General features: G+C 37.2%; 2 protein-coding genes across 3 annotated transcripts; both read left to right on the top strand.

Moving 5' to 3' along the window:
* The first annotated feature begins 23549 nt into the window (after nt 1-23549).
* th (tyrosine hydroxylase) lies at nt 23550-34095 on the top strand. Of its 2 annotated transcripts, none has more exons than XM_048159191.1 (13): nt 23550-23979; nt 25125-25328; nt 26439-26613; nt 26701-26789; nt 26893-26960; nt 27047-27097; nt 27205-27350; nt 29405-29540; nt 30200-30269; nt 30359-30415; nt 30493-30588; nt 30671-30804; nt 32672-34095. In XM_048159191.1, exons 1-13 carry the CDS (start codon nt 23896-23898, stop codon nt 32829-32831), a joined length of 1470 nt encoding a protein of 489 aa, XP_048015148.1. In that variant the 5' UTR covers nt 23550-23895; the 3' UTR covers nt 32832-34095. The 2 variants fall into 2 exon arrangements, with proteins under 2 accessions (XP_048015148.1, XP_048015149.1); XM_048159192.1 differs by lacking the exon at nt 23550-23979 and adding an exon at nt 23990-25028.
* A 5749-nt stretch (nt 34096-39844) lies between these two features.
* On the top strand, nt 39845-46794 carry igf2b (insulin-like growth factor 2b). Its single transcript, XM_048158626.1, has 4 exons — nt 39845-40033; nt 41031-41181; nt 43010-43191; nt 43940-46794. The coding sequence occupies exons 1-4, from the start codon at nt 39965-39967 to the stop codon at nt 44174-44176; spliced, it is 639 nt and encodes a 212-aa protein (XP_048014583.1). The 5' UTR covers nt 39845-39964; the 3' UTR covers nt 44177-46794.
* Nucleotides 46795-72089: the final 25295 nt, after the last annotated feature.

Here is a 72089-nt window from a genome sequence, read left to right on the forward strand (position 1 = left end):
TGTTGTCATGGCACTGGGTTGAAATATGGATGCTCTAGAAACTGTCGACGCGGCCAAATGTACTAAGCTGAGTAGCCTAACTTTTTCCTTAAAACCAGTCAGTGACGGATTTAGGCCTGGACGACATGGGCAATGGCCCAGTGCGGCATCTTGCCAGGGGCAGCACGGGGCACCCGTGCAAAAAAAAACAAACAAACTAACGAATGCGCGATCGGGTTTTTACCACTCATTTGTACGTAACATCAATGATATCATGTCACTCTATGGGTAAATTAACCTGGTCAGGAGGGACTCGGAGTGTGCGCCCGGAGAAGACAACTCACTCAAAAGTATACGAGAAGAAGGGATGAGGTGACGTCTGTAGGGACAGCGGGACAAGTTCTAAATCAACACTAAATTATGGTAAGGCAAAAGGTCTAAGCCACCGGAGGCTGATTCAAGTAACGTAAATAGATAAAAAGGAAGAGGGGAAAACATGCAAAAGATAAAGCAGCTATTACTCATAATAATAGTAGGCAAATAATAAAATATAGGGCCTATCATTTATGTTATGTTGCTAGCTATGCTATTACACATTGGCCAACAATATACTTTTTTTACTGTCCAACTAGCTTACATAACCAGACAGTAAAATGTGATTTTGTAACATACTGTAACTTTTTTTAAACAAACGTAATACTTTAATATTTTACTGTAAAGTTGTGCAATTTTTGGGGATTTATGGTATTTTGTGTTATTCATTTGCCTCAATTTGTAATAGTATATCAATTTATATAAAATAGCATTTTTTTGTTAAATCGACTTTAATGAAGATCTACATTTCTCAATTTCATTCATAGTGATAGACATGAAAAATGTGCCTGGGTTTAGTGGACGATTGCTGCCATCTACTGGAAAGCAAACACTTAATTAAATTAAAATGAAAATAATTTTTAACTGCTGCCACTAGATGGCTAGAGAATTAATCAATGGTTCACATTATAAAATCATTATTATAACAAATAAAATGACTCTATATCAAATTTTAGCATTTTTTGTACTATAATATTTGAAGATATTTTTGAAAAATACAATTAATTACAAGGCTGTAGAGAACAGTGCACTGTTGCAGACATATATACTGTGGTTTTAATTACATTATTTTAATATTGTGAATTAAAGTGGGCCGATCTAAGGCATGAAACTCTGAAAATGAGAAAATGAGTCCCAATCCGGCCCTGGTTATGGTACTTCATCTAGTGGTAGTAAAATACAATGCAAATATTTACAATTTTCACCCATTTTTTGAAAGAAGGCAAAGCACACAACACTAATCTTTGCAATGTAGCTAAAATGAGATAACTAGAAATAAATACTATTTGTATTTATCATCATCTTCTCAAAAAATGTTTTCTGTATTTTTTTGGCCACTATGTGAGTACGTTTTAGTGCATTTACCCAATTTAAATTGATCTACGGATCATTTTAATGTTTATGTGTGTCTGCAGTGATAAATTGTGTTCCCCAAAACAAGGTACACACAATGGCACCCATTGAAGCAATAACTGTGCTCATTATTGTCTCATCAGTGTCACAGTGAAATAGCCACCATTTACATCAAGAGCAATTGCATTAAAAAAAAAAAACAGATGATTCAAATGATAATGCCACATTTCTATCTCTATTTGACATGATGATCTATAAAACTGCCAGTGCTACATGTTCCCCATGCAAACCAGTGCTGACAGCGTATCCATTTCCGCTACAAAGAAGCTTGTTTGCTGTGAAGGGTGTAATTTCCAAACAAGATGGCGTGATGTGCGTGGTGTTTTGGCAGAGGGACAATAGGAGACACCTGTGACAGGCAATGGGCCCTTTAACAAGCCAGACAGTGGCATAGCCCACGTCATTCGTCAGTCTTTTCTGCACCCCCTAAACCAAACATGACCAAGGAAAGCTTGTCACATCCTATACATCTGCCTGATAATATATTTGCAAAGCACATCATTTGTGTGAAAAGTGTGGAGTGAAGAGTCTCTCACTTGATTGAGAGGCTGTTTACACAACACCATTTTCAACTAAAAAAGGAAAACTTTTTGGTCCAAAAACATTTTGGTCGTTCGTTTACACAACAATGGCGTTTTGGTGGCCTTAAAACACAAACTTTTGAAAACGGGTTTCAAAGTGTACATTTTTGAAAACACTGTAGTGAAATAACAAGAAGAATATCGAAGTGCAGTAAACTGTAAAAATAAGGTGGATAGGTATGGACGTGTTCTACAAGTGCTCTGTAAAAGAATACGTTTACGCAGGCACATAGTCTTTCTTTACAAAGTGACATCGCCAACTACTTGTCTGGCATGCATAATACAGCGTTTTTCATCATTTTCGCAGATCCGTATAAACGAGATAGCTTTGATAACGTTGTCTGTACAAAGAAAAAAATATTTTTTTTTCCCGTTTTTAGTACATCGTTGTCATGTAAACACACCCTGAGTCAATAGGAGAGGGGATGTTTGGTGTTTGCTCTAAACATGTGGCAATGGTTGATGACAGTCCCTAAAATCTTAATTTGTCCCCCAAGCAAGAAGTTTTGCAGATAGTATTGCTCTTTACAATCTTGGATGACTAGTAAAAGTGATTTCAAGGCATCCAGTAAATGCAAGAAAGAAAAACAGTTTCAATCACAGTTTAGTATGCTATGACGCCGTTCATAGTTATCAGTTTGATTTTGAATGGTGAAAATTCTAAAAACATAAGTGATTTGTGCAGTACAATGAAACTTTTGTCAGTTGAATTTTGAATGGGTGAAAATTCCAACAACTGAAGTAATTTTGGCGAATAATTCATTATTGCTGAATTTCAATGGCGAAAACTAGGGGTGTAACGATACCTTCATGTCACGATTCGATACATATCACGATACTGAACTCACGATACGATATTATTGTGGTACTCCAAGACATATGGTAAAAGGATAACAAAAATGTACTTCTGATTAAAATGCTAAATTCTGTATTACATTGGGAGTGAAAATGAATAGGCTTGGACTTGGTGCTGGTAACGCAATGCAAAGGATAATGGTGACACCATGATGATTCTGACACTGAAACACAGATTTATTTTAGATGAATATGTTTGCACTCTGTCACTGAGTAGATATATTTAAAATTATATTTAAAATAATGTCGGCCACGTTTTACTGGTCACATAAGGCATTTGACATTATCAGGACCCACAAATATTCCCCCATTGCATTAATATACATTATATTCAAGGCATAATATTATGACCGCATTCCAAATATTGTGTTGGTCCCCCTTTTGCTGCCAAAACAGCCCTGACCCATCTAGGCATGGACTCCACTAGACCCCTGAAGGTGTTTTGTGGTATCTGGCACCAAGATGTTAGCAGCAGATCCTTTAAGTCCTGTAAGTTGTGAGGTGGAGCTTCCATGGATCGGACTTGTTTCTTCAGCACATCCCACAGATGCTCGATTGGATTGAGATCTGGGGAATTTGTAGGCCAAGTCAACACCTCAAACTCGTTGTTGTGCTCCTCAAACCATTCCTGAACCATTTTTGTTTTGTGGCAGAGCGCATTATCCTGCTGAAAGAGTCCACATCCACCAAGAAATACCGTTTCCATGAAAAGGTGTATATGGTCTGCAACAATGCTTAGGTAGGTAATACGTGTCAAAGTAACATCCACATGGATGACAGGACCCAAAGTTCCCCAGCAGTACATTGCCCAAAGCATCACACTGACTCCACCGGCTTGCCTTCTTCCCATAGTGCATCCTGATGCCATTTGTTTTCCAGGTAAGCAATGCACACGCACCCGGCCATCCACGTGATGTAAAAGAAAACATGATTCATCAGACCAGGCCACCTTCTTCCATTGCTCAGTGGTCCAGTTCTGATGCTCACGTGCCCACTGTTGGCGCTTCGGCGGTGGACAGGGGTCAGCGGCTATGCAGCGGCTATGCAGCCCTATACACAACGAACTGTGATGCACTGTGTATTCTGACTCCTTTCTATCAGAACCAGCATTAACTTCTTGGATCGGACCACATGGACCAGCCTTTGCTCCCCACGTGCATCAGTGATCCTTGGCCGCCCATGACCCTGTTGCCGGTTCACCACTGTTCCTTCCTTGGACCACTTTTGATAGATACTGACCACTGCAGACCGGGAACACCCCATAAGAGCTGAAGTTTTGGAGATGCTCTGACCCAGTTGTCTAGCCATCACAATTTGGCCCTTGTCCAACTTGTTCAATTCCTTACACTTGCCCATTTTTCCTGCTTCTAACACATCAACTTTGAGGAAAAAATATTCACTTTCTGTCTAATATATCCCACCCACTAACAGCTTCTGTGATGAAGAGATAATCAGTGTTATTCACCTCACCTGTCAGTGGTCATAATGTTATGCCTGATCGGTGTATTGTGACACGATATATTGTTACACCCCTAGTGAAAACTGTAACTAATTCAACCAATGAATTCCTTGTTGTTGTTTAGATTTTGACTGCCAAATATATAACAATTTGAGTAATTGTAACAACAAATTTAGTAATTTAAGTAAATCTAACAATAGATCGCTGCTGGTAAAGGTATAGGCTATTGAAACTTTGTCAGATTTTTAATTGGATTTTTAAAATGTATTTCTATCCATAAATTCCTTGAATTTATGCGCATCTTGCTGTTTCCATCCAGCATTTTTTATGCAATATCCCAAAATTCACATAAAAATAGATGGATGGAAACATAGCTACACTTATTATATCTACACACATACACACACACAAAACTTTATGCTTGGGCGCACTATTCTTTTGCTTCCTTGGAAGCACCAGGATTTCCTTCAGGAAATGCAAATTGTCTGTTGATTTATGTGAATGAATCGGTAAGGTTGAGGGTTGTACATTTGATAAACAGGACTTCTTCATCTCATTAGAAGTTCAAGAAATGGCAGGTTCCTCTGTTCCAGGGTCAGGTCAGGCAGTAAGTACGCAGTTAGACTGTCTAAGATCCCATAAATACATTTGGCTCTGTTGACTCCATGATGTGATAAAGGCTGCAAAAGCCCTCAAGCGCTGATGTCTGCGTGACCCTCGACTCCATTGGTCAGAGATGAGACTAAGATTGGGCGGGCACATGTGCGCTCTAACACACCCACCCTCTCCAGTCCTCCCTGCATATACAATTGAAGAGGAATGAATGTCAGCCCAATTTATGTTTACTCAACTAAAATTGTTGACGGATGTGGAAATCGAAACCATCTGGCAAATGTTGCCTGCCCTGTATATTCGCCTTTTTTACATCTAATGGTGGAATTGAGTTTGACTGAAGTGGGCAAACATGAGAGATCAGATTATTGATAGAGTACGGACTGCCTGTCTGTGCATCCCCTGGTCTCCATTAGGTCCTCTTCAGCCTAACTCTGCAGTAATGGTGTCCCTGGGAGACTTGATGAGCCCCCAAGCCACTTGTGTGAGTTTAGGGGGTCAGCGTGGATGCGTGTCACAGCTGCAACCATTATCGAGAGGAAGTGGACGTTGTCAATGAGCGCAACAACACCCATTGCTTCCACGTCACAGCCACAGACTGCCATGTTTACCCGAAATGGCATTGATCCAGCCTTATGACGGCGTCAGCCTTCCGGTCACGCCACATTTCAGAGGCAATTTACTCGCATCTGCTCCGATAAGCAATTTCAGACACAGTGTCTTATTTGTGTTGTGTTGTCTCACACATTCCATGACAGAAAGCCTTTTATCGCTACATGCAAACATCATTCTGCCCTTGCTTTGGAAATAATCTTACCTTGTCATTTCTCACAATTTTTTAGTCACTCAAAACTGTTTGAATGCTGAAAGGATAAAGCATATTACCTAGAAGACCTAGAGAGACCTATATGATATAAAAAAGATTTTTTGAAATGAAAGTCAAATGTTGTTTTGGACCCATTGACTTTCATGGACAAAAGAGATGAAACATTCTTCACAATAGGGGTGAATTCAGGGTGATTGCCATTGAGACTTGGAAAAGGTGTCCCAATCAACCTGAATTCACCCTGCTTTCTTTTGTGTTCCACAGAAGAAAGAAAGTCATATGGGTTTGGAATGACATGAGGGTGAGTAAATGATGATCATTTTTGGTTGAACTATTTGCCTGTAACAATATGATTGTGCCACATTTGTATTCAGTGATTCACTGTCAATTCATGACTTGAGGCTGTTCTTAAGAGCTGTAGATTTGTCTCTGTGAATTATGGCAAACATTTTCTTGGCTCATTAAAATTTCAAGAAAGGGATTAAAAAACATTTTTGTTGCTGTTTTTTCCTTGTTATCACCAGAACTGATTTTGAGAACAAAGAGCAAGTGGGACGAGATAAGACAGAGGAAAACAGTGTGTGTGTTCAGTGAAAATGTCAGAGTTTAATTAGGAGGTGCGTCTGTGGGTTTAGGGTGTTCGTAATTATCACATCCAGTTCCATCCTCGCCTGCGGCAGGGGCTACACATGGTGCCATTACGAAAGGTAAATTCAATAACACGCTCCCTCTTGGAGAAGGTTTGGGACTAATGGGAGCGGGGAGGCAGTGCTGTTGTACCAAAATAAACCCTCAGGTGAGAGCTGTAGTAATACATATGATGTATCATATGGGTTTAAGTTGCAATGTGAATGTATTCGACTGCTACCTACAGCAAAACAAGGTTTCTATGCTGAATGGATCCAGACAAGATGAAAAACAAAAAGAGATCAAGTGATGTAGATTTTTCTTGATTGATACATAGTTATGCCCTGTGAAGACCTCGTTTCTGATCAGATATGACACATATCTTCTAAACCTACCATCATTTAGTCTCCAGACAGATCAACAGTGACATATGGTTACACTGGAAGCAAAATGAAAATCCCTGAGTATTCTTTAAGTCATTAAAATCTTAAAAGGGAACTTTCCTTGAGGAAGAGTTATTTTGTCAGGTTATTTTATCAGCAAAATAAATAAATAAATAAATAAATAGGATGATAATACCATGCTAGTTAAAGATTACCATATTTGTATACCCTAATATATTCATACTCCAAGGTAAAAAAAAAAAAAAAAAAAAAACCTTTTCCAAAATGATTCCAAATGGTCATGGTACAGTACAAATTTAGGAAACTAAATTTTAGTTCTTAGCTTTCTTTTTAAAAATTATTTTAAGTTCATAAGAAACATGGTACGTGAAGTGCATAGAACATGGCAAGTTCCTAACACTAATTATTAATCCTAATAATTTTATTATTAATACAAACCCGATTCCAAAAAAGTTTGGACACTGTACAAATTGTGAATAAAAAAGGAATGCAATAATTTACAAATCTCATAAACATATATTTTATTCACAATAGAATATAGATAACATATCAAATGTTGAAAGTGAGACATTTTGAAATGTCATGCCAAATATTGGCTCATTTTGGATTTCTTGAGAGCTACACATTCCAAAAAAAGTTGGGACAGGTAGCAATAAGGGGCCGGAAAAGTTCTGGAAAAGAGAATCTGGAACAATCTCTGTGCGTAAGGGTCAAGGCCGGAAAACCATACTGGATGCCCGTGATCTTCGGGCCCTTAAAATCATGGCACTGCATCACATGCAGGAATGCTAATGTAATGGAAATCACAAGATGGGCTCAGGAATACTTCCAGAAAACATTGTTGTGAACACAATCCACCGTGCCATTCGCCGTTGCCGGCTAAAACTCTATAGGTCAAAAAAGAAGCCATATCTAAACATGATCCAGAAGCGCAGGTGTTTTCTCTGGGCCAAGGCTCATTTAAAATGGACTGTGGCAAAGTGGAAAACTGTTCTGTGGTCAGACAAATCAAAATTTGAAGTTCTTTTTGGAAAACTGGGACGCCATGTCATCCGGACTAAAGAGGACAAGGACAACCCAAGTTGTTATCAGCGCTCAGTTCAGAAGCCTGCATCTCTGATGGTATGGGGTTGCATGAGTGTGTGTGGCATGGGCAGCTTACACATCTGGAAAGGCACCATCAATGCTGAAAGGTATATCCAACTTCTAGAACAACATATGCTCCCATCCAGACGTCTTCTCTTTCAGAGAAGACCCTGCATTTTCCAACATGACAATGCCAGACCATATACTGCATCAATTACAACATCATGGCTGCATAGAAGAAGGATCCGGGTACTGAAATGACCAGCCTGCAGTCCAGATCTTTCACCCATAGAAAAAATTTGGCGCATCATAAAGAGGAAGATGCGACAAAGAAGACCTAAGACAGTTGAGCAACTAGAAGCCTGTATTAGACAAGAATGGGACAACATTCTTATTCCTAAACTTGAGCAACTTGTCTCCTCAGTCCCCAGATGTTTACAGACTGTTATTAAAGGAAGAGGGGAGGCCACACAGTGGTAAACATGGCCTTGTCCCAACTTTTTTGAGATGTGTTGATGCCATGAAATATAAAATCAACTTATTTTTGCCTACATTTTAAATATTTGATATGTCATCTATGTTGTATTCTGAATAAAATATTGAAAATTTAAACTTCCGCATCATTGCATTCTGTTTTTATTCACAATTTGTACAGTGTCCCAACTTTTTTGGAATCGGGTTTGTAAATGTATTAATTAAAATAGAAATAAATTATTATTCACAATCAATGTTGGGGAAAGTTACTTATAAAAGTAATGCATTACAAGACTGCATTACTAAAAAAGTAACTAATTGTGTTAGTTACTTTTTATGAAAAGTAATGCGCTACATTACTTTTGCGTTACTTTTTCTCACCTGGACTGGTCTTGCTTGTTTGTTTTTAATAACAACAAAAAAAGTTATATTTTTGGCAAATATTTTTCAGCCCTTTCACATCAAAGGTGAAATGAATAAGCCTCAGGCTGAAGGAAATGCATATGTACAGTAAAGGGCACAGCTCAAACCTTTCAGATGTGCTGCCATTCTGGGTTAAAGAAGAACAGGATACAAGAGAAGGAAGTTCAACACTCTTATTTTTAAATTTAATCTGAAGTAATTTTTCTTATTAGTATGGTTGAATTAGATCATTGAATGTTAGCAGCAAAAACATTGGTTAATAAAGTGAGATTAAATACATAAAGTATATTTGTGTAATTTAATATAGTTAATTATTACAGGTTTGCGTAAAATTCTGAGATTGCATTTCACTTTTTATTTTTTTCGTGCAAGTAAGATGGGTAAATGCATGTTAGTCTAGAATTACAATAAGTGTAACAATAATACAATATTATACAATAATTATACAATAATCTGCACTTTATTTCTCTTCAACATGGGGACAGGAGAGCTGTCAGTCAATAAATGTGAAAAAGTAATGCATTACTTATTTGAAAAAGTAACTTAGATATTTTGTTGTAAATTGAAAAAGTAATGTGTTACTTTACTAGTTACTTGAAAAAGTAATCTGATTACATAACTCGAGTTACTTGTAATGTGTTACCCTCAACACTGTTTACAATTATTAAACCCTCAATTTCTTTAATATATTTTAATATGTACATGTATTAGACCTTATTTTGAAATGTTTTGTTATTTTTAATGCTCTATTGTGGGTTTCTCTCTATCTGTCTGTCTGCTTAAATATAATCATCCACTTGGGCTATACTTAAAATAGATGGCAATTCAATCACAAAAATAGAATCATCTCATTAAAGTCAAAATGAAAGGTTTCAGAAAAGTAATTACACAGTACACATTACTGTACTTCATGCTAATGCTTCAAAGAACATTGTGTTGTTTCCTTAAAGGTTCACTAATAAAACCAGCACCAGTCATACATAATAAGCATTAAATATATTCCCAATATGTGAAATTTTCATTTTTAAAGACACTATACAAATAAACACTACAGTTACTACAAAGCATCAAACTGCACTAGTATCGACTACAAGGTCTTTTTGTGACTTTAGGCTGTCACGACACAACCACAGTCACAGCTCAAACCACCTCTGACAAATTACATGAGCACAAACTGACGGAGGTGCACTCTACGTGATTAGTCGTTTTGCTTGGCAGCTGTATTTTGACACACTGAAGCGCAATTATGCCAACGGGTAATTACATCCACACCATAACCAGCAAAACACATAATACAGATATGGCTTTTGTGGTTCAAAATTAAGTTTTCTTACACCCTTTCTTCAAGACTGGTCCAAATTTTTTAAAGTCAGTTACATAAAAAGGTAGATTGGTCTAATTGGAATTGGAAAAGTAAGTCTCATTACCCCTTGGTTAACTTCAAGTTGGTCAAACTAGATGTTAAGACAGAGTCTTAACATAGTGGCTAAGTTTATGCAATTGGCCGTTGATATCCCTAATTTACATTCAATTTGAATTCATCAATTGAAAATTATTTTAAAAAACATTCTTAATTCACAACCCTGTGTAAGGGTTATGTTTAATTTTGTTAGTTCATTTGTGTTTCAGGGGCATTTACACGACAATTAAAAACGGAATACTTTTTATGCGTTTTGGCCATTCATTTACACGACAACGACATTTTGATGGCCTGAAAATGTGTGAACGGGGATAATTTTAATAATGATGTCATCTTTGCCTATTTCTGTTTACCTGAGTTGTAATTCCTTGTTTGTTTCTATGGTTTCTGATTAATCACGCACCTGTTTTTATACTAGTTCATTAACTCTCCCTGTGTATTTAATCCCTTATTTTCCACCATTCATTGTGCAGTCTTGTTTATGGTAGCGTATATAGTGATTGTGTTATTCTGTCATTTTCTACCTCAATTTTTTTTTTTTTTTTTTAAATAAAGTGTTTTTTTTAGATCATTTATTTGTTGTGCATTTGCTACAGCCACACACCTTGTTTCACCCTGATGTGAAGTACCAACCCGAACTAGTGAGAATTTGTATATATTGTACAAGTATGCGATTTTATTTGAATTATTTTATTTGAATTTATAGATAAAATCCAGTGGTGAGCAGTGACGTTTTTTACCGGGTTGGGTGGTGCATCATGTCAAAAAGAACGCAACGTCAGTTATGCTTTAAGTTAAATTAATTAAGTTAAATAAGTTAAATATCCGTTCACTGCCATTATAAAGCTTGGATGCGTCAGGATATTTATTAATATACAGTGCACAGCATAAATGAGTACACCCCCTCTGAAACTTCTGAAAGTCAGCAATTACTCAATTACTTAGAAGACATGTTAGGGTTCTTTAGAGGTATAATGTTCCAGCAAGTCTGCTTAATCAATTACCAAAGAAAATGTCAAAATTATTCAGGAAAATAAGATTTTCTTATCAAGGAGATAAAATGTTGTGTAGTAAAAATGAATACACCCTCCTAAAATTTACTAAATAAAACGAAATAAAAAATTTCTGGTGTAAGTTTAAGGCAATGTTTGATCAACAGGTAAGTATGTTGAACCAAAACATTTAAAGAGAAGTGATTTCTTGACAATTAAAAGTGTTATATAGCCCACTGAATCATTCTCAGACTTAATGCTGACAACAATGGAACCACTTGGGAGAGAACTGTCAGGAGACTTATTTCTTAGCACAAAAGAGGACAATGCTACAAGGGAATTACCAAATCATTGTTTTAAGTGTGAAAATATAGCAAAAGTAACACAGAAATTCAAAAACAATGGACTTGTGACAAGGTCCCTGAAATAATCAGGCCTTCATTTTAAGCTTTCATTTAGTGATGAGGGATTTTTTTGCTAGACAAAGAGCAGGAGAAATACCAAACAAGTGTCTCAGAGCCATTAAAAGCTATGAAAAGAGTGACTGTTTATCTCATAGAGTAAGATGCAGCCTGCAGAAATGACATGCATGGTTGTTGTTCTCACTGGAACTACCTACTGTAGCCAAAGCACAATAAAGTCAGTTAGCCATTTCCAAAGCCCATATTTACAAAATATAGATTCTGGGAATCAATACTCTGGTCTCATGAGACCAAATCAATCATTTTGGATCTAACAGCATCCAAAATGTTATGGTGTTGCTAGAGGAGGAGTACAGTGAGAAGTGCCTGGTTCCCACAGTAAAGTTCAGTGGTAGTAAAGCTCTTCTATAGGGATGTATGAGTGCTGAAGGTGTGAGGGAGTTGTGCTTTATCAATGCTGTCATGAATTCCCACACCACTGTGTAATTTAACATACAAACAGAAACAGAACATGTTACCCTTTACATTTTTTCAACATGACAATGAGAATATGCATTCTCCAAGGGTGAAAAACCTTCTGTGGACATGTATTGAACTCAGTCTTAACACTCTTGAGTGCCTGTGGGGGATTCTGTAGAGACGAGTTGAGCAACACTCCCCATTAAAGATCAGGGCATTTAAGGAGCTCATCATCATCCAGGAGTTAAACAGGACAGATGTGACAATTTGTCATGAACTTGTACACTCCGTGCCAAGAAGGGTCAGAGCAGTATATTCAAAATTATGGAGGGCATACTAAGTACTAGAATATTATACATTTGTTGAATTAAATCTAGGGTGTACTCATTTCTGCAATCCTTAATTTAACCAAAATTGGCTAATTTACTTATTTCATGGCTATTAATGACATATATTTCTCAGTTTTTATTATGTATATGTTTAATACATTTTAGTTTTGCCATCTTTCCATGAATTGTATTAGTGATCATAAAGAAAATACATCTTTTGTATTTGTTCAGAGGGAGTGTACTCATTTATGCTGTGCACTGTAACTCCGATTGTGTTCATCAGAAAGAAGAAAGTCATATATACCTAGGATGGCTTGAGGATGAGTAAAGCTTGGGGTTATTTTCATTGTAAAGTGAACTAAACCTTTAACAACCCCAGATAGTCGCAGTACTGTAGGTCCACTTACTGTAGGTCTGTCTTTAACAGTTTAACCAAAGTTTTCATAAAAAAATTAATTTCCCTATGGAGAAAATAAAATACCAAGAAAATAGATTCAGTGATAACTTTTCCATTTCAATTAGTCTAGTTAGTTTTGTATCAAATCCAATGTGATTTTCGTTAATCGAGATTTTTATGCTTGGGCAAGCGATTCACGGACAGCTTTCCCTGTGCATGAAATCCCCCATAGGCCAGCAAACCAATGAGAACACGGGACAATAATGACGATACATAACAACGTAGGCACCAAAGCTGTTGTAGATCCGCTTACTCAAAACCCTCCATAACTGGCAGATTTGAAGAAAATTCGTTTGTCAGATAAATAAATGACGCACAGTTACATATGTATTACCATAATTTTATCAAGTAGGTTTTATGGTACACCTCAAACAAAGGGAATTTATAATAATTTATAGTGTTAATATATTAATGGCTTGGTTATGCAGAGCATTCCCAGCTTATATAGACCACATGCCCCTGGTAAATTCATGAAGGTCCACCCCTAAACCAAACCCTAATGGGGGCATGAGCAGATCTTATGAATTCACAACTAATTTACGAAATTGTAATGTACTGATGAATTGTAATGAGACTTTTCATTGTATGAAAAAGAGCACCTGGGACATTCTGCTAAATGTCTCATTTGTGTTCCACAAAAGAAAAACAAAAAAAAAGGGTTTGGAGCAACATGAGTGTGTATGGGCGAGTAAATGAGGACCAAATTTTTATTTTAACTCTAAAGGTTTTGCTTTGGGTAAAGAAATGAAATCCTTCAAAATACACAGTAAAGAATGAGGTTTTGGTGGTGCAGGATAAAAGTCACTGAAGAGATGTTTCCTCAAGAACATCTAGCACAATCAACAGGCTCCATTTATGACATATAAGCCTTGCTTTCCAGAGATATTAAGTGGTGATGTTTCTGGAAAAGGATTTGTTTGAACTTCCAAAGTGAACAAGACAAACCCTTCAGGGTCACATTCATGCATTATTGTCAGCATTTGATTCAAAATACTCATTGTTATGGTTATTAAGTAATATAGTTGATTACATTTAATAGAATATTTATTTGTTGTCGCTCCCAATGACCCCTGTTGAGATGAAAGGTAACATTCAATGAAGAAAAAATGAGCGATAGGACGAATGAAGGAAAGAGAAAAGAATTGTGGGGGACGAAGAATAATCGGCCAGCTGTGAGCGTGCTGCAATTACTCTGTCTGAAGTCTAACAATTATGCCGCGGGGCCCTTCGAGAGGAGGCTACCATCCAATCAATACGTAATTGTGATAATTGTTGTCCCTGTGCCGGTGTGGGTTCTTCTGTAACTTACAAAAAAGGGGGAAAAATGAATAAACAGTGTGTATTGAATGCCAAAGTGATGTCACCTAGTTTGGAACGGCATTTAGAACAAAGGCTCTCAATTTGCAGTGTGGAGAAATGGGTCGTGAACGACAGTGAGTCAGCGCGTCAGGTGGTTGATGGGTAGCCATTGTGCCTACATCCGTCTGTTAATATCTGTGTGTCGTCCAGAGCAAACAGGGACATGTTCCATCAAGTGGTCTTAATGATTATTGATATTTGATGGTCCTGGACTACAGCTTGGATATCTCAGATTGATTACTCATCCAATATTTGGTTTTAAAGACAAGTCAAAATACAATTTATATATATATATATATATATATATATATATATATATATATATATATATATATATATATATACCGTATTCACCATTTTTGGTAAGGTTTAAAGTTTTTTTTTGTATTATGTTATTATTTATGTTGTGAACAGAGCCGTCAATATACAACAATTAAATACATTTTATATTAGGTAACTTACATTTTAGACACAATTGGCCCTATCATGCACCTGGCGCAATGGGACTCCAGGCGTGACGCAAGTGGCTTTTTGCTAGTTTCAGCAGTTATCATTTTTACATCCAGCACCCACTTTGTTTAAATAGGAAATGCACTCGCACCCATCTGTTCGCCCATGGGCGTGCTGGTCTGAAAATGAGATGTGTTCAGGCGCATTGTTGGCGTGTTGCTATTATGAGGCAACTGAATATGCATGCGTCATTGACCAACAAAAACCTGGTCTATAGTCAGTTTTTTTGTTTGTTTTTTTGGTATTTAAAGACCGCGTTAGTAATATGCGCAGGTGCACAACGCACGTTCTGCTTGTTGCACACAGGTACGCACAGCAGCAAACAAACATGCAAAATATTAAAAATAAAAGGATTACAATGTAAAAGTTAATATTTACATAATTATATAATTATATAATTATTATTATGTACATAAAGACAAAAATGTCTACATGTCATAATGGATAGCCATTGCATATATCAGAATTATCTATTTGCAGTAATGACAAATTAAAATTGGCTAATTATTTGACCAATCATGGCAATACACACGTTTTTAAACTGACTTGCCAGGTCGAGGGTGTCTATATTCCACATTGTAAATAGCAATCCACTATGGTGCAAGCGACCCTAACCCTAACCAACGCCGACCATTTTTTCCATCGTTAAACTAGCAAAAGTGGATTTGGATATGCCCTAAGTGTACCTGCACCATGCGCTTCAGACCATGAGCTTAGATTGTTAGGGCCCTGCCATTTACTTTGTCCATTTTTGTTCTGCCAAAACCAATCCAAAGAAGTCCACAGAACAATGTTGCACTTCTCGCAACAACACAACAATTCGTTCAATGTCAGTTGAATCGATTTAATTGATTTTCTTTAATCAATGATTCCATTTTGTTTTACACATATGCAGCCGAATGAGAAGTCTTTCAAACTACAGTGCTCAGCGTAAATGAGTACACCCCCTTTGAAAAGTAACATTTTAAACAATATCTCAGTGAACACAAAAACAATTTCAAAAATGTTGACAAGACTAAGTTTTATTTAACATCTGTTTAACTTATAACATGAAAGTAAGGTTAATAACATAACTTAGAGAACAACATTTTCAGTTTTACTCAAATTAGGGTGATGCAAAAATGAAAGTCTCAATGTCTCTGGAGCAAAGCTAAATTTTAGGCTACAAATGTCTAATTTAACAAGAATTCAACCACAGGTGAGTCTAATTATTCAGTACACAGGTGTCCAGCAGACAATTGACTATAAAAGGGCGTTGAAACCCCTTCCCATTTCATGCTGTCAGCAATGGCACCACATGGAAGAGAAATGTCACAAGACCTGAGAAAGAAAATAACTTCTTTACACCAGAAAGGTGAAGGCTACAAGAAGATCAGCAAAGCTTTACTTATCAGTCAGAATACTGTAGCAAAAGTGGTACGACAATTTTAAAAAGATGGAACTGCAACCATCTCACAGAGACGTCCAGGTCGTCCACGGAAGTTAACACGTCGACAGGAGCGTCTTCTGATGAGAAGGGTTGAAGAAAATTGGCATGTAAGTTCACTGCAGTTATCTAAAGAAGTAGAAAGCCAAACTGGGGTGACTATTTCCTGTGACACAATATGGCGTACACTGCAGAGGAATGGCATGCATGGGTGCCGTCCATGAAAGAAGCCTCTCCTGAAGCCCAGGAACAAAAAAGCCCGCCTAGAGTTTGCCAGGGTTTGCCCATGCTGACAAAGATGAAGACTACTGGGACTCTATACTCTGGAGTGATGAGACCAAGATAAATGTTTTTGGAACTGATGGCTACAAAACTGTATGGCATCGCAAAGGTGAGGAATACAAAGAAAAATGCATGGTGCCTACAGTGAAACATGGTGGTGGCAGTGTCCTTATGTGGGGCTGCATGAGAGCTGCTGGTGTCGGGGAGCTGTATTTCATTGATGGCATCATGAATTCACAGATGTACTGCTCTATACTGAAAGAGAAGATGCTACCATACTCCGTGCCCTTGGTCGTTGTGCACTTTTCCAACATGACAATGATCCTAAACACACATCTAAGGCCACTGTTGGATTTCTGAAGAAGAACAGAGTGAAAGTGATTCAGTGGCTCCTGATCTGAACCCAATCAAACACCTATGGGGAATTCTGAAGAGACAAGTTGAGCATCACTCTCCATCCAGCATCCAGTCTCTAAAAGAGGTCATTCTTGAAGAATGGAAAAAGATAGATGTTGCAAAATGTCGCCAACTTAGAAGACTTGGTGCTGTCATTAAAAATCATGAAGGCCATACAAAGTACTAGATGTAGTAATTTTTGCTGTGGGGTGTACTCATTTTTGCATCACCCTAATTTGAGTAAAACTGAAAAATGTGTAATCTAAGTTATATCAGAATCAGAAAGAGCTTTATTGCCAGGTATGTTGTTTACACATACTAGGAATTTGTTTTAATGACAGAAGCTCCACAGTGCAACAGAGTAACAGCGACAAGACAAGACACATAATAAAAAGAATAAAATAATAATATACAAATTTACAAGATAGACAAAGTGCAAAAAAAGCAAAAGACAATATATATTATAGACAATTGTATGTACAATTATGTGTGCAAATTGAGATATAAATAAGTGTTTTAAGTAAATAATATGTAATAGTGTTGTGTGTTCCGTGTTTGTCAAGTGTTCATGAGATGGATTGCTTGAGGGAAGAAACTGTTCCTGTGTCTGGTCGTTCTGGTGCTCAGGGCTCTGTAGCGTCGACCGGATGGCAACAGTTCAAAGAGGGAGTGTGCTGGATGTGAGGGGTCCAGAGTGATCTTCTTTGCCCTTTTTCTCACTCTGGATAAGTACAGTTCTTGGAGAGTGGGGAGGGTTGTGCCAATGATTCGCTCAGCAGACCGGACTACCCTCTGTAGTCTTCTGAGGTCAGATTTGGTAGCTGAGCTGAACCAGACGGTAATTGAAGTGCAGAGGATGGATTCAATGATGGCAGAGTAGAACTGTTTCAGCAGCTCCTGTGGTAGGTTGAACTTCCTCAGCTGGCGAAGGAAGTACAACCTCTGCTGGGCCTTTTTCACAATGGACTCGATGTGGTTGTCCCACTTCAGGTCCTGGGAGATGGTGGTGCCCAGGAACCTGAATGACTCCACTGCAGTCACAGTGCTGTTCATGATGGTGAGTGGGGGAGAGCAGGTGGGTTTTTCCTGAAGTCCACGATCATCTCCACTGTCTTGAGCGTGTTGAGCTCCAGGTTGTTAAGACTGCACCAGACAGCCAGCTGTTCAACCTCCAGTCTGTAAGCAGACTCGTCACCGTCCTGGATGAGGCCGATCAGTGTGGTGTCATCCGCAAACTTCAGGAGCTTGACAGAGGGGTCTTTAGAGGTGCAGTCGTTGGTGTAGAGGGAGAAAAGCAGTGGGGAGAGCACACAGCCCTGAGGGGCGCCGGTGCTGATGGTGAGGGTGCTGGATGAGAATTTCCCCAGCCTCACTAGCTGCTGCCTGTCTGTCAGGAAGCTGGTGATCCACTGACAGACAGAGGTGGGCACGGAGAGCTGAGTTAGTTTAGGCTGGAGGAGTGATTATTAACCTTACTTTCATGTTATAAGTTAAACAGATGTTGTATTAAACTTAGTCTTGTCAACATTTTGGAAGTTGTTTTTGTGTTCATTGAGAATGTTTAAAATGTTACTTTTCAAAGGGGGTGTACTCATTTACGCTGAGCACTGTACATTCAGTTTGAAAGCGTATGCAAACAAAGTTTCATCGTTGTTCAGTGTCTGTGCTATTTCTCTCCAGAAGTTATAACCAATCAAAATGTCTTTGTACTCATTTAAACTGCAGTTGCATGTATCTCTTAAACTTCTCAAATAAACATTTTGTTGTTGGTTATAAAAATCGAGCTATACGCATACAGTACACGAGTACAATGGTAATGAAAATTTATGTCATGGGCACTGCACTTGTACTTTAGCTTAGCCATAAAAACCGAACTATACTTTGCAGCTATACATGCAGTTGCTCGGACATGAAAACCCATTCCATGAAGCTCCCGCCACACAGTTTTTGGCTGATATTAATGCCAGTGGAAGTTTGGAACTCTTCAGCAATCAGCAGAGCGTTGGTGACTTTTACAAACCATGTGACTTTACGTGGTCTTCCACTTCGTGGCTGAGTTGCTGCTGTTCCTAAACGCTTCTACTTTCCAATAATACCACTTACAGTTGACTGTGGAATATCTAGCAGGGATGAAATTTCATGCACTGACTGCAAATTTGGAATCTAATCACAACACCACAATTCACTGAGCCCTTCAGAACGACCCATTTTATCCCACAAATGTTTGTAAATGCAGACTGCATGGCCAGATTTTATATACATGTGGCAATGGGTCTGATTAAAACACTTGAATTCAAGAATTAAAATGTGTGTCCCAATACGTTTGTCTATATTTTGTATAATAAAACTGTGATTTCAAACAAATTTACCATCAACCACATCCATTGCATCTGCCATGTTTTCTCACTGACATGTCCACAACTCAGAAACTCGGGGCTCAAAGAATTAATAATTTTTGATGGCTTTCATACACATTCAACTTTTAAATGCAATCAATCTGACATGACTTGAATGCAAACTTGAACAAAGTGTTGTTTGGCAGATTCAAGGTCCAGAACTAACTGTTGTATAATATTTATTATCAAATAAATTGTTTCATGATTCAATGAAGAACTTAAGTGACCCCAATACACTTTTATCACGTTGCCTGTGAGACCTGTTATCCAAATAACCATCCAGTGCCTTCCATGGAGAGATCATTATAGCATTTCATACTCAGACTGACTGTGAACAATCCAGAAAATCTGTGTACTTTCTTTTAATGTCACTAAGCGTTATCTTTCCGTGTCCTCTGCATGTCCTCTGGCTCTGTGCATCATGACTTTAATCAATTTACACATCAAACTGTTCACGGCTGGAGGGATCACTTGATGCTTAGATAGAAGACAGAAAACAACTGGCAGGTTTTAATCACAATTACATTTGCTGAGGAAAATGACAATGGATTTTTGGTTGAGCTGATAAAGTGACTCAATTTACTACAGTTGACTTTTGTTTCCATTTGTTGGAAGGAAAGACATTAATTAAGTGCTAGGCACGTTACTTGATTTTGAATGTGTTTATGGTGCATTAGAAGAGCTGTGTTTTTGAAAACTGCACTTATCCTTTTTATTTAGATATGAAATGAACATATCTGAAATGTATACAATTTTTAGCGTCATACAACCAATATCTTTTATTTTAATCTAAGTTGCAAACTGATTTGTATTCAGCAGGATAACAGATTACATTTAAATGTAGTACAGTCCAGCTCTGGCTCATGTCATGTAACATAAATGTTAGACCCTCAGGGTGACTGGATAATGTTTAAGGGTCTGGGCGGCTTAAACAAAGGTTGGAGGTTCAATCTAAAGTATCAAGTCCTGTTCTATCATCATCATGCCCTTGACCACAGATTGCTCCAGGCAGACTGTCATTGCAGTTGGTGCATTATAAGTCACTTTAGATTAAAAATCTTAAATGCCAAGTATCTGAGACCTACAGAACAATAACTAGACCTGTATGGGTAAGATTTAGAAAGGGGGAAATAAAACCATGGCTTTTGTAAAATGGATTGTGGTAGAGTTATCTATTAATTGATAAACGTCACAAATCGATTTATTTTTCAGATGTTTTATACACAGCAAGTTAAAAATAACATTAACAACAATAAAATATTTCAGTTATTTTATATAGCCAAGTCAATATTATAAGCCAAAGACAAAAAAAAAAAAAAAGAAAGAAACTATGAAACAAAAAAAAACAAAAATAGACAAAACCGCAAAAAATGTAAAAACTCACAAAAATATAGCCATCAAATGTTTTTTGGCCAACAAATATTACTATGACAATTCTCACTATTAACTATTAACTATGACTTTTGCCTCAATAAACTCCTAATTACTGCTTATTAATAGTTAGTAAGGTACACTGTAAACCCTAATGCCCAAAATAATTAAATTAAACAAATATTAGTTCAGTAAAATTAACTTTTGTGAGTATTTAGCACTTTATTTTTCTTTCAAGTTCACAGAACTGATATATTTAAGTAAACTGAACTGTTTCATTGTTTTGAGTTTAATGAACTTATTTCTTTTTATTTAGACGAACTTAAGTTTAACTGAAACTGGGCTGGGATTTCTATTTCCCAGCATGCTTTGCCCATGGCACTGGAAAGGGAGAGTAAATTAATAATTATCATTATTATTAATGATAAGTGGGAGATTTGATTACTGTTTTGTTATGCTAATTTAGAAGAGTTTCTGTTAATGTGGGTTTTTGGAGAGTTACTGTACCATCATGCTGACAAGTGGTGCATGCGGCTTGCTTTGAGAGGAAGTATGTTAAATTCAGCAAGTGCTACACCATACTATTGTTAACATGTTAGCAATTTAGCAAGTTAGCATTTTCTTGTTAGCTAGCTAAATTTACACTAATAAAAATGTTTACATTGAGGTTACATGATAATTTAAAGTTCAATTAATTAGAACTCAAACTTTTTAAGTTAAAAACAATTAAATATGAGTAGAAAATAAAAATCTGCTAGTTCTGTTTACTTAAACTTTGAATTTCTTAACTTGCCTTAACTTGACTCACTGATTGCCTCAATTTTTTTTTTTTTTTTTTTTTTTTTTTTAAGTTTTGAGTTTTGCCAACTTATTCAGGGTTACAGTTAAGTTTAGGTATTGGAGATGTGGAATATGGTTATCAGTGGCGGCTGGTGCAAAAAATATTTGGGGGGCGCAAAAAAAAAAAAACAATTTAGAAATGCAGGAATTGCAAATAAATAACCATTTAACAAGTGACATAATAATGTATCTATCTAAAACATGGAAAATTCAGTATTTAAAGCATGCCATAGGGCTGAGATCTAAAAAAAAAAAATCTGTATTTAGTTAAAAAAAAAAATTAAGATCCTGCCCAATATTGTCCTAGAAACAATGTTCATATTGAAGGCTATGAAAAAACATGAATGTAACTGTGTAGTATATGCTATAAATTATGTGCAAAAAAGGGGTCAAATCACATTAGGCCTAGGCTACATTCTAAAATTGTACCTTTACAATCTAAAAACAAAATGTTTTTTGAAGCAGAAATTAAATACACTAAACTAAAAATGAAAATAAATAAAAACAAAAGAACAGACTAATAATTATTATTATTTTGATTACCCTACAATAGTCACCTTACACAGTTACTGCTATCGTACAAATACACTTAGTTGTAGGTTCGAAATTCTCCATATGACATAATTATGTTCGCCAACAAAAACAAATTTTCAACAAATATTTTGAGCAGAATGTATTTTACTCAGATTGAACTCCGTCTGTTCGGCGCGCAGCGGCGCTCGTTCACGGAAGTTTGTGCTTGCTGAAGGCTCGTCCACGCCTGACTGCACAATGGAAATATTTTCCCGACTTTCTAACTTTTACAGATGGAGAATATGTCTGTCAAATGTAAATTATGCACTGAGGAAATTATTAAATGTCACTTCAGCTTAAAAAAAAAGATTAATAGAGGTATGTTTGTTTCCACCAATCGTTGCACAAGTTAAGGTTACGTATGATGACGAAAGCACGTTAGTGCGAGCCCTCCCGGAACCATAGACAGTAAAAGAACCCATAGAGATTGCATTGCAGCGCCTGCAGTTCGAAAAAAAAAAATCTTTGAATGGAAGTCTATGGGAGCAGTCGGGGCAAATCTCCGCCAGACTGAAATGCCCAAAAAGAGGCGGTACTCCACAGAGCGTGACTCGACGCTGATTGGACTATATCCAGAGGCAGAACAAACAGCCTAGCAGTGACAGCTAGCGTAACTCTGTGGTTGAGTGTGATTGAAAAATCCGTCCCTTTCTCACTTTGGTGGTGCGTCGCCCTTTTGCCCTAATGAAGAAACCGCCCCTGATGGTTATGCAGAATAAGGTATTAATATGTGATTTATAGGTACTAAAAAACCAGCCAATATCCTAGTAATATGTATGCTAATAAGTAACTAGTTAATAGCAGTATTGGACCCTAAACTAAAGTTTTACCAAAATTACATGTGTAACTTGTCACTTATATGAAAACAAAACCATTTAGCAAACAGACATTTTTGTCATTGGATTGTTTTACTCAAAACCTTATATGTAAAAATGCTAACCTAAAAATGGTAACATCTAAACTAACTGTTTTATTTTTACTATTATACACTCTCTAAAAATGCTGGGTTAAAAACAACCCAAGTTGGGTTGAAAATGGACAAACACAGCAATTGGGTTGTTTTAACCCAGCGGTAGGGCTAAATGTTTGCCCAACCTGCTGGGTAATTAAAAAAAAAATAAAAATACTATATGGCTGGCTTAAAATGAACCCAGACTAGGTTGGAAATTAAAAATCAGATACATCATTACTAGAGGCAACAATAATAATCAAAAGGTGAACATTTCTTAAAATGCAATTTAATAAATGTTTATTGTTTAATTATTATTCATTAAACTTATTAATAAATGTTAATTTCCAACATACTTTGGGTTCTTTTTAAGCGATCAATACAGTCATTTTTAAACAATAGTTAAGTTAAATAAAACTACCCAGCAGGTTGGGCAAACATTTAACCCAACCGCTGCGTTAAAGCAACCCAATTGCTGGGTTTGTCCATTTTCAACCCAACTTTTCAACCCAGCATTTTTAGAGTGTAGCATCACTGATAATATTTAGCATATATTTTAATGGGCTAATTCAGGTAAAATCGCTCTTTAAGGTAACATTGATACAGATACAGTGGCAGGTTTTTCATTCATACACTAATAATTGACAAATGGAAATGACAGACAGTTACGTACAGCAAAGAATCGAATTATGAACGAATGTGGTGTGAGGGGCTTCAAGATGTTCAATGACGGAGAAGGAGGGGGTCAGTTTGACGTCAGTCAAGATAAATTATCTCTATAAATAAGGGGGAAAGAAAGCTACAGATGGAAGTAAGTAACCAGCACTCCCAAGAGAGCACAGTAAGATACCTTCATCTGCCCCGCGCGCGCGTCATCTGAATATGCCGAATTCAAGCAGCTCCACATCTTCCACAAAGAGCATCCGGAGAGCTGCGTCTGAACTCGAGCGCTCAGATTCGATCACGGTAAGAATTTTTTACTTCATTAAATAGCTTTAGAATGAAGGGGGGAAAGGAAAGAAAGAATTATTTGACATTTCCTCCTCATCAGTATTGGTAATAATAAAATAGAGATGCTTTTACGCATTAAACTTCATGGGAGTTTGGTCATGAAAATCTATACTGTCTACATTAATCTACACAGATGGACAAATACAGTATTTGGTCACTTAAGACTCACTTTATGTATGACTGTATGAATTTTATTTTATTAGAAAACAAGATATCAAACCAAGTGCCATTTAGAATACCATTTACAATAAGGTTCATTAGTTAAACATTAGTTAACTAACATGAACTAACCATGAGCAATACATTTATTACAGTATTTATTAATCATTGTTAATGTTAGTTAATAAAAATCCAGCTGTTCATTGTTTGTTCATGTTAGTTCAAAGTTAACACATACATTTGATTTCAATAATGTATTAGTAAATGTTGAAATTAACATTAACTAAGATTAATAAATGTGTAGAAGTATTGTTCATTATTAGTTAATGTTAACCGAAGAAGTTAACTAATGAAACCTTATTGTAAAGGTGTTTATATAGCCTACATTACATTATACAAAAAAACTGTATATGCATTATTCAAAATATAATCAATGAATTTTGAATAAAAAATTAGGCGTTTATGAAGTTAAAGATCGCCCAGGATTTGTTTGATGTTTATATGTAATATAATGTAATATAATATGTTTAGTTTGGTATTATCTAATGCAATTAAGTTTATACATTAATATTTTGAGAAATAATGTTATTAACTTCTACTACTTCTCGCATATTGAGTATGGTGTAGCAATTGAGATGCACCTCCTCTACCGTTTTGCTGCGCGTAAATGGAATCTCCGTTGAGATTTACGCACAGCATTACGCGGCGATCAGTCGCAAACGCTGTGAAAGCAGTCTACAAGAGCAAATGATTAAGTCTGGGCTATATGACAGGTTTACATAGACTGCATTGAAGTTCTTATGCGCTTTTGGAGATGTAAATCACCTCCATCTGATGTCCAACAGGTAAGCTAGTCTATTATTTCTAGATTAGATGCATCTTAAAAATGAATAGAAATGGATGTGTCGTCTTAAATGATGTGCGGTCTTCTCTTTGAACAGTCCCAGAAGTTTGTGGGAAGGCGGCAGAGTTTGATCGAGGATGCGCGTAAGGAGCGCGAGGCGGCGGCAGCGGCGGCGGAGGCTGCGGGACTCAACGAGCAGATCGTGTTCGAGGAGAGCGATGGAAAAGCCTTGCTCAGTGTCTTCTTCTCTCTGAGGAGTTCGAAGAGCCCAGCGCTGTCCCGCACTCTCAAGGTCTTTGAGGTAAAACAGATGTATTTTTTGTTTGTTTGTTTCTGCAAAAGATTTTAAACCAGATATCACGAAGAAAGAAATGCTAAAAGATTGCTTTTGGAAATATCTTAAGCAATTTGGGTTCTTATTCTCAGGTTAGAATCCTTTAGGACTATTTCGAATTAATTGGTCTTTAATTTGAAATGTAAATTATTAGTTCAGTTAAATATCAGACAAAATGTGTATATACATGTGTATGTTGCGCATGAGTTACAAAACTAGAAAACTGTAAGATTATAATATTAAAGGTACATTTAATATATTATTCTAAACATGTCTAAATTCGTATAGTCTAAAAGAGTATACATTTTAATCTAAATCCAGCAAAATGCAAAATTGTTGCAAATTAATGGATCTATTGACACTATTTAAATGTATTACACATTAATATGAAAATATATACATATATATATTATTACATTTATTTATATGTATATAAATGAATTAAAAAAATCAAATGATAAAAATAGTTTTGGTCACTCTTTAGTTCTAACTTCTACTTTTAAACTTCGAATTTACTGCGTATTAATAGTTAGTAAGGTAGTTGTTGTAGTGGTTATGTTTAGGTGTGAGGTACACTGTAAAAATATTTTTATGATTTGTTATCACAACAGTTTTTCTTTTGTCAAATCAACTTAGATAATTCATGTGGTTCAGATAACATAATAGTTTGAGTTTCTGATTAAATCAATCGCCTTCATTGTATTAACTAAAATTTTTAATTTCAATTAACTCAATTTTAAGGCCACCAGGTAACTTACTTTAAGTTAAACCAACAATTCCTTTTTACAGTGTAGGGTTAAGGGATGTAGAATATGGTTATGCAGAATAAGGCATTAATATGTGCTTAATAAGTACTAATAAACAGCCAGTAACATGCAAGCTAATAAGCAACTACTTAATAGTGAGAATTGGTCCCCAAACTAAAGAGTTTTTATATATTATACATTTAAGAGTTGAACTCCATAAAGAAAAATGACATTTTCACTTTCCTAATGGCAATATTACTACAACATGTGCATGAATTTATAATATTTTCTTTTGAATTTTATTGTAATTTTCAACTACTGAACACCCTAGACATTTGAAGCCAAGATCCACCATCTTGAGACCAGACCCAGCCGAAAACCAAAGGACGGCTTGGAGGATCTGGAGTATTATGTTCAGTGTGAGGTGCACCTTTCAGACGTCAGCACGCTGGTCAGCTCTCTCAAGAGAAGTGCAGAGGACGTCAAAACCACAAAAGAGGTCAAATGTGCGTCTACTAAAACGTAATGTTCATATGTTTTTCCTTTTCCATATTTGAATGTCATTTATGCGTAGTTCTTTTGTCTTTCTTCAGTCCATTGGTTTCCCAGAAAAATTGCTGAATTGGATAGATGCCATCATCTTGTTACCAAATTTGATCCCGATCTGGATCAGGATCATCCAGTAAGTGTTGGAATAGCTTCTCCTTTCTAATAAAATTAAAATATATTTGATTACCCAAATTCTGTCATGTATTTCTTATATAAGTTTTTTGATGTCTTCGCAGGGATTCACTGACCCTGTTTACAGAAAACGACGGAAGATGATTGGAGACATTGCCTTCAAATATAAACAGTATGTTGCAAAAATGTTTACCATGCAATGTTTGCCTCTCTGGACATGTTGGCACAGATATTTGATTGACACCTGTCTCTTTCCAGTGGAGAATCGATTCCTAAAGTTGAGTATACGGAAGAGGAGATTGGAACATGGTGCGTTTGTACTGAAATACACAACCAATCCCAGAAGAACACAGCCAGAGATCCTTGAATTGTGTTTTCCATTCAAACTTCTCATATTCAACTAAATGTGTGTGCAGGCGAGAAGTGTATTCCACCCTCAGAGATTTGTACACAACCCATGCCTGTAGTGAACATTTAGAGGCTTTCCGGTTACTGGAGAAACACTGTGGCTACAGTCCCGATAACATCCCTCAGCTGGAGGATGTGTCCCGCTTCTTAAAAGGTACCAATCAAATTATAGCACAGCCAGAAAACAGTGCAACCCGTACGTCACTCAACATGATATTTAATATAACAACTCATGTTTTGTTACTGTAAATATTATTCAGTATTGCCAGTAACAGGAAATTAACATAAAACATCACAATATACTAAAACCTTTTGGACCAGTTAGAAGACTTTAGCAACCTTATAGCCGTGCCACAGCAACCACCCAATGACTGCATACTAACACCCAGAGCATGTACATAGCAACACCTTAGTAACCCACCCCAATAATCCTAGGAACCACCCAAAACACCATAAGAACTGCATAGCAATGTGATAGTAACCAATCAGAACATCTGCTTAGCAATGTCATAGCAGTCACCTAGAACAACCTAGCAACCACATGGCAACACCTTGGCAGCCTCGTAAAACTCCATCGCAACCACTTAGAACACCTTGGCAACCTCATAGGCATTTCACAGCAACTACATACCAAAACCCTGGCAAACACCTAGGACACCATTGCAAATCCATAACAATGTGCTAGCAACCACCTAGTAATGCCATCGCAACCTCCTAGAACAACTTAGCAACCACATAGCCAATAGAAACTGGCTAGAACATCCACATAGCAACACCCTAGCAACCCACCCCGAATCCTAGGAACACCCAAATCAACATAGGAACAGCATAACAATGCTATAGTAACCACTCAGAACGCCTGCCTAGCAATGTCATAGCAGTCACCTAGAACATCCTGGCAACATATTGACAACCACCCAGAACTTCCTCAGGGTTATGGATTACCTAGAACACCTTAGAAACGTCATAGCCATGCTACAGCAACCACCCAGTGACTGCATACTAACACCCAGAGCATGTACATAGCAACACCTTAGTAACCCACCCCGATAATCCTAGGAACCACCCAAAACACCATAAGAACTGCATAGCAATGTGATAGTAACCAATCAGAACACCTGCTTAGCAATGTCATAGCAGTCACCTAAACAACCTAGCAACCACATGGCAACACCTTGGCAGCCTCCTAGAACTCCATTGCAACCAATTAGAACACCTTGGCAACCTCATAGGCATTTCACAGCAACCACTCAGCAACTACATACCAAAACCCTGGCAAACACCTAGGACACCATTGCAAATCCATAACATTGTGCTAGCAACAACTTAGTAATGCCATCGCAACCTCCTAGAACAACTTAGCAACCACATAGCCAATAGAATCTGGCTAGAACATCCACATAGCAACACCATAGCAACCCACCCCGAAAATCCTAGGAACACCCAAATCAACATAGGAACAGCATAACAATGCTATAGTAACCACTCAGAACACCTGCCTAGCAATGTCATAGCAGTCGACTAGAACATCCTGGCAACATATTGGCAACCACCCAGAACTTCCTCAGGGTTATGGATTATAGGTTATAGAACACCTTAGCAATGTCATAGCCATGCTACAGCAACCACTCAGCGACTGCATACTAACACCCAAAGCATCCACATAGCAACACCCTAGCAACCCACCCCGAAAATGCCAGGAACCATCCAAACCATCATAGGAACCGCATAGCAATGCCATAGTAACCACTCAGAAAACCTGCCTAGCAATGTCATAGCAGTCACCTAGAACACTCTAGCAACCACATAGCAACACCTTGGTAACCACCCTGAACTCCCTTGCAACCTCTTAGAACACCTTGGCAACATCATACCCATGCCAGAGCAACCATTCAGCAACTACATACCAAAAACAGCTCCATAATAATGTGCTATCAAAAACCTAGTAATGCCATAGCAACCACCTAGAACACCCTAGCAACCACATAGCCAATAAAAACTGCCCAGAACATCCACATAGCAACACCCTTGCAACATCCCAGAACACCCTAGGAATGCCATAGCAATACCACTCAGAACATAGCAATGTCATAGCAATCACCAAGGACAGGCAAGCAACAGCATAGCAACACCCTAGCAACCAGACCGAATGATGGTGATGAGTTTGGCACAGTCAAGCACCTCTCTCTCTCTCTCTCATGCCTAAAGAGCGCACAGGATTTCAGCTGAGACCAGTGGCAGGTCTCCTCTCCGCACGAGACTTTTTGGCCAGCCTGGCCTTCCGTGTGTTCCAGTGTACGCAGTACATACGGCACGCTTCCTCCCCCATGCACTCCCCTGAACCGTAAGAGACTTCCTGTCACACATTTTACATTTATGAGGACACTTCCTGTTTATTAAGCATTTGATTTACATTCAGGTGTAGGCAAACTGCTTAGTACATGATGAAACACTGCAACCCATTAAAGCTGCATGCCAAATAAAATAAAAGGTTTACTTTAAAAGAATATACTTAAGTGCAAACTGATGGCAATGTTTTCAGAGACTTAACTACATGCTAATTGCAATTAAATGAAGATGTATCATAGTTTAAATATTAAATTTAAAAATATTACATGTGGTTAGTATATGCAATTGCACCTTGTATTATACATTGTGTAATTGTACATGCATTATACAAAATTGCTGCCCTATAAAAAAAAAAAAAGAAAAAAAAGAAGTGTGCACAACTGTTTTAAATATAGTGTTTTATAACCATTTTAGCTTTTTTGAATGAAGTCCACAATTATTATTTTTTTGGGGGTGGGGGGTGGTGTCACATAGCGACTGCATTAAAAATCCATTTCGTACCATTCTGATGAAGCAACGATTTTTACGATGTCTTTTTTCTGGTCTAAAATGACCGAATAACAAGAGGATCAAAAATAAGTAACATTTGCTTTAAATGAAAATAATGGCACAGTCACTAATAATCATAATTATTTTATATCTTTTCCTTTCCAGGGATTGTGTCCATGAACTTCTTGGACATGTGCCGATATTGGCTGATAGAACATTTGCACAGTTTTCTCAGGTAAAAAAAAAAAAAAATTATATTTATATATTTATGTATAATTTTCCATATTTCCTTACATTTTCAATCTTGGATCTATGTCCTCTCAGAGTATTGGTCTGGCCTCTCTTGGAGCTTCTGAGGAAGATATTGAGAAACTGTCAACAGTAAGTACAAAGCATCTCATCAATATCTTCTGTTGTACAAAAACTCTGAATGTGTTTGTTCTGTGTGTGTTTTTCAGCTGTATTGGTTCACGGTGGAGTTTGGACTGTGTAAGCAAGGAGGGAAGATCAAAGCGTATGGGGCAGGACTGCTGTCGTCTTACGGCGAGCTGGTGGTTGGTGGAGTTTATCAAAAGAATTGCTTTGCTGCTTTTTATGATGAATGTGTTTGACATTTAATGTTGTCCACTTTTTCAGCACTCTCTCTCAGATGAGCCAGAGATACGGGAATTTGACCCGGACATTGTATCTGTTCAGCCATACCAAGACCAAACGTACCAGCCCGTCTATTTTGTGTCGGAGAGCTTCACAGATGCGACAGAGAAACTGAGGTGAGCTGCAACAAAAATACTCTTTTGCTGTCAGTATTGTAGGTTTGGCCATCATATAATTAGCTATGAATGAAAATAAGTTGTAAAAAGTGTAAATAAATGTTTTAACTATTTTATATTAGTCCATGCTCACTAATAAAAGTTAAAATAAGATATTTATTGTGTACATTTGCAAGTACATTCTCAGAATAAATGAATGAATGAATGAATTTATTATAAAATAAAAGTTGCTAAAACAAAAAACAACTAAAAAGATACTGTAAGCAATTTTATATCATGCATGTATGACAATAAAACATAAAAGCGTACAATTACATTCTCTGTAATTAAAAATTGAATGAATGAATGAAAATAAATAAATATAATTCTTTTATAATTTGTGTCAAAACCCCCCAAAAACAAACATATTAAAATAGTCCATGAAAGAAATTATTACATACATTTGCATTTTTGTCTTTGTTTGCAATCAAGTGATTGCTGTTTGTTACTGAATTTTGGTAAGAGCTTTATTTATTTACTTTATTTATGATGGATGGATGGATGATAGATGATGGATGATTGATTGATGGATGGATGTATGTATGGATGGATGGATGGATGGATGGATGATGGATGATTCATGGATGGATGGATGGATGATTGATGGATGGATGAATGGATGATTGATGGATGGATGAATGGATGATTGATGGATGGATGGATGGATGGATAATTGATTGATGGTTGATTCATGGATGGATGGTTGATTGATGGATGAATGAATGAATGGATGATAGATGGATGGATGAATGAATGAATGATGGATGGATGGATGAGGATTTATGGATGGATGGATGGATGGATGGATGGATGGATGATTGATTGATTGATTGATTGATTGATTGATTGATTGATTGATTGATTGATTGATTGATTGATGGATGGATGGATGGATGGATGGATGATTTATGGATGGATGATGGATGATTCATGGATGGATGGATGATTGATGGATGGATGAATGGATGGATGGAAGATTCATGGATGGATGAATGAATGAATGAATGAATGATGAACGAACGAACGAATGAATGAATGAATGAATGGATGGATGATTCATTGATGGATGGATGGATGGATGGTTGATGGATGAATGAATGATGGATGGATGGATGAATGAATGAATGAATGAATGAATGAATGAATGAACGAACGAACGAATGAATGAATGGATGATTCATGGATGGATGGATGGATGATGGATGGATGATTCATGGATGGATGGATGGATGATTGATGGATGAATGGATGGATGGAAGATTCATGGATGGATGAATGAATGAATGAATGAATGATGGATGATTCATGGATGGATGGATGGATGGATGGTTGATGGATGAATGATGGATGGATGGATGGATGGATGGATGGATGATTGATGGATGGATGGATGATGGATGGATGGATGGATGGATGGATGGATGGATGGATGGATGATTGATGGATGATTCATGGATGGATGGATGGATGGATGGATGGATGATTCATGGATGGATGGATAGATGAACTGATGCATCACATGTCCATGGACTTTTTAATGAAGTCTTTAAATAAACACTAATTAATATTTAAAATAGTTTTAGATTGCATAAAGCATGTCACACCACAGGACATGCCAACTTTCCAAAAGTATTTTATTTTATTTCATTCATTTTCTAACTCATTTTATCTTATTTCAAAACACATTTTGTAAAGATTAAATTACTCCTTAAAAATCAAGTAGCAAGTATTGACTAATAAAAGAAGGAAATTATACATTATCATTTAAGTTATTGTTTTAATTGTTTCTATAACAATAATTACACAATTTTTTTGTTCTTTAAAACAGAGCGTACGTGACCCGCATCAAGAGACCTTTTTCTGTCCGGTTTGACCCGTACACAGACAGCATAGAAGTGCTGGACAACCCTCTGAAGATCCAGCAAGGGCTGGAGACCATCAAAGACGAACTGAAGATTCTCACGGACGCCCTGAATGTGTTGGCTTGATCCTGCCATGAGGAGCCAATCAGCTCTCCCGTTTCTCTGTGCTTCACATGTGACGTTGTTCTCATCGTTATGCTGTGTGTCTCTGTCTAAATCTGCTGCTACAGATGTCGTTGCTTTTAAAACGCTGAGTGCCACCCTTAAAACCTCATGTTGGAACTTGATACCACAAACCTTAAAGGGTTAGTTCACCCAAAAATGAAATTTCTATCATCAATTACTCACCCGTTCCAAAAAAGTACGCATTTCTTTCTTCTGCCGAACATCAAAAAGATATTTTGAACAAATTGTGTAACCAAACATTTTAAACAAACTTCAATTGTATAGTCAAAACATACAATGATTCATCAAAATCTTCTTTCATGTTCCACAAAAGAAAGTCACACATATTTTTGGAAGAACGAGGGTGAATAAATGATGACAGAATTTTCATTCTTGATCTGTGGATTAATGGATCACTCTGTGACTAAAGAGAAATTGTGTCAACATGACATGTAAATTATACCCATTGTAAATTAAGCTATTAAGGGGCCGTTTACACGACAGCATTTTCAACTAAAAACTGAAAACTTTTTATGTGTTTTAGTCATTCATTTACACGACATCTGCGTTTTGGGCAGTAGACCCTCACTGCAGAACACACAAGATCCAGGGGGCGGAGACAGGTAGGTTCAGGGATATGTAAAGTGGGAGGAGTTGGATCCAGATTCAGGGGGTGTAGGTTTAGGTAGATGGGTAGGTTTAGATCCAGGGGGTGGAGACGGGTAGGTTTAGGGATATGTAAAGTGGGAGGAGTTGGATCCAGATTCAGGGGGTGTAGGTTTAGGTAGATGGGTAGGTTTAGATCCAGGGGGTGGAGACGGGTAGGTTTAGGGATATGTAAAGTGGGAGGAGTTGGATCCAGATTCAGGGGGTGTAGGTTTAGGTAGATGGGTAGGTTTAGATCCAGGGGGCGGAGACAGGTAGGTTCAGGGATATGTAAAGTGGGAGGAGTTGGATCCAGATTCAGGGGGTGTAGGTTTAGGTAGATGGGTAGGTTTAGATCCAGGGGGTGGAGACGGGTAGGTTTAGGGATATGTAAAGTGGGAGGAGTTGGATCCAGATCCAGGGGGTGGAGATGAGTAGGTTTAGATCTAGGGGGCGGAGACAGGTAGGTTCAGGGATATGTAAAGTGGGAGGAGTTGGATCTAGAACCAGGGGGTGGAGATGGGTCGGTTTAGATCCAGGGGGTGGAGACAGGTAGGTTTAGGGATATGTAAAGTGGGAGGAGTTGGATCTAGAACCAGGGGGTGGAGATGAGTAGGTGTAGATCCAGGGGGTGGAGAAGGGTAGATTTAGGAATATGTAAAGTGGGAGGAGTTGGATCCAGATCCAGGGGGTGGAGATGAGTAGGTTTAGATCCAGGGGGTGGAGAAGGGTAGATTTAGGAATATGTAAAGTGGGAGGAGTTGGATCTAGATCCTTGGATCTTGTGTTCTGCAGTGAGGACCATCTTGTTTTGGGGGCCTGAAAACACCAACTTATGAAAACATGTCCTGTCTATTTGAATGGGGGAATCCTGAAATCTCAAAAACTGCTTGGCGAACTCACAATTAAATAACATATTTCAAATCAGAAACAAAATCTGACATGAACTGTCCCATTAATGTTGTTTCTTATGCTCAAATAGCATTAAAAAAGCTTATTTTTCAGGCTAGACGAGCCAATGTGCATGTGCAGTCCTAAGCGTGAGTCTCTGGTTTCTATGGGAACCGGTGTCGTGAGAAATATTATAAGTCCGTTGAACCAATGGGATCACTCAGAGTCCTAAAAGAGACCCGATGGATGGGGGGACTCGATTTCTCACCACACCGGAGCTTCTAACGGCAGCTGCAGTGATGCAATGACTTTATCAATCAGTGATTGGCTCTTTTATTTAGAAGGCGGAACATATTCCGCTATATTGCGCGTTGCAGTTTCTCCCATTCATATCTAATAGGAGTGAACCATCTTTTTATATCTGTAGTCCTTAATGTAACATTTAGTTTAAAGGCATTTAGTGTTTCTTTACAAAGTAACATCGCCATCTACTGGCCTGGCAGCAGATTACAGTCATTTTTATGGATCCATGTGAATGGGGATTGATTTGACAACATTGTCGTCTGTACGAGAAAAACACAAAGGAAAAGGTTTTCAGTTTTTTTAGGTACATCATTGACGTGTAAACGTACCCTGAAGCTATCGAAGACAAAAATTATTTATGAAATATCACCAGATGAAGTGCTATACTAAAAAAATAAAATAAAGCAAATATGTACAGTATATAATCAAACATGTATAATCGATACAAATTGAATGTATGAGTATTCCAAATATATTCCTAAAATAATACATTGAGCTGATGTATTCTCCTACAGATGGTAGAAATATTTTATTAATAACAGCGAAAAATACTGGCCTACTGATTGATGCCTGTTTATATTCATCTTTCTCCAGAAAATATGAAATATAAATATGAATAATCTATCTCTGCAAACAATGGCATAAAAAGTGAAATAAAGTTGCAAGAAAACAGTGTAATGCAAAGTGGATATTATGTGCTATATTATAAAGAAGTATATTTGAAAAATATCCCAAACTATTCTTGTGGTTTACTTTCTGACTTTCATACTTTCAGAGATGCTTTTCACAGGGAAAGTACATTGGTTTCAGAAGGCTAGAAAATAGTAGGTATTCTTGATACATTTGTCTGACTGGACGAGTTTGTTTTAAATAAAACAACCACCACCAGATGGTAGTCTAAGCATATGTGTAGGTGAGGCGTCCAACACCAGCACTTTTTTATATTATGGACAGCATAATGACTAGGGCTTTTGTAAGGGTCGTGTCATGAGGTTAGAGGTTGAGGATCGGGATAAGGATTCCGATTTTGGATCCAGTTAGTGGGAAAGATTTGCCATTTGAATACGCAACCAACCACTAAATACATTTTACGAAGACGGAAAAAATCCCACAGTGGAATACGTCATGTAGTAAATCAGTAGGTGTAGGATATTACTCTAACTAAGACTGATATATTATTGTAGTTTACATAATTTTAACAATTAAACTGAGGTCATTGAATATAAAACAGAAAGCTATTCATGTAAAACTGTGGATATTGCTGACTGTACATATTGGTTATCACGAACTCTCTTGAGCCTTTTATCGATGACCTCTAAAGGTTTGTGCTGGACTGGTTGGTCCTGTTTCATATGGGCATTGTTGTGCATGGCAATGTGACTCAGATGAAAATGCAGCTTACTGAATGCAGTGAATGATTTATTGCAAGGCCCTACAGATCTTTTGGGTTTCCTGCTTCCCTCATCTGATGGATAATAGGAGACAGAGGAAGAGAGGTTTAATGTCTTTATAATGGTGCTTCCAGTAACAGAGTGCATTGATAATTCATGCCAGCAGCAAGCCCCCCTTTTTTCATGTGCCACTATTCTTTGTCTTACCAGCAGGGGTGCCATTTTGCTGTCACATAAAACGGCCCATATACTTTTCTCTAATTTTCTCATACATTTCTACAAGATTTTAGGCTGTTTGTCATCACTTTGCATATTTCATTTGCTTTGTTTTGGCAACAAGCTGTTAATTTTTACAATGCACAGTTTCTGATCTCCACATTTTGCCTTTTTTATTTTGCCTTATTTTGCTTTATATTGCCTGATTTAACTACCATAACAGAATGGAATTTCATTGAAGATCAATTCCAACCCTAAAATGAGTTTTCATCAAATATTCATTGGCCAATCCAATCACACCATTTTTAAATCAAAAACAGCCTACATTAATCTTAATGATCATGACATTTAAAACAAAGAACAATTTATTTTCAAATATTCTAGCGCTTTATACAAAACAGATTGTTTTATAAATATATAAATATTATATGAATTAATATTATGTATTTGGTTCTTATATATATTATATATACAGTTATATACACAGTTTGAACACATATATATATATATATATATATATATATATATATATATATATATATATATACAGTTTGCATATACACTACCATTCAAAAGTTTGGAAACATTACTATTGTTAATTTCGAAAGAAGTCTCTTCTACTCATCAAGCCTGCATTTATTTGATCAAAAATACAGAAAAAAACTGTAATATTGTAAAATATTATTACAATTTAAAATAATGGTTTTCTATTATAATATACTTTAAAATATAATTTATGTCTGTGATGCAAAGCTGAATCTGCATCATTACTCCAGTCTTCAGTGTCACATGATCCTTCAGAAATCATTCTAATATGCTGATTTATTACAAATGTTGTGGTGCTTAACATTTTTTTTATAATGTATACTTTTCAGGATTCTTTGATGAATAAAAAGTAAAAAAACAAAACAAAAAGAGCAGCATTTATTTAAATTAAATCTTTTGTAACCATATACACTACTGTTCAAAAGTTTGGGGTCAGTATTTTTTTCTTTCTTTTTGGAAGAAATTAATACTTTTTTTCAGCAATGATATGTTAAATTGATGAAAAGTTATAGTAAAGATTTATATTGTTAGAAAATATTACTATTTTGAACAAATGCTGCTCTTTTTGACTATTTATTCATCAATGAATCCTGAAAAAAGCATCACAGTTCCAAAAAAATATTAAGCAACACAACTGTTTCCAACTTTGATAATAACTGAGTATCAAATCAGCATATTAGAATGATTTCTGAAGGATCATGTAACACTGAAGACTGGAGTAATGGCTGATGAAAATTCAGCTTTGCATTACAGAATTTGTTTTTTTTGTAAGTATATTAAAATAGAAATCCATTATTTTAAATTGTAATAATATTTCAATATTACTGTTTTTTCTGTATTTTTGCTCAAATAAATGCAGGCTTGATGAGCATAAGAGACTTCTTTCAAAAATATTAAAAATAGTAATATTTCCAAACTTTTGAATGGTAGTGTATATAATGTATACATATATATTATATTATATATTATATCTGTAAATTTACACAAATATATATGGGATGCTAAATATATATATATTAATTAATATTATGTATGTAGTTCTTATATTATATATAATATATATACAGTATATATATATATATATATATATATATATATATATATATATATATATATATATATATATATATAGTTTGCATATATATATATATATATATATATATATATATATATATATATATATATATATATATATTGTACACATATATATTATATACATATTATATATAAAAATGTACAAATATATATATATATATATATATATATATATATATATATATATATATATATATATATATATATATATTATATGAAATAATATTATGTACATATTATATATAAAAATTTACAAATATATTATGTATATATAAATTGTATCTGTAAATTTACACAAATATATATGGGATGCTATATATATATATATATATATATATATATATATATATATATATATATATATATATATATATATATATATATATGAATTAATATTATGTATGTAGTTCTTATATGTATTTCTTATATATATATAATATATATACAGTTATATATATATACAGTTATATATATATATATATATATATATATATAATATTATGTACATATTATATATAAAAATTTACAAATATATTATGTATATATAAATTGTATCTGTAAATTTACACAAATATATATGGGATGCTAAATATATATATATATATATATATATATATATATATATATATATATATATATATATATATATATATATATGAATTAATATTATGTATGTAGTTCTTATATGTATTTCTTATATTATATATAATATATATACAGTTATATATATATATATATATATATATATATACAGTTTTCATATATATATTGTATACATATATATTACATATTATATATAAAAATTTACAAATATATTATGTATATATATATATATATATATATATATATATATATATATATATATGAATATTATATGAATTAATATTATGTATGTAGTTCTTATATTTTATATATTATATTACATATTATATATAAAAATGTACAAATATATTATGTATATATATATATATATATATATATATATATATATATATGAATATTATATGAAATAATATTATGTATGTAGTTCTTATATTGTATATATTATATATACGGTTTTATATATATATATACAGTTTTCATATATATATTGTATACATATATATTATATTACATATTATATATAAAAATGTACAAATATATTATGTATATATATATATATATATTATTGTGTTTTGGTAAGACAGTAGACATTTTGGTAAGACAGTAGCATTATATCAGTTGGAGACTAGTGTCCATGAAAAATAACATCTGCTTCAAATAATGGCCCTTATTGCTTTGCCAGGTGATGGATGACATTTCCAAGTAATTCAATCAAACCAATTTAAGTTCAATTCAAGTCTAGCTAATTCTTCATTATCTTCTCAGTGCTCTGAATGGGTCAGCCTGTAAAGTGAATTACCATCATTACAGCCACTATTCGCGTGAGGATCGATAAGGCAGGTGGATATCAGAGGAAATAACGGCATAAAGTGTTTCATGTTCTCTTCTTATCATCCGGACACTTTCCATTGTAAAATTTTACACATCGACTCTGTCTGGAAGCCAAATACTACTCTGATATTGATGACGTGTGCATTTCTGAAATTCTGAACTTTGTCTATTTATTGTTTTATTATACATGTATTTATTTATGAATTGGCTGAGATGGTGTTTGGGAAATAACGTTTTAGGCGGCATAATATTTTAGGAAAGCACATTTTCTAACGTCCATCGACCTTTTTGTGATCTGGATTTCTTGGAAAACAGCACCAGGGAACTCGGCTGGACTGCTGGAGAGGATTCACTGACCACCACCTCGAGTTTTACCTCTCACGGACATGCGCACAAGAGGGGCGGGGGTGGAGGGGGTGTTAAGGGGCGGGTTTGGGTATATAATACTTCTCTCCCAGAACTTTTGCCTGTCGCCTGATTTTTGGGACAGCTCCACACATCCTAACACCAACTGGGGAAACTAAACAGACCTTTTCAACCAAATACAACACCACCGCATTTTTTTACGTTGTCATGGAGGACCAACTAAAACATCATTCTGTTTGCCATACCTGCTTGAGAACAGACAGCTTCATAAATAAGGTAAAGAAAACCTTTTAACAGCCTTTAGGACGTATCTGGAGATGATTGCATTAGTAAGGCTCTCTTAATTAATTAGAAAAAAATCTAATGTTGTTAATGACTAGAAAAAATATATATCAGAAATTGACACGTTCGGAAAAGGAGAGGTTTAATTTGCAACGGAGATGTTTTTGACATTCCTAACTGCTAACAGCTCTAAACATCTTGACAGCGTTAAATGTGGAGTACTATAAGGTATTATACAAATTACCATTATGTATTTCTGTAAAGCCGATTTGAAAATGTGTATTAAAGCGCTTTACAAATAGAAATGTACTTGACACTTCATTCAGGATATACGCGCGCACGGGAACGAAGTTGCGCAAGGGGGCGACAGCACTTTAAATGAGCTGGGTTTAAGGAAATTATATGCTGAGTTGTGAGGAATGAGATAGCTGGGTATATTGAACAGCCTTGCAACTTGTTGAACGTTGTGTAAGAGTGTAAATGAGGAGATAAAAGCTCTTTTCGACTTGGATAATCAATTCATCTGCTAGCGTTTAAGCAGATAATTAAAAAGTCGATGCATGCATGTAGAATCCCAGCGATTTTAATGCACTGACTGATACCAAAGGAAGATAATTGATCAGCTGGTCTTTATACTGCAAAATATAATCTTTTTAGTGAAACATTCAACGCATTACTACAAAATGCACAATTTTCCGGTATTGCATTTGTTGAATTAAATGCATTGAAGAAACAAATAATAGTTACTCAAAAGCATGAGCTCTTTTTTTGTTGCTGAGACCAACGTGCATACTGTACATTGACATACTAGTTTTGACCATGTGATCAAGCAGATGGCCATGCATGCAAACAATGTATTGCATTACTAAATTGAATGCCTTGAGGAAGCTAACAGTTCAGTATTTAAGGTATACAAGAGATCTTTTTAACACAAAGATCAGCTTTGTACATTAAAAATGAAATGCTAAACTAAAACACATTATCTCCACAGGTCATAAAGATGTACTGGTCCATACGGATGCCCATATGCCTACTGTTTTTAACCCTGTCTGCCTTCGAAGTGGCTTCAGCCGAAACGTTATGTGGTGGAGAGCTGGTGGACGCGCTACAGTTTGTGTGCGAAGACAGAGGCTTCTATTTCAGTACGTACATTTGCACATCTCTGTGTTTTCTTCTCTTTAGTTTGGAAACCCTGCCAATTGTATGTCAGGACTGACCAGAGTTACGAGCGAAGTCTCTGCAGATTGTGCTGACTGGGCGCATTCTCTCGCGATATCTGTGATTGCATATGAAAGGGATGCTAAATGAGCCACAATGGCCTGGTTGTTTACTTGCACATTCCGCCAGGGAAAGTAATAGTACCCAAGTGGCATTCCATTCACCTCTCCAGAAATGTTCCCAGGCTACACTCAATTGAAAAAAAGTTGTCCTCTTACACGGCTGGATGGATTGAGACAGCTTCATTACTAGTTTAGCGTAACAGATACTAACCAATAGCTTCGCACTAGTTCAGTGCAGCGATTGACGATTCTACAATCCAGATTTAGATTCATCTGCTGGTTGTACATCGCTCACATGCACGGAGGGGGTCGAGAGCACAACTTTTTAAACATTTGTTGTCTTCCTCACGCCAGCACTGACAAACAGACAAGGCCTTTGTGTTCTTTTGTCCACAGAAGCCTAACTACCCCGAAAGATCATTATCCAATTTGGGCCAGCGCAGATTCCCCTCCCCTCCATCCACTAGATCCACTCCTCAATGTTTCCCATCCTACAATCAAGAACACCCTTTCAGATCCTTGCGGTGCAAATCGTTTGCATTATATTTGACTGAAAATCAATTGTTCCTTCCTTTTTTCCGGCCCGGCTCGGCTCCCCCCTCCATTACTGTGTCCTGTATCTTCGCTCTTTAATGCCAAGTCTGTTCTTCTACCCCTCCCCCTTCCTCTCTTTCATGCTCTCTTTATCTCTGCTGAGCTGGCAAAGGACAAGGTCAAAGGATATCCACCATTTACTCATCCAAGAATTTGCCCTTGCTGTCTTATTTGTAGGCTTTCGATCTCCCATTCCTGGGACTGTTGCAGGGTTGTCGGCGAATTCTTCGAAACAGATTTCGAACAGCTCAATTAGACGGCATAACAAGATCAGTCCGGGCGAGAAAACAAATAAACAGACTCCATTTTATGCCACAGATTTTGGCTTTATTGTACAGCGCAGATGAGTCCCAGTCAAAACACAATGAATCAATAATGAAATCTGCTTTGACAATGGAATCAGGCCACTGTAGCTTGATTTACATTGACTTGTTTGAAGGGTTTGTTGAATGTGTTTGCATGCTTGATGGCAACTGTTTGAAGAGTTTGAGCCAAATCTCTTCTAGCTAAAACAGCCAAAACGTGCTGTTTTTTTCCTAGTCTTAAATGGTTTGAGATGGTTTTCCAACATGGCCATGTTGGTGTTCAGTTGGATCTCCCTTATTGAGGGCTTTTTTCACTTTTCAGGCTGGATGACTAGTTGTTTACCAAGCTAAACACCAGGCTTAGAGAAATGGGAACTTAAAACTTGAATGATTATCAAACCAGCTTAGGCTGGTTTAATCAGGCTTTTTCAGTAGAGTTACCTGGTGAGCCAGCTGGTTAATTTGAAAAGTGCCCCAAACCTGTCTAAACCATCTCCTGATCAATCTGGGAGACCAGCAAACCAGTTTAGGCTAGTTTAAAAGTATATTTCAATCAACAAAGTGAAATTCTGCTAACATTTACTCCCCCTCATGTCTTTCCAAACCTGTATGACTTTCTGGAACACAAAAGAAGAACTGTTTTTTGACCATACAACAAAAGTCATGATTTGGAAAAAGGTTTGTAATGACATGAGGAGATTTTATCCATTTAAGCAATTTTGTCTGACATGTGAGCAGAGTTTCTCTCCATGTCGTCCATAAACTCATGATCTTCATTTGTTTCCCCACAGGTCGACCAACTAGTAGGTCGAACAGTCGGCGTTCTCAAAATCGTGGGATTGTGGAAGAGTGTTGTTTTAGCAGTTGTAACCTAGCTCTACTAGAACAGTACTGCGCTAAACCTGCCAAGTCAGAGAGGGACGTTTCAGCCACATCCCTACAGGTCATCCCGGTGATGCCCGCATTAAAACAGGTATGTTGACCGTGGGAAACAACAAAAACTCTCCAGAACTTTATCACACGCACCATCTTGATTGTCCTGTGCTTTCTGCTGAACTTGTGCATCCTGGCATGTGGGTTTAAAGACAACAGTGAGCCAGAGTAAGGAACTAGTAAGCAAGTATCGCCCTAAAACTGCTGACCAAGTGGAAAATGATATGATAGAACTGAGAGGTCATATATAGGTTGAAATTTTCCTGTAGATTTACATCACATACTTGGATTGGGTTACAAAACCAATGTCTCTCAAGATGACCTGGATGTTGACCTGGATTATCTCCTTCCTTGTCATTCGTCGTTTTGAGTTTTGGTCTTTGTCAGTATTAGAAAGTGATAGGCCTTTGTTAGGGATATTTTGCCCAAAATTCATCATTTCCTTCCAAACCTAGAGATATTTTGAAGAATGTTTTTATTCTTATAAAGAAAGTCAATGGAGTCCAAAATATCACAGAGTTTTCATTGTATGGACTAAAAAACAATGAGTAAATGATGGTAGAATTTCATTTTTGGGTGAACTAAGCCTTTAAGTAAGATGAGGATTGGGGGAATTTTGAGAAATGTAAGGATTTTGGGCAAAATATCTGCTAAACCATTACATTTTTAGTCCAAACCTTTTAGTTTAAGAGAGTTTTGATTCATTTTTAGAAAGCGTAGAAAATATCTGAGAATTTCAACATGTCTTGGGAGTCATTTTCTAACACTTATTATTACTTTCGCAACAGGAGGTCCCAAGAAAACATGTGACCGTGAAATATTCCAAATATGACGTGTGGCAACGGAAGGCCGCCCAGAGGCTACGGAGGGGCGTCCCTGCCATCCTGCGGGCCAAAAAGTTTAGGCGGCAGGCGGAGAGAATCAAGGCCCAGGAGCAACTGCACCACCACAGGCCTCTCATCACTCTTCCCAGCAAGTTGCCGCCCATCCTTCTTCCCACAGAAAACTACGTCAGCCACAAGTGAAACCAGGATCATTTGCACAGAGTCGATAAAAAAAGACTAGGGGATCAAAGCTTTTTGTCTCTGACGTCATTTCTGTGGCAGTCCTCAACAACCCTTCTTCCTTCCCCACCAAACGTGCTCACACGCTCTTCAAGTTTCTATTCTTCCTGTTTCGTTCACCAACAAAAAGGCACATCATCAATGAGAGGAACACAATTCAGGTGAAGAAGCAAAAGAAAGAGCGAAGAAGTTGCGGAACGTCGAACGTTTCGCCAGTTTGGAGGACATCAGAACGCGAGGAACAGCTAGAGCTAGCATGAAAGAACCTATTCCACTGCATTCTCCCGAGACATAAGTATCTCTCTTTTTTAAATATTAGTTTGCACCTGTAACTATAAAGGGACATCCACACTGTAAGGAATTGTTGTAAAATTAGATTCCTGTTCCAGCACCTTGTAATCACAAATGAAAAGCAGCGAAGAGTCTGCGAATTGCACATCGCCACGGATTACGTCAAAGTTCTTGTTAAGTAAATAAAAAAGGCACTATTTTTTTATGGACTATGAACGTGTAGCTCAAAAAATGTCATGGTGCTAGCTTTGGGAATGGACTCAAAGGAGAAGGGGTTGAAAAGCATGTTTTTTTTTCCTTTGAAACTTTATTAAACTTTCCGTTTTAAGGAAAGTGTGACTTTGGAAAGAGAAAACAAGAGCATATTGGCTGCGGGGATATCTCTGCGTACGTAAGACACGCGACGTATGCCTTGGGTGGCGTTGCGATAAAGGAAGGAGCAAGTGTGGGGACGCTGAAGGGATCATGTTCAAATGCCTGGATGTGAAGAACTCTTCGAGCGTGGCTGCACAAAACCCCTGCTTTGCACTGCAGGAGGAGGGACATTGTGACCTTGAAAAAGTGGGATGTTTGTATTTTCTATGTTCTTTTTCGTGAAAATGCTTCAAGGAAAAAAAGGAAAAAAAAAAGAAAAAAAAAAAAGCCCAGTTTGGTTTCTGGTACCGTGACATTCTTGTTGTTGCAAAATAGGCTTTGTGTTTTTGTAACGTTATTTTACAGTTCTGAAAAAAAAAAGGCACAAATATCAATTCAAAGGGAAAAAACGCAATAATGTCAACTAACATATATTTTTAACGTTTATCCGTAGTATTCACATGCTTTTGCCTGAAAACAAATACTTGAATATATAAATATATATATAAATATATATAGAATAAATATGGAAATATATATTATAATTAGTTTCCAGGGACATCATGGTATATTCTTTTAGTCTGAGCTGTATCTTGCGTAATGAGCCGCCAAGCTTCTTTTTGTTTGTTTGTTTAAGAACAATTATGGGCACTGTATAAAGGCATTATTTATTTTATTATAAAATTATATATTAAAATCAGTCCAAATACAGTAATATACATAGCACTGATGCTCAACTGATGGATTTTATTTTATATGCTCTCTCTTTTTTTTTTTTTCCCATTTTACATGTAAATGCTTTTTGTAGATGCTTTGTACCAAAAAATATTTCCTTTTTTCCTTTTGGTTCGCCACAGAGCTATTTTAAAATCAATATTTTAACAGCAGCTGTAGCCTGGATTGCTTAGGCATGTTGTAATACAAAAATAGGCACATACTCAGAATACTCTCTCTCTCCCTCCCGCATGGCTTTTTAATCTGCCAAATGGATTTCTGTTTATAAAAAAACAAAAACAACTACAAAAAAAACTCGAGTTTAACTTTCCTCACGAGGATCTGGATAAACCCGGTCTCTATATGTCATGATTGTACACAAACCCACTACAGTTTAAGTCACTTTAATGCTGTCTTCATTGTTGTATCATCATTTTTGTAAGGTATGCCATGTTTTTGGGATTGAGAAGAGCCTGTTCCGGTTGCTGAGTAACTGAACTGCATCCGTAAGGCAGAGTAAAATCCATTATGATGTCACAAAGTGTGGACTGTTTATACTCGCCATCTTACAATAATTTGCCCTAAATCCTAATATTTCCTTTCGATCAGGGTGGTTTTTCAAGTCCTCCATGTATCTTCATCTCAGTTGTTGAAGGGCTACCATACTTATTTACCCTAATACTCAGGAAATATCAGCAGATTTATGTGAAAAACCCAATACACGGCCATTTTCTTTACACTGTTTCTTGTATAAGGTCAAAAAATGATACTATAGTATCGCTTAGTACCTTGAAACTTAAAGGTCTAAGTGCCTGCAGTGTATCCCTTTGCCTTGATAATCCAATATTTATCTGATTCATATCAGTTGTGACGAAACAGTGCAATTATTATAATTACTATCATTATTTTTATTATTAAAACATCCCATATTTCCAGAGACATTGCCATTTTTTTCTATTATGTTATCCCTGCAAGGACTGCAATCACTGTTGTTCTTTCCAAACTGCTTACTCAACTTTCCATGCGTAAAAGGCGTCGAACACGTCCTTTTGCGCTAAAAAATGAAGGGATCTTTTGTCTTTCATTGGCAACGGTTTAATATCAGTAGCCCACGCAGCCTGTGTGTATTTTAATTGATTTAACCTCTGCACGCTAGAACGTCCGAAATGCACAATTCATGTACTTTCATTTTTAATATCAATAAAAACCATTTTATCAAACATGTTTCAGTCATGTGCAAGTGTACGTGTTTTTATTGCCAGGGTGCATTGTAAATTATTTAGTAGACGTTGAGGCCTACAAAGAATTTCCTTGATGCTTTTAGCATCTTTTCTGCACTGGCTGATCTGCAGGATTGTGTCAACGAAGGAAAATGCACTAAAATGTGACCGAACTGTGAGCAACTGACATGAGAGCAGATGCACGCTAGGGTTCAACTCAGATGAAGTCAAGCAAGCTCTTGTAAACTTTGTATCCAGCAGAATTCACGCTCACATCCCCATGTTCACACACTGTAACAAGTGCTAGTCTTCGATTGTTACCTTAAAGAGGGATTTCTACCTGATTTAACTCATAAAAATAGTTTTGTTGGCATAAATGAACCTATTTAGATATATTTTTGACTTCAAAAGTCTGTGAACACTAGTAAAACATTTGGTCATTTATTACAAATTATATTATCAGCATGACATTTTGAATTTCAGAATTTCTCATTTATTTGATTATCCAGGTTTGTGCAAAACCTGATGATTCAAGTTGGCATGAGAATGTTCCAAAGAGCATATTTGCTACAAATTTGCTTATTTGATTAGTGACCTAACAGTTCAGAACATAATTTCACAACATATTATTTCTTTGTACTTTATTTCCAGGTTTAAATTAGACTTTGAATTCCAGATTTTCACCGTGAGCTGGAATCAAGTTATCATAATAGGGATATTCAGATAATTCTGTGAAACTCTTGTGAGATCTGCATGTGCTGCTGCTAAAGGTTAATGGTTGCTGTAGGACTCCAAGTAAACAGTATCTAAATGTTAGTGAATGATGGTGAATGATGGTTATCTAGACATGACCGATCATGTCTTCACCCTGCAAAGGTGCAATAATCAGTGATAAGCACTTGTAGAAAGCAGCTTTAATAGATCTTTATTACAAAAAATCTTTTATTATACCAAATGTAATCTTATAAACCTTATTTCACCCGAGACAGACGGTTCTGTCATTATTTACTCACCCTCATGTCGTTCCAAACCTGTATGCTTTTATTTTTTCCATGCAACACAAAACATGAAAATGCACATTTCATAGTGACCGTCTGTCAAGCTCCAAACAAAAAATAACATTACATAACATTAACATTAGCATAACATTACGACCACAGACAGGTGAAGTGAATGACACTGATTATCTCTTCATCACGGCACCTGTTAGTATCTGGGATATATTAGACAGCAAGTGAACATTTTGTCCTCAAAGTTGATGCGTTAGAAAAATGGGCAAGCGTAGGGATTTGAGCGAGTTTGACAAAGGCCAAATTGTGATGACTAGACGACTGGGTCATAGCATCTCCAAAACTGCAGCTCTTGTGGGGTGTTCTCGGTCTGCAGTGGTCAGTATCTATCAAAAGTGGTCCAAGGAAAGAACAGTGGTGAACCGGCGACAGGGTCATGGGAGGCCAAGGTTCATTGATGCACGTGGGGAGCAAAGGCTGGCCTGTGTGGACTACTGTAGCTCAATTTCTCAAGAAGTTAATGCTTGTTCTGATAGAAAGGTGTCAGAATACACAGTGCATCACAGTTTGTTGCGTATGGAGCTGCATAGCCGCAGACCAGTCAGGATGTCCATGCTGACCCCTGTCCACCACCGAAAGTACCAACAGTGGGCATGTGAGCATCAGAACTGGACCACAGAGCAATGGAAGAAGGTGACCTGGTCTGATGAATAACGTTTTCTTTTACATCACGTGGATGGCCGGGTGCGTGTGCGTTGCTCACCTAGGGAACACATGGCACCAGGATGCACTATGGGAAGAAGGCAAGCCGGCGGAGGTAGTGTGATGCATTGGACAATGTTCTGCTGGGAAACCTCGGGTCCCGCCATCCATGTGGATGTTACTTTGACACGTACAACCTACCTAAGCATTGTTGCAGACCATGTACACCCTTTCATGGAAATGGTATTCCCTGGTGGCTGTGGCCTCTTTCAGCAGGTTAATGCGCTCTGCCATAAAGCAAAAATGGTTCAGGAATGGTTTGAGGAGCACAACAACGAGTTTGAGGTGTTGAATTGGCCTCCAAATTCCGCGGATCTCAATCCAATCGAGCATCTGTGGGATGTGCTGAACAAACGAGTCCAATCCATGGAGGCTCCACCTCACAACTTACAGGACTTAAAGGATCTGCTGCTAACATCTTGGTGCCAGATACCACAAAACACCTTCAGGGGTCTATTGGGGTCCATGCCTCGGTGGGTCAGGGCTGTTTTGGCAGCAAAAGGGGGACCAAAACAATATTAGGAAGGTGGTCATAATGTTACGCCTGTTCGGTGTAAATTTTAAGGTGCTTTATGGTGTTTTGTCCTTTTTGACACTTGATCACTATAATCTGTTGAAAGAGTGTGGTCACATTAATCAATTTAATGGGAATTTCTTCTGCAAAAAAGTAAAATTTTCTATTGTCAGTAATGTATATAATGTAGAGTCGCTTTCAAACCACTGCGGAGACTGATTCGAAATCGGCAAATCAACAAATTTAACATAATTCTCTCTTCTCACTGCTGTAATTTTCCTCCTTTGGAAAGTTGTGGAAACGCTATAATGGATTTTTATAACTATAACTATATAACTATTGGAGTAAAGGGGAACACAAAAATATGATTTGTTTTCATCTCTTGTTCACCACTATAGAAGTTTACCCAACAATGACAACTTCTACTTCAGAGAACCCTGGAACTGTGAAAAGAGTCCAATGAAACAACTGTATTTCATCCATGAAAATTTGCCAAACAACAGTAAATGTGACTGGTGCTAAAGGTGCTTAAAGATGTATGACGTCACTTTGTAGGCCAACCAGCAGTTAGCATCACACTGGTTCCCTCGACAAAAACCCAATAGGATTTTTCCATAGGCTTTTGGATTATCGCAAAAAACAAGTTCTGTGTTCAACAAAAGTTTATGATACTTAAACGCATCAAGATAATTTTCACAAATGAACAAAACTTTTATGAATTTTGAAGCCTAAATGAAGGTCGCCAGAAGTAAAAAGCTAAAGTTAGGCTATAAGTGAACTAAACTACGGTCCCACGACTTCAATGTCACCACCACTGAGCTTTTGAGAACCCTTTCAGTTTTTATCTAAAAACATTTTCCCAGAAAGTTTGAGTTAGAATAGTATATAAGAGTACAATTATAGGCATAACGAGGCTGTAAAAGCGAACTGAGTTTACCTGTTCGGCGTGATGACGTTTAATGTCCCCGACAGCCTCTGTAGTCCCATTTAGCCACTTGTTAGCAACCGCCCTTTTCACGAGTGTGGTAATACTGATGTATTTTATGTTATAGAATAAAACATGAAAGTGTCAAACTTTTGTTCACCACAAACCTTATTTTAGCTGTTTAACTAAAATACCATTAAAAAAACCCATTGACTTCGGGACGATGGAACCAAATGCTAACCCGTTTCCGCGTTTTGACCAACAAAGTGATGTCATAATTATTTACTTATTTACATTTCAATTTCTTTCGTGTCAACTTACAAATTAATGAGAGATGTAAGTGACATGAAAATTGTGGGTTAAGTCACGAAACAAAAGTTATGATAGTCTTTTCTTCCATATTGTGTACAAGTAAAATGGCTTTTCGAACAAGAAAAATGTAGGACGGGACTTGAATTGATTGGATTGTCATGTGACTGACAGTTTGTCCTGCCCTCGCGCCACTAAACATATCATCAGAGAAGAGGATAATCGCTGCAAGAGGGAGGGTTAGTTACTTTGATTAATTTGATTACAAGGGCATGCATTTAAAAAAAAAAAAAAAAAGTTAAAAAACAAACAAACAAGAATGGCTAATTTTGATTTCATGATGACTTTAGTAGCATGTCATTTTGTGCAATATATGAAACAGCTTTGGTTCAGGTAATCCTGCCTTCTGTAAAGCAGCTGTACTGCTCTGCGGTCGGCCGTTTACTGTCCAGAACAGCTGACTAAGGAGTACGAGCGCTTCCTTGAAGCCTTTCAGATTCCTTTTAGCTGTCAGAAGCTGCACATTAATGCACAGAGCACTAGAGACAGATCAACTAGTGAACCATGGCGGCAGGCAACCTGGTGTGTTAGTGAGTATTTGTGTCTGCTATAATGATGGAAGCACTCGATATGTCCCCTCAAGACCCCATGTGAATGTCGTTATAGGACTAGAGAAAACGTTAAATGTTGCACGACATTATACATGCTTGTTTAATTTAGTGCAACGTGGTGGTTTAAATATTAACAGCCTCTTCTACAAAATTCCATTTCCCTGCAATAGATTTCAATCAGAGAACAGTGTTTTTACAACATGAATGAATATTTCAAGATGTAAACTGCCATTCAAGATCATGTGAGTGTATACTCAGTGAACCTCAATGAGTAGATGGATTTTACTCAGTTACTGTGTTTTACACAGCGAGTAGCTGTAATATTTTACTCATAATTTTCCATCATGTTGATATAAAGAGATATAAATTAATTACACTCAAAATGTTATAACAGCTACTTTTATCTTTTCTGAAAAAAAGAAAAAAAAGTTAAAGGGTTAGTTCACCCAAAAATTAAAATTCTGTTATTTATTACTCCCCCTCATGTCGTTCCACATCCATAAGACTTTCATTCATCTTCGGAACACAAATTAAGATATTTTGGTTACACTTTCTTTTACAGTTATGTAGTTACCTTGTAATTACTTAAATAAGTACTGAGTACTATTAATTAACTACATGTACTTACTATAGAGAGGGTTTGGTTTAGGTTAGTTACTTGTAATTATGCATAATTTACTGTTATTACTGTTGTAAGTACATGTAGTAACGTAACCGGCACTGTAAAAGTATTTTTGATGAAATCTGAGAGATAAACAACAATGAAACTGAAACTTTGATGCTTCAAAAAGTTCATAAAGAGATTGTAAAACTAATCCATATGAATTGAGTGGTTTAGTCCAAATTTTTCTGATCAGACAATCACTTTATATGATGAACAGATTGAATTTAGGCTTATATTCACACATAAACATTCATCAACTCACACATCAGTTGTGGTAAACAGAAGCTCAAGCATGTTTGCTTGACATGCAAGAACCAATGAGGTTCATTCTCATGTGTTAGGCAGCACATTTGAGCTTCAGCAAGAACCAATGAGGTTCATTCTTGTGTTACGCAGCACATTTGAGCTTCAGCAAGAACCAATGAGGTTCATTCTTGTGTTACGCAGCACGTTTGAGCTTCAGCAAGAACCAATGAGGTTCATTCTTGTGTTACGCAGCACGTTTGAGCTTCAGCAAGAACCAATGAGGTTCATTCTCGTGTTACGCAGCACGTTTGAGTTTCAGCAAGTACCAATGAGGTTCATTCTCGTGTTACGCAGCACGTTTGAGTTTCAGCAAGTACCAATGAGGTTCATTCTCGTGTTACGCAGCACGTTTGAGTTTCAGCAAGTACCAATGAGGTTCATTCTCGTGTTACGCAGCACATTTGAGTTTCAGCAAGTACCAATGAGGTTCATTCTCGTGTTACGCAGCACGTTTGAGCTTCAGCAAGAACCAATGAGGTTCATTCTTGTGTTACGCAGCACGTTTGAGTTTCAGCAAGAACCAATGAGGTTCATTCTCGTGTTACGCAGCACGTTTGAGTTTCAGCAAGTACCAATGAGGTTCATTCTCGTGTTACACAGCACGTTTGAGCTTCAGCAAGAACCAATGAGGTTCATTCTCGTGTTACGCAGCATGTTTGAGCTTCTTCAAGAACCAATGAGGTTCATTCTCGTGTTATGCAGCATGTTTGAGCTTCTTCAAGAACCAGTGAGGTTCATTCTCGTGTTACGCAGCATGTTTGAGCTTCTTCAAGAACCAGTGAGGTTCATTCTCGTGTTACGCAGCACGTTTGAGCTTCTTCAAGAACCAATGAGGTTCATTCTCGTGTAATGCAGCATGTTTGAGCTTCCGCAAGAACCAGTGAGGTTCATTCTCGTGTAATGCAGCACGTTTGAGCTTCTTCAAGAACCAATGAGGTTCATTCTTGTGTAACGCAGCACGTTTGAGCTTCTGCAAGAACCAATGAGGTTCATTCTTGTGTAACGCAGCATGTTTGAGCTTCCACAAGAACCAATGAGGTTCATTCTCGTGTGTTACGTAGCATGTTTGAGCTTCCACAAGAACCAATGAGGTTCATTCTCGTGTTACACAGCATGTTTGAGCTTCCACAAGAACCAATGAGGTTCATTCTCGTGTTACACAGCATGTTTGAGCTTCCTCAAGAACCAATGAGGTTCATTCTCGTGTTACGCAGCACGTTTGAGCTTCTTCAAGAACCAATGAGGTTCATTCTTGTGTAACGCAGCACGTTTGAGCTTCCTCAAGAACCAATGAGGTTCATTCTCGTGTTACGCAGCATGTTTGAGCTTCTGCAAGAACCAATGAGGTTCATTCTCGTGTTACGCAGCATGTTTGAGCTTCCGCAAGAACCAATGAGGTTCATTCTCGTGTTACGCAGCATGTTTGAGCTTCTGCAAGAACCAATGAGGTTCATTCTCGTGTTACACAGCATGTTTGAGCTTCCTCAAGAACCAATGAGGTTCATTCTCGTGTTACGCAGCACGTTTGAGCTTCTTCAAGAACCAATGAGGTTCATTCTTGTGTAACGCAGCACGTTTGAGCTTCCTCAAGAACCAATGAGGTTCATTCTCGTGTTATGTAGCACGTTTGAGCTTCTTCAAGAACCAATGAGGTTCATTCTCGTGTTACGCAGCATGTTTGAGCTTCCTCAAGAACCAATGAGGTTCATTCTCGTGTTACGCAGCACGTTTGAGGTTCTGCAAGAACCAATGAGGTTCATTCTTGTGTAACGCAGCATGTTTGAGCTTCCACAAGAACCAATGAGGTTCATTCTCGTGTTACACAGCATGTTTGAGCTTCCTCAAGAACCAATGAGGTTCATTCTCGTGTTACGCAGCACGTTTGAGCTTCTGCAAGAACCAGTGAGGTTAATTCTTGTGTAATGCAGCACGTTTGAGCTTCCACAAGAACCAATGAGGTTCATTCTCATGTGTTACGCAGCACGTTTGAGCTTCCGCAAGAACCAGTGAGGTTCATTCTTTTGTAACGCAGCACATTTGAGCTTCCGCAAGAACCAGTGAGGTTCATTCTTGTGTAACGCAGCACGTTTGAGCTTCAGCAAGAACCAATGAGGTTCATTCTCGTGTTACACAGCACGTTTGAGCTTCCAGAAGAACCAGTGAGGTTCATTCTTGTGTAATGCAGCACGTTTGAGCTTCAGCAAGAACCAATGAGGTTCATTCTTGTGTAACGCAGCACATTTGAGCTTCCACATGAACCAGTGAGGTTAATTCTTGTGTAACGCAGCACGTTTGAGCTTCAGCAAGAACCAGTGAGGTTCATTCTTGTGTAACGCAGCACGTTTGAGCTTCAGCAAGAACCAGTGAGGTTCATTCTTGTGTTGCAGCACGTTTGAGCTTCCACAAGAACCAGTGAGGTTCATACGCAGCATGTTTGAGCAAGAAACAGTGAGGTTCATTCTTGTGTAACGCAGCACGTTTGTGCTTCCACAAGAACCAGTGATGTTCATTCTCGTGTGTTACACAGCATGTTCTCACGCCTCAAGCAGGTTTGGTTGAGTTTCTGTTCATGTTCACTGTTCAATGAATAAAAGCCTAAATTAAAACTGATTAAAATGATCAGAAAATTTTGACTAAACCACTCCATTCATATAGCTTTACGATCTCTTTATGAAGTTTATGACCTTTTTATAGGGTGTTGTGGGTGGTTGCCAGGATGTTTCTATATGGTTGCTATGGTATGTTTAGGTAGTTGTTAGGTTAGGGTTTTACTAGGGTGTTTCCTGGTTGCTAGGTATTTGTTATGGTGTTAGTAAATGGTTGATAAAGCATTCTTCAAGGTTTCTTCAGGGGGTTGCTAGGTATTTGTTATTGTGTAAATAGGTTGTTGCTAGGTCATTGCTATGTGGTTGCCAGGTTATTGTTATGCAGTTGATCATGAGTGATTTAAGCATGTTATGTAGGTTTATTCAGAGGGATTGCTAGGTATTTGCTATGGTGATAGTATGTGGTTGCCAAGGTGTTGCTAGGGATGTACCCGAAGCGGAATAGCACATTACATGATTACGTTACTTGCCCACCACAGCACCGCCCCACTGTCGTTTATTCATGTCCACAGCACAAACTGAAAATGTATAACTTTAATACTTAATAGCTTTGTCCAAGCTTATGTATAAGTATTAGTAATAGTGATACTGGCCTTGTAGCAAAGCTGCAGTTCTGCTACTGTTACCCTGTTGTGTTTAACTTGTTGTAACCTTTATGAGGGCATGACCCAATAAACATAAAGACAGCATCATATCAACCTTTGCCAGCATATGTCATGCCCCGAAGCGCTCAAAGATAATTCAGAAATACAGAATGTCCATCCATTGTTTACAAGTCAGAAACTATGGTTACATAATTAGAAAGCCTTCCTCTCAATACTGGTTGATTAGGAACTGACAATTAGATCACTTTGTGGAGCACTGAAGAAATACAATCTCGTCTTTATGTGGTGCTCCTGCTATAACAAACACAGCATCGCCTGGGATGTGGAGTGAAATTGATTTCATTATAAAATCAGGCTCATTGGAAAAAGGAAAAGCAACAAAACAAGAAATTTGATGCATTAATCTTTAAACAAAACGGAAGAGCATAAAAAAAACATGGTGGTTTGAAGAGTTTGCTTAGTTCAAGGAAGTGACCCCCTTTTGCTTCCTTTCAGACAGGAGTAATTAGAGGAGCTGTTGCTTGTACAGGAATGCCTGGCCACACTCTACCCAAGAAAACTGGCAATGGCCCTTCTGGCCAGGCCAAAACCTGTCCAACGCTGCTGCCAATCCACTTTCAATAGTTGGCTGGAACTCCTATGTATCCCGTGCATCCGACCAACCACAAGTAACGCTTCTCAGAGTGTGCACTTTGGCCAAGTCTTATCAGTGGCCAAAGCCTCTATGCCCCAGCCTCGAGTTGACAGAAATTGCCATGGTTCAGGCTGCCCATATGCGTTCGTTAGTGGTCGCTTCTGTTTGTTTTCCATATAAAGAACTGGTTCAACTTTTGTGAAGGCCACTTACCAACTGCTGTGAAGAACAGAAAGTTTTGGCCACTAGGGCTTCTGTGGGGACATGTCACTTTCACAGGTACTGTGAACGTAGTATGCACCTGTGATAAACAGGTGTGGAACACTTCTAGTAACCTAATCAGCACTTTTGAGTCTAAATGTGTAGCAAGGTGCAACCAAAAAGAACATGCTGAGCAGGGGAGTTTTTTTCCAGTGACAAGAGAGGTAGTGGCTTGTCAAAAGAAAATTCGGATGAAAAAAAAGTATGTAAAGCAGTTCCACTATCGCACTGTGATTGGCTGATCTTGCAGTCCACTCTGCAAACATTTTTATTTTTGGTGTGTGTGCAAACTACCATTCAAAAGATTGGGGTCAGTAAGTTTTTATTATTATTATTATTATTAATAATATTTTGAAAGATGCAGAAGTCACCAAGGCTGCATTAATTTTACTGAAAATAAAAATGTAAAAACATTGATATTGTGAAATAATATTACAATTTAAAATAACTTTATTTTAACTAATAACTAATATTTTAATATATTTTAATATGATTTATTGCTCAAGAATCATTTCTTAATATTATAAATATGTGCTGCTTAATATTTTCTTGGAAGCCATTATACAGCTATATAATTAGGATTTGTTGACTGTTCCAAAAATGATTTATAATATCAATAATAATAATTATAACAACAACAACAACAACAACTGAACAACAGGTATAAGTTCAAAATAAAATATAATTACTTTTGTTACTTCATTATTGTTATTATTTTTGACAAAAAAACGTTGACTTGGATTTAATATATTAATGCTTATATATGGGTCATTGACGAGTAAGGTTTTTAAAAGGTGCAAAAAAACAAACAAACATAAGTGTTAAAGGTGCCCTAGAACTTTTTTTTAAAAAGATGTAATATAAGTCTAAGGTGTCCCCTAAATTTGTCTGTGAAGTTTCAGCTCAAAATACCCCATAGATTTTTTTTTTATTCATTTTTTTAACTGCCTATTTTGGGGCATCATTATAAATGAGCCAATTTAGGGCTACTGGCCCTTTAATTCTCGTGCTCCACGCCCACGGAGCTCGCGCTTGCCTTAAACAGCATAAACAAAGTTTACACAGCTAATATAACCCTCAAATGGATCTTTACAAAGTGTTCGTCATGCATGCGACATGCATGCTTCGGATCATGTGAGTATTGTATACTGTTATATTGTTTACATTGATTCTGAATGAGTTTGATAGTGCTCCGTGGCTAACGGCTAATGCTACGCTGTTGGAGAGATTTATAAAGAATGAAGTTGTGTTCATGAATTATACAGACTGCAAGTGTTTAATAATGAAAGTAGCGACGGCTCTTGTCTCCGTGAATACAGTAAGAAACGATGGTAACTTTAACCACATTTAACAGTACATTAGCAACATGCTAATGAAACATTTAGAAAGACAATTTACAAATATCACTAAAAATATCATGATATCATGGATCATATCAGTTATTGCTCCATCTGCCATTTTTCGCTATTGTTCTTGCTTGCTTACCTAGTCTGATGATTCAGCTGTGCACAGATTACTGGCTGCCCTTGTCTAATGCCTTTCATAATGTTGGGAACATGGGCTGGCATATGCAAAATTGGGGGCGTACACCCCGACTGTTACGTAACAGTCGGTGTTATGTTGAGATTCGCCTGTTCTTCTGAGGTCTTTTAAACAAATGAGATTTACATAAGAAGGAGGAAACAATGGAGTTTGAGACTCACTGTATGTCTTTTCCATGTACTGAACTCTTGTTATTTAACTATGCCAAGATAAATTCAATTTTTCATTCAAGGGCACCTTTAACAATGAAAGTATGTGGTTTTTATAATCAATTAACACTGCTTTTGTCATTTTTTACAAGATGGACAAAATTTGTCACCAAAAAAGTCATTCGGTTTAACCAACATTTAGGTTTTACTTTTGGTTATACCAAATGACGATATTTTCAAACAATGCTAACTGGCTGATATGTAGCTAGCAAGTAAAAGAACAATCAAACATTTTATATTTAGTACAAGTTTTTTTAAATTTTACAACGTTTTCCATGTTTTATAATGGTTGTACCGAATGACCTGATGTTTCGGGACATGCGTATGAACAAGTGAAAACATGAATTTTTCAAAAAGTTAAGAGAGAGTTAGTTACTTTGCTTCATGACCATGTGGTCCTTTGCAGGTGTCTGAATTATGTCAAATCATGTCACATGATATTGACCGCATGACTTGATCCAAAATGGTCCCTTTATTTTGGTTACTCCGAATGACATCAATGAAATAAATTTTCACAGACATTCTTATATATATATATATATATATATATATATATATATATATATATATATATATATATATATATAAATGTATTGGCCTTTGGGCGGTTAAATCGGATGACCTTTTGACACTTCAAAAACTTTAAAATGCCTTTATATGGAGCAAAATATAATTAAAAACCTTTGGATTCAATAAAAGAGGTCTAGTTGTACTACCTTACATACTTTGGATGTCATATCTTTGTTTTTAATATTATTAAGGTCTTTGGACAAAAAAATTACCTGTCACGTCATTAACCTACATAATATTTTATATACAAAAATATGTTACTATTGGTAGTTTGTTGACCAAATGGTGTTCCATATGGAACATGAATTTACAAAATACCTCAATGCAGAGAGTGGACTTTGCCTCCTGATTTCATAAGTCCACCACACACCACTGATGCTAATCTAGCGCTAACCTAAAATTCAACCACAAGATTAGTTATCGTCTACCTGCCACGCTGCGGTTAAGTAACCGGGAATTGTTTTGATACGAGAAATGAAATGTAGGTGAACATGCCAAACATGGTCAAAATATTTACAGTAACCATAGTTTTGGCCATCAACACAAATACACTATGATTAAAAATGATGCTGTGGAAATACGAAACTAACCACAATCAAAATACCAGCCGCGAATGAAGGATCTATATGGGTTCTGGAAAAGAAAACCTAAGAAGAGTACAAAGCATCGCACGTGAAATTGAAACATTCCTTGTCATGGTCTACAGTGTGCGTGACAGCTAACTTAGCTATGTTTACGAGTTCACTTAACTGCAACTACTGAAGGTTATACTGTACAGTTGCTCAGTGGCTCGACGCCAGGAGGGCTACAAGGTCACAGAACAACACGTGCAATTCCAGAGACATCACCAACTGGTTTATAGTCTAACCATTACCCTGATAAACAGGTGAGATGAAAGGGTAGATTTCTTGATAGAGTTATTGTGTAAAGCTACAGAATGTGCAACTGAAATTGATTGTAATTCAAGAATTGTTTTGCAACTTTTAGCGGGAACTAGATACCGCCTGATTGTTAGCAAGGCATTCATTTTCATTTTGTTGGATACAGTTGGCTTGAACTGTAAGATGAATTGCATTTGGTGCCCACATACTGACCCAAAGAAGAACATTTTATTGCTCAGAGTTTGCTCATTCATAGCTCCAGAGACTTAATGAGGCTCTCAGATATGTTAAATTTAAGTATAAACTTTGTTCCAGATGTTTCTCCTAAAATAGGGGAAATAAAAACACACAAATGAGACAATTGTTGACATACAGTAAGACATTTGGTCTTGTGAGAACATGATGAGAAATGTTTCATTTTGAATTCTTTGTCTTTTGTTCGCATACTTTGAATTTGAATATAGTTTGAATCTCCTGAGATATTAGTTGAATATAGTTTTTTTCTTAAAAAACAAAAAACAACCGAAAAACAAAGAAAGGCTTCATTTGGTTTCTTTGTATTCTGGAGGAGCAATGATATATTGAAGTTGTTTTTATGGAAGATGCTGATAAGTGAATTCATCAGCTAGCAGAGTCCAGTATTATGCACCACTTTTTAAATTAATCTAGATTAAATTGGATTGAATATCACATGCCTCTTGAGCTGTGAAGGGTACCAGAGTGATGGGTATCTGTTCTGAATGTGTGCATAACCTCAGCCAGTTGGCAGCAAACTGACACATTAAGTGGACAAAATAAAGTTGATAAGGTAGTCAGCCAATCTGTTATGATTGTACAAAAACTTAGAGTATCCAGTAACTTTCTAAATGCATTTTTTTAATCTTTAGGTGACAGTGTTAAGATATTAGATAAATATAAAAAAGCCAAAAGTTGTGTACCCTTACGAAAAAGAAGTATACTTCAAGTTCATTTTATCAAGTGTACTTAAGTAATGTTCAAGTATATTTTTAAGTATACTTTATGTAGTAAGTATACTAGTATCAATGTACTAGTAGTAAACTTGTAAATATACTATTTCAATACTGCTTGGGATTAAATTGGCCCAATTGAAGTATACTTTTAAGTGTACTATAAGTGTAACAGTAGAAAATTTTAAGTACACAACTAGACCACAGCTAAGTTTCTAATTTGTATTGCATCTGTACTACACGTGAACTTATAAGTATACTAGTAGTTTACTATTTTAATACTAGTAGTACATTTTTAGTAGATATGGTGCAAGTATATTTGTAAGTTTTCTTTAAGTGAACATAACACACTTATAGTTTACTTTTTATATAGTCTTTTTGCACTTTAAGTATACTACTATGTTGTTATTTAGGTATTTTTTATATGCTACTTGAAATACCTTTAAATGTACTTTAACTCTTTCCATTTTAAAAATATTTTAATCTAGATTCATGAATCCTTTTTTATCAACACTTAAAGGAACACTCCACTTTTTTTGAAAATAGGCTCATTTTCCAACTCCCCTAGAGTTAAACAGTTGAGTTTTACCGTTTTTGAATCCATTCAGCCGATCTCCGGGTCTGGCGGTACCACTTTTAGCATAGCTTAGCATAGTTCATTGAATCTGATTAGACCTTTAGCATCTCGCTCAAAAATGACCAAAGAGTTTAGATATTTTTCCTATTTAAAACTTGACTCTTCTGTAGTTACATCGTGTACTAAGGCCAAATATACTTAGACTTTGCCAGTATAAGTCAAGTATACTTTAGTGCAATTTTAAGTTTATTTCTCAGAATTACGTAAAGTGTATTTCTGAGAAGTATATAAAAAGTAGACTGAAAGTATACTTTTTTATTTTTAGTTTAAAAGAAGTATACTATAGCACACTTGAATAAACTTCTTTTTCGTAAAGGTAACTGTTTAAAGTCAGAAAATGTTTGAAACAAAACTGTAAGATAGATATTATGGCTGTTTCTTCTACTATCCCAACTTAGCAATAAGTAGTAAAATGGTATTTTAAAATGTCTTAGCTCAGTTTAAATTGTCAGACCAAAACTAATGTGGTGACTGGACGAGTCATTAATAATATCTGGTGCAACCAAGAACTTGTGCAAGACCTCACACATCTCTTTTATATTTCCATGTCTGTGGTTTTCTTCTCTTCCCATTTTTTCCTGAGTCTCTTGACATTCAAACCATTTTAATAACCATTTCAAGATTTAGGGAACTATGGTATGGAATGAAAAATCCATATGGAGTTATGATTGACCTCCAGAGTCTATGGCTATGTTGTGTATATATAGGGGTTTTGCAGTGTACAACACAACACGCTTTTTCAACACAAACACGGTTGATTTGCTGGGTTAGGAATGCGAGCGTGAAATACAGCATGCACAGAAGTTTAAGCGCAAACAGTTCTGTGTGTGTCTATTCCACCGATCCATGTTAGTGGCGATTATGACAGGAATATATTTCGAAACAGATTTCAGAAAGGAGTGTGTTCTTTTAAAAGTTGTCGGAGTGTTTTCTCTCACAAACACATCACTTACAGGGCTCCAGATTGTGACTAAATGGTTGTATTTTGCAACCTTTTTTCTTGCCTGTGTGACAACATTTTGTTAGAGGTAACACTGGTGCCACTACCAATTTGCCTAATTGATTAGCACTGCCATTTCTACATTGAACATTGAAGAGCAAATGTGCCAAAAGCAGAACAAAACAGCGCTACATTTATCATTTATCAACTCAGCCCAGAAGACAGAGCAGCACAAACTTAGAGCTAATCTGTTTTATCGGTGATCGATAACCACTAAACAGTGCTGCATGATCCAATGAGAAGCGTTCGAGTTCAGCGCAGAGTTCTCCGATACAAACCACAAATGTCTATGTGATTTACAATAGTTTTAGGCCAGATGAAACAGCGCTGACATTCTCAACAACACTGACATGTAAAGCAGGAGAAACAATTTGCCACAATGATCAGGTTGAAAGCTTTTCAATCCCCAAATCACCAGCATTTACCTTGGCAATCTGAACTGTGCCCGAGCATGTTTGACCACCAAAATCTAGTTCGTTTGACTAGTGTGATCGCTCTGTACCATACCTGGGCGTGGTAGACTGTTTCATGCCCTGGCCCTCTTGAAGAGGTGCGATCGGATCAGTTAAACTCAAGTTACTCATTCAGAACTCACTTTCAGATGTGCCTGACAGTCACTCTAACTCGAAAAGACCCAATATCTATGAGCGTATAATCCTATGATGCTGGTTTTTGCCAACTCATTCAGCACTCCAGTTAGTTCAACAATACACTGAACTGAGAAAACCATGGATATGTATTAGAAATATAATAGTGATCTGATGGCAGTAGTTCTCAAGTTAAGAGTCGGTTGCCCAGTGGCCCAGTCTGAGTATGATGCAGAGTATGATTTCCTGAGCACTCTTGGTTGGATGATTGGTATCTGGGCTCTGAGCGTGACTCGCAGCCATGCCCCGCCTCAGTGCCTTTCCTCTCAGAAGTGCATGAGGAACTCACATAGTTTTACTGCCCGGTCCCGGCAGGTTCACAAGCTCTTCTGCCCTCAGTACCCTTGATGGTGGGGTGGCCAGGGGGTACATGGAGACAGAATCATCCTAGGCTCCCGTCCAGGGCCTGTAAGTTCACTTCGTCTCTGGTGATGAAGGCTTACAGTGCCGCTGGACAGGCCACCTCCACCCTGCATCCATAGCCATCCTGCAGGTCCATCAGGCCGAGGCACTCAGAGATCTGCATGAGGGTAGTTCTGAGCCAGGATTGATGCAGAAACTGTGCTTGGCGACTGATTTTGCTCTCAGAGCGACCAAAGTCACAGTGGGCTCTTGGCCAGGTGATGTCCATGTTAGTGGTCCAGGAATGCCATCTCTGTCTGAACCTTGCCGAGATGAGAGAAGTCGACAAAGTGCGCTTTCTCGATGCTCCCATTTCACAAGGTGGCCTCTTCTGCGACACTGTCGAGGACTGCGCCCAGCAGTTCTTGGCAGTAAAAAAGTTATTAAACACATCCTGTCTTGGTGCGATGCCACCAGGCTGCTGCCGAGGGCGTCCACCTGCAGATGCCACCCCAACTCCACCGCCTGAGCCAACAGCATCGAGCTGCCCACAGGAAAGAGACACAGCCCACTCATCAGGCAACCGCCAAGAAGGCTTCAAAGCAACCCCAAGAAGGCTTCAAAGCATCCCTGAGACAGGCGATCCAGGGATGGAAGGAACTGCTCTTTTCCAGGAGCCGGTGAGTGCACCGCTCCTTCCCCGGTGGAGGGCCAGGCAGATAATTGCTGGCTTCCTAGTTTTTGTTTCGCCACGGTCAGTGTTACCAAATTTTCAAAGAAAGAGCAGCTTCCGCACTCTGTGGGTCACACAGCCTGAAACCTGGACATGATGGACACAAGCCCCTCGTCTCCTCATGTCTGGCCGCATCACAAAAATCAAAACCCCACACAGGTCAGCATGGTGCATTCAGAGTACGCAAAACGTCTTTACACGTCACTGGTTGGTTCCAGTCATCGGGGTGCACGGAGTGAGATAAGTGTTCCAGTACACCCACACTCCGCTGTACTGCCCCAAGTATGTCAAATATGATTGTACCCGGAGAAAGGCAGTGGGTTACGCCCAATCCTAGGTCTGCGAGTTCTAAACCAGGCCCTGCACAAGCTCCTGTTTAAGATGTTGATGCAGAAACACATTCTTACGTGTTTGTCAATAGGATTGGTTTGCGGCGATAGACCTATAGGAGGCGTACTTTCATGTCTCTATCTTGCCTCGAGGGTCAGACATATCAGTACAAGGTCCTCCATTTCAGGCTGCCCTTGCCCCACTAAGGGAAATGGGCATTTGCATTCTCAACTATGTCTTGTTATCAGGTGTGAGCAGGTAAGCCCTCCCTAAGACGATAACGAGCGCTTTTTTGTCTACGTGAGTTCCCTAGACCGGCAAACTCTGGACGTATGTTACCTTTCAGCACCCTGTGGCAGTCGAATTCAGCAGATAAATTTGACTCTTGGCCCATTATAGTGACTGACAGATAAGGAAGTTACAACAGTAACCAAGACATTTTTACGTATGCATTAGCAATGCTTTTATTGCTTGTTTCTGTTTCTTCTTTGCCTGTGTTTTGATCCGGAGATTCTGTACTCTTTCAGAAAATGTGTAATACCATATAACAGTGAAAAACATGGATTACTGAAAAATTCTGTCAATGGCGGGTAAGTGTTATGTCATAAATGACGGAAAATTCCGTCATTGGTGGGGAAAACGTTAATTATAAATTCATTATTTGGCTCTTGCAATTTCAAACTTTATGACTTAGTCACATTTATTTTTTCAATTAAAAAACACGGAAATAAATTATCAATCAGTACAATTATGGCTGTTAATTACAAAATAAAGGTCTAGCTCTAGAGAATAATATGACTAACAAATTCACTAGCTCTTATAATCCAAGTGAATAATGAAGGTAAAGAGGTTTGGTTTGCTGCCCAAGATAGAAGGCTAAAGCTTGAGCTGGAAACTGTAAACACCCTCCCCTCCCCCCTCCCCAAACTAAATAATAATGAAGTTAATAATTTAATGGAAAAAGTGAATTGTAAGTGACTACAGGCTTTTTTTTCCTTTACTTTTTTGAGGTCTGAGTTTAGATTATCTACAATATTTTTGTAACTTTTAATATCATCCATCCCCTGATCCCTGTGTTATTTCTTACCATGGTGGTAAGTTTTTTTTAGAAGATTTGTAGACACAATTGTGACCCTAGACCAAAACAACATTCTTATTGGTCCTGCTCAGATGCCAGCTAACTGGTCAGTTTTTGAATAGTCTTTCCCCCTGCACAATCCCTTTCTCTGACAACTGTCAGTTTCACTTTAATGCCCCATTAATGCAGATGGGACAGCATCCAGAACTGCTCCTGTACAGGGTCAGCCAGTACACTTGCACACCACAAATTACAACGTCTTTTCTGTTTGTAAGCTGTACACAAGACTTTGTGACTAATCATCAGTGGCAGTGCAGTATCTGTGTGTTCCAGAGAAATTGGCATTATTAGAATGGGGAAATCAGCAGCCAAACCCAAGAGAGGCAATTAATGAGCCAACTATATGCAGTTGACCAAATGATCTCAAAATGGAACTCAAGATCACAGTAAATTGTGTTGTTGAATTTTTACATTTCACTCTACTTGTGAAATGAAACTTTTACTTGTATAATAAAAACAAAGTTCTGCTGTATAAAAGCATCTAAAATTTCTGCAGCTGAAAAAGCTATTTACTGTTTAATTGAGTGAATGGGAACTGAACCCATGACTTTGGTGTTGAGAGCAAAGGAACATGTGTATCTCAACAAGTAGCCTACAGTACGTCACAAAATTTTAAAGTTGAGGTGTGGCCATGGTTAATTTAACAGGCTAATGCAAAAGATAAGGGAAGCTTTCGACACTACTATAAAATGCAGGGTCAAAGCACACTACATAAAAATGTAAAGTGTTGGGAAGTTAAACTCATTTTCATGCATCAGTTCTTTTAAACTGTTTCAATAATTGGGCTCTAGTTGGACTGGATACAAGTGATTGTTTAACTCAGGGTAGGTATACTGACCAATCTATGTGACTTAATTTAAATAGAGGGCAACAGCACCATTGTTTAAGTTTGCCAAAATATCAAGGCTTCTATGTGTCATCAGCATAACAACAAATGTCATATTTCTTGACAATATTGCCTAGGGGGACAAGCAAACCACAAAGGGCCTAAGACAGACCCTTGTGGCACTCCATGCTACAAACCTTATTAAAAAAATTATTATCTGAAGTATACAGTATGACTTATCAACACCTCTTGAAACAAACAGAAAAATTTATCCATAGTCAGATATTAAAAGTGAGCACCCTGACAAGTGCTGTCTTTGTATTTAACCATTACTGAAACTCCCCAATATTCAAGGATCTTAGTAATCTTAGGGGCCGTTTTTTAACTAAAAACGTAAAACTTTTAATGCATTTTGGCTGTTCATTTACTCGACAACAGCATTTTGGGTGCCTGAAAATGCAAGCTTTTTAAAAAAAACGGGTTTCAAAGTGCAATTTTTTGAAAACGGTCTCTGTGTAAACAACAAAAACGCGAATCTGTGGAAACTATGACGTCATGCACATGCGTATTAAGGCAGGAACACACCAAGCCGACACCGATGCACTAGAGGTGATGAAAGCAGACTGCGGGGTTAGCTCACGTCGGCAGCGTCTGGGTCCAAAGTTGGCCTGACACACCAAACCGACGCTCAACAGCCGACGGCCAAGTAGCACGTCCGTTCTGCGCCTGCTCAAGATGAAATGCCTTTCCATACCAGCAGGTGGCAGTGGCTGAACAGCAAATCAGAATGATCAGATGGCCCGACGGACCAACGAGCTCCAACGCCAATTCAACATGTTGAATCGGCCGAAAAAAAGCCGATGAGGACCAACTTCTGCCGACAATGTGGAACACACTGAGAAAAAAACTTAGTTGGCCGGCGAACAAAAACTGCCTGACGGCCGAACGTCGGCTTGGTGTGTTCCTGCCTTTACATGTTCAGTCTATGGGGTTTCATCGCCATCTAATGGCCTGGCAGCAGAATACAGCGGCTTTAATCATTTTCACGGATCCATGTGAATGGGGATTGTTTTGACAACGGTGACGTTTGTATGCAGAAAACTCAAAGGAAAAACTTCTCAGTTTTAAGCATATCGTTAAACTTCGCAGCTAGATCAGGACCAAACAGCAGGCTTGTAAGCTATCTACAAGTTTCTTTCTTTATCAGAAACTGGCACTTTGAATTAGGAATTATCATTATTAAAGTAAGTAAAGGTTTAAAATTATAGTCTAATTCATCTTTTATTTGCAGTGTTACTAGCAAACCTATCATAAAGAGGCATATAAAGCTGTAAAACAATTCAACCTTTGCGCAACTAATCAACAATGTTCTTTTGATTTAAAATTTCTCACAAACCACATTTACCCAATGATATTAAAAATTTTCCTGAGTGTTCATTGAGCTTTCAGTACCTAAAGGCAGTTATGTTATTAAGCCAATCAATCCAAAATGTGACTGGATTTTCAGGGCAGGTAAACATGTATTATTTCCTGCATAGCAGACAGACTGTGCGTGTGTACAGTTCATGTGGCGTATAATTTTGGGCCTTAAGTGAACATTTACTCGTCTCCACCAAACCTACGCTGTGTTATTTATGTTGGAGTAGGTCAGCCAGTGCTGTCATAGATGGTATTAAATGTGAATGAAAACCAGACAGTCAAAAGCTGCTGATTCTTACACATCAGTCTCAGCATGCTACAGTCAGTCAGTTTATCTCTGAGGGACAAGGGACAGCTAAATCACAGTGGTCATTTCCTTCTTTTTTGCAAAGCATGTTGTTTTATGCCATGGCATTGCTTAATGGTAAAACATAACATTTTAAACTCATGGTTGCTTAGGTATTGACCAAATTTGGATTTCACTCAATTTACTTCTTCTCTAAATATTTTATAGACAGCTCATTATAGGCTTTTTATAAACTATGACTGAAATAAAAATCCTGTCAAATCTATCATATAATAGCTGGACGCACTCACATGCAATGCAATGAGGTCATGTAACAACAATTTGCTTTTACACAGTTACATAGTTTATCATCATTTGCCTTACTTTTCAGCACCTCCTTGCAATTCAGAATTAATTGAATGTTATTAGTGTTTTGTTTTCATAAATCATTGCCTTAAGTCACAATGCAGCAAGTATGGTGGCTAGATTGCATTTCAAATCAATGTCTATTGTTTATCGTAAGAATATGTATGAGCCATTTTTTGCTGCGGCACCCAGGGAGTGATTGGGGGTTAGGTACCTTGCTCAAGGGCACCTCAGTTGTAGGTAATGTGAGTGGAAGAGAGCGCTGTTTATTCACTTCCCCACCTACATTTCCTGCCGGTACTGAGACTCGAACCTGTGACCTTCGGGTTACAAGTTTGACTCTCTAACCATTAGGCCACAACTGCCCCAAAAGAAATTGAAAGGTGTATACACACTTTTATATGATGTAAATGCATCACAATAAGAGTTTCAGAATGGATTAGAATGGATCACTTTAGAAAATGGTGGTCAGAGCCATGGGTGGTAGCGCAATGTTGCTTGAAACTTACTTGGGAATTGTTTAGGTTGCAGTTCAGTATTTTATCATGCGGATCTGATGATATCTGTTTATATGACACATTTTTAAATCTGGTGCTAATATTCACAACTTGATCTTCAAGCCCCATCTGGACATATAGGTAACATTTAAACACTGTGTAAATGAGGTCATATATTTAAAGAGCAATCCATAAATGCTTAACGTGACAGGTCATTACTGGTGGTACAATGACGTACAACCTTAAAATTAGCATCGGTCTCATATATTCCTATGGCGGGGCTGTCAAAATTCACAACTTCAATCCAAGTCCCGGTGTGCAAGCGGTGCTGTTATAGTCATTATAGATTGTACCTTTAAAAACCATTAGAGGAAAGTTATGAAAATGCAGCCACTGCAAACGGCAATTTTCAGGCTAGCTTCATAAAGAGTTAATGTAGTTGCCAAATATATGTGCGTTTTATTCTTACTTTAATTTGTCTTTAAAATATTGTTCAGTTGTGATGTGGAATTTAGTAACAGGGCCAGAAAAAAAAAAAAAAAAAAGATGATTTCGTGCATTTAAAAAATTTGCCCCCCACAAATTATGTTCAAAACAAGTAAAATCCATCCATAATGCACAACTATTTCTATAAAAACATAAAATTTTAACTTTAGCCAAAAAAATAAATAAATAATATCAGGCATGTTGAAAAAATGTTGGCCCTTCTGTGAAAACAATCAGTGGTAGCCAAGAAGAAAAACATATTACTCAGCGAATATCCTCACATTCTCAGGAGTCCTATCTGTTTTCCATGTTTTCCTTTCCAAGAGTGCACGGATAAGGGTGACTTGCTTTTGCACATCACTTTCTCGAAACGCACGGCTCCACATTCCTGAGCGGCCAGAAGTTCCAGTAATGCCAGCGTCAGGCACCGTTTCGAAATCTGGAATTCAGAACATCATCCATGATCCCTTGCGGATTTCGACAATTAAAGAATGTGGAGGAATTGAGAGGAAAACAACTGGGGAAAGCATAGAGGATCAGAGAAAATATGAGGAGAATTCTCATTTTATTAATATTGTTTGTTTCGTAAATGTAGTTTTCGACAGGTGCCAAGAGACACATGTTAAGGTCATGGGTGGAGCAGATGAGCTCCAAACCGCTGTAGCATATCTCTAACTGGCACAAACAAAGCATTTAATGTCAGCTCTAAGATTCATTATTCATATTCTCAGTGTTTAGCTGTTATCAGATGCTTTAAGTAAATATTTGAGGTTTCCACAGTGTTCTCAGAAGAAAATGTAGCTTAGTTTTAAGTCGTACATACGTACAGTTCAAATGAGAAAACCGATTTCAGGTGGTCTGAAGGACTGTGGCACCTACAGGTCAAATTCGTTCTTTCTCTGAATTGTGATTTAACATTTATTGATTTAACAAGAGGAACTGTAAAATGTGGCTGCTGTTTGTCTGCCATTCTTGCTTGGTGACTCAATTTTTTTGTAATAATTGGACAAACATTTTTCGGCCCTGAGACTTCCACAGAATATATATAATAAAAAGTAATATGAAAAACATTGCCTACCCTACCTTTATCTATTGATAAGGTTATAACGTATTCAAACTACTGCGTCACATTTGGTTACAAAACGAAACGAAACAACCAATGACATCTGGACGTTTCTATTTCTAATAATTTTTATGTGTATTTTCTTTGGAGTAGGTAAGATTATAATTTAAAGAAATGAATACCTTTATTTAGCAAGGAAGCATTAAATTAATCTAAAGTTACATTAAAGACATATATGTTTTTAAATATTGTATTTCAAATTAATGCTGTTCTTTTGAAATTTCTGTTAATCAAACAATCTTGAAAAAAAGAAATAAATAAATCACCCAAAAATGTATTCCCCAAAAACATTAAGCAGAATTAGAGATGCACCGGTACAAAATTTCTCTGCCGATAGGCCTACTTATTATTCAGAACGATATCGGCCAATGCCGATGCCGTGGTTTGATTTTTCTTAAGGAAAAACAAACCACGGCATCCGCTTGCTCTGCAGCAATCTGTCTTAAGAGCGCCAAAACGCCATTTATTATTATTTATTTATTTATTTATTTTTGGGATAAAATTGACAGAATTTAAAAACTGAGACTTTGTTTCTTATCAGAAGTAACAAAGCACAAAGCTCTTTATGATTACTGGATGGGAGGCGCTACAAAAAATGTTTGATGTAGCAATGAAAAAAAAAAAAAAAAAAAAAAAAAATTGTAGACCTGGCAACCTGGCATGATCTACGGGTGATTCATGGGGTCAAATAGTGCCTGTTTTAAAGGGTTAGTTCACCCAAAAATTAAAATAATGTCATTTATTACTCACCCTCATGCCGTTCCACACCTGTAAGACCTTCATTAATCTTGGTGAACACAAATTAAGATATTTTTGTTGAAATCCGATGGCTCTGTGAGGCCTCCATAGCCAGCAATGACATTTCCTCTCTCAAGATCCATAAAGGTACTAAAAACATATTTAAATCAGTTCATGTGAGTACAGTGGTTCAATATTAATATTATAAAGCAACGAGAATATTTTTTGTGTGCCAAAAAAACAAAATAACGACTTATATAGTGATGGCTGATTTCAAAACACTGAAGATTGAATGAAGATTCGGAGCATTATGAACCTTTTGTGTCGAATCATGATTTGGATCGTGTGTCAAACCGCCAAACTGCTGAAATCATGTGACTTTGGCGCTCCGAACGTTTTTGATTGCCAGGATATAATCAGCCTGTTCTTAAACAATCGGCTGATGGCTGATAGTGATAATAATATCTTTTATTGGCGATACAATGTATCGGCAATTGTTGGCCGATAAATTGGTGCATGTAAGCAGAACAACAGTAGCTATGTTTTCATCCAATGTTGCGTATTTAAAAAAATTTGACTATCGCATAAAACATTTTTGCGAATAAAGCAGTGTTCCCTGTTGAAAAAAACCCAGCATATGCTGGTTAGGTATGTTTTCAAGCTGGTTTGAGCTGGTTTATGCTGGTTCTTAGCTGGTCATGAGCTGGTTTGAGCTGGTTCGAGCTGGTTCGAGCTGGTTTATGCTGGTCATGAGCTGGTTTAAGATGGTCAAGTGCTGGTCCTAAGCTGGTCCTAAGCAACTAGACCTAAGCAGCTAGTTGCTTAGGACCAGCTTAGGACCAGCACTTGACCAGCTCAAACCAGCTCATGACCAGCTAAGGACCAGCATAAACCAGCTCAAACCAGCTCATGACCAGCTAAGGACCAGCATAAACCAGCTCAAACCAGCTCATGACCAGCTAAGGACCAGCATAAACCAGCTCAAACCAGCTCATGACCAGCTAAGAACCAGCATAAACCAGCTCAAACCAGCTCATGACCAGCTAAGAACCAGCATAAACCAGCTCAAACCAGCTTCCATGCTTCAAAACATACATTTTTTTCAACAGGGTTTCCATCCAGCGAGTCAAAGAGAACAAAAACTTCACTTTCTGATACACTGGCGCTAAATATCACTAAGAAAAATGGACGTTTCTGCAGTAGAACTGTATATAATAATTTTCATATATAATAAATTATTTGCGCCTCAGAGCACGCAGATAAAATGCAGTAAACGCTGTCATGTTATCTTGCATTCAGATGCCTGGTGTTTGTGAACGCAATCATGTGAGGCGCTCATGGGAGAGAATT

The sequence above is a fragment of the Megalobrama amblycephala genome, linkage group LG15 (assembly GCF_018812025.1).
Source record: "Megalobrama amblycephala isolate DHTTF-2021 linkage group LG15, ASM1881202v1, whole genome shotgun sequence".
Classification (NCBI taxonomy): domain Eukaryota; kingdom Metazoa; phylum Chordata; class Actinopteri; order Cypriniformes; family Xenocyprididae; genus Megalobrama; species Megalobrama amblycephala.

Coding starts and splice junctions, on each gene's coding strand:
- th (XM_048159191.1), top strand. CDS start 23,896: ATGCCGAATTCAAGCAGCTCCACATCTTCCACAAAGAGCATCCGGAGA. Junction 26,614..26,700: donor AACCACAAAAGAGGTCAAAT/GTGCGTCTACTA, acceptor GTCTTTCTTCAG/TCCATTGGTTTCCCAGAAAA. Junction 27,098..27,204: donor GAAGAGGAGATTGGAACATG/GTGCGTTTGTAC, acceptor ATGTGTGTGCAG/GCGAGAAGTGTATTCCACCC.
- igf2b (XM_048158626.1), top strand. CDS start 39,965: ATGGAGGACCAACTAAAACATCATTCTGTTTGCCATACCTGCTTGAGA. Junction 40,034..41,030: donor CAGACAGCTTCATAAATAAG/GTAAAGAAAACC, acceptor TTATCTCCACAG/GTCATAAAGATGTACTGGTC. Junction 41,182..43,009: donor AGACAGAGGCTTCTATTTCA/GTACGTACATTT, acceptor GTTTCCCCACAG/GTCGACCAACTAGTAGGTCG.